We start from the raw sequence: 60,948 nt of genomic DNA, 5'->3' as shown, positions 1-60,948 counted from the left end.
ATATATATATGGGGTGAAGGAGTGATGCGTGGGATGATGCAACACTATGCCCAGATGTGGGATGTGAGTTCAGGATGTTGGTGTGGCTTGTGCAGCCCCTGGAGACACTCGTGATTTAGGGCTATATAAGTACTGCGAAGTCTGAGAAGCTAAATAAGGCACACTTGGAAATAATGAATTTCTTTGTGTGCAATTGCGGTAGAAGTCCACAGGAGGGCGCACGTTCCCTTCCAGAGTCTATTGCTGTCATTAAAAGACACTTGGGCAATAGCCAGAGGTGCACTCTTAAAACGAATGTGTTGGAAATAACACAATTTGTGTTGTTTTTTTACACATCTCCATGTCCAGAGGGGGACAACTCAATTTGTCAATTTTAACACATTAACTTTGTTACTTATATTAACACAGTAAATGTGTAGGTTTTCGTAACAAATGTTTGTGTTACTCAAATTAAACACATTTTGTGTATATTGGCAACACTTGTGTGTGTGTGCATGCTATGATATATAAAAAAAACAACATAATTGAAATTTAATTGGCATTTAATTCAAAAATTCCTTCTATTCATTACAAGTCACAACATTTAGGAAATAAGTCTGTATCTTGTCAGTAAGTGCAATTCAGAATCTCTCAGCTCATATTAGGGATGTCCGATAATGGCTTTTTGCCGATATCCGATATGCCGATATTGTCAAACTCTTTAATTACCGATACAGATATCGACCGATACCGATATCAACCGATATATACAGTTGTGGAATTAACACATTATGCCTAATTTGGACAAACAGGTATGGTGAAGATAAGGTACTTTTTAAAAAAATGAATCAAATAAAATAAGATAAATTAAAAACATTTTCTTGAATAAAAAAGAAAGTAAAGCAATATAAAAACAGTTACATAGAAACTAGTAATTAATGAAAATTTGTAAAATTAACTGTTAAGTATTAGTGGACCAGCAGCACGCACAATCATGTGTGCTTACGGACTGTATCCCTTGCAGACTGTATTGATATATAATGTAGGAAGCAGAATATTAACAGAAAGAAACAACCCTTTTGTGTGAATGGGGGAGGGAGGTTTTTTGGGTTGGTGCACTAATTGTAAGTGTATCTTGTTTTTTATGTGGATTTAATTAAAAAAAAACAAAAAAACAATTACCGATAATAAAAAAAAAACGATACCGATAATTTCCGATATTACATTTTAACGCATTTTTCGGCCGATAGACATCTCTAGCTCATATACATCAAGTGGCAAAGCATCAGTTGCATCTTTCAGATTCATCACTTGAAATTAGTCTTTTTAATCACATAAGTGTGAAGGTGTTCATCAAAATAGTTAACAGTGAGAACTCAACAAAATGAACACCTCATCACGGTCAGAAAAGGTTACAATATACACTGTCTCTCCAAATATATGTTCGTTGTCCAGATCACATTTTAAGGAAAGCACACAACCAGGTCTGTAGCAATGACCAAATATAGACACACAACTGATACTCAAAATGTTTAAATCATTGATTGAAACTTTATTAGTAGATTGCACAGTGAAGTACATATTACATACAATTGACCACTAAATGATAACACCCCAATAAGTTGTTCAACTTGTTCAAGTCAGGGTCCACTGATGTCCACAGGCTGCCATTTTTCAATCAACAACTCCTACTTTACCAACCAGCCAAGGTTACAAGCCCAATACAATTTGAAGAGTTTGTCCAGACTGCAGGTGAGACACTCTTCCTGGAGTGGAATGACATTGGCAGCCACGATGACATATTGTGTTGATGTTGTGCTGCAATGTCCAATGCTCACCAGACCAGGTTGCATCACTGGAGCAGGGTCAGTGGTTTGTAGGAGCTAAAACACAGTGTATGCAACACATTTGATTACATCCTCTTCACAAGTTATGAATAATTTACTTACGATATCTCACTTGTTTTATATTCTTATCACAAATTAAGATATTCTTACTTGTTAAATGTAGGACAGCACTGATTTGATGCTGCATTTTGTCCATCCCTTAGATCTTCTTGACACAGTAGGGGGCAGATCATGTGTGAGCATCTTCAGTGCTCTACAGCACCTTGATTCTGTAGAAATAGACAAATATACACAGTTTATATCACTGACATGTGACACTGTAAGGTTAAATGTGTGTCAACTTGGGGAGTCTTTGGAAGATAACACAAAAAGGCATGATAATCCATAAATAAACTAAACCTTACCAGCACTCTCAGCTTCTGGTGGTTCATCTTTTCCTTCAAGAGCAGCCAGCTTCAACAACTTTGGTCCCTTTTGCATAGAAAGATGTCTGTCTTGTATGGAAACATCTTCTCAAACTGTCGATCTGTTAAGGTTTACCAACAGGACAAGACAAGGGTGATTAGATAAAGTTATATGCAAATCCATTTGAGAGTGCAGGTGGTGATTACATTGACTTACTTACCAGATATGGTATATCAATGAAACGAGGGTAGTTCTCAACAATCTCTGCCAGAGTAGGTGACTGATTAGATATCCAGTATCTTGGGTGGAAGTAGGTTTTGTCCATACCCATCTTGATGGAAGAAAGGTTCTCCGGACTAGGCTTCATCCTTATGATCACAGTTATCCATTCTTGGACAGACTCATCACTTTCTGTAACTTCTTCAAGTCCAACAGTGACTTCAGATGAGCCACCCCTTCTGCAATAACGGCGCCGATCATCCCTTCGTTTTCGGCAGATATTCCTCAGCTTATCTTCCAGAAAGCCAGTGTGGCATGTTGGATCATAGAAGTGTTCCTTTACAACACAAATAAAACAGTGATCTAATGAGCTACTGTCAGAATCAGACGAAGTAATGTGTGTTTCTCACTCTTAACAACATTCCCTTACATATCCTTCATTTTCGTCCTCCATGTTGACGTTAAGTGATGGGTAAAGTGTCAAAGGTTCTGGCGAGAAGTTTTGTCCTCACTTACTGGATAACTGAGGAAAAACATAAGAAAAAGGACACATTAACATTGGGCATAACATTAGACCTCCTGTAGTTCAAAATAAGTGACAAATGTCTACTTACAACTGAAGGCAGTTGTTACAGTACCCTTCTCCATTTTTATGTAAGTGAAGTGAATTATATAGCGCTATTTCTCTAGTGACTCAAAGCGCTTTACATAGTGAAAGCCAATATCTAAGTTACATTTAAAGCAGTGTGGGTGGCACTGGGAGCAGGTGGGTAAAGCGTCTTGCCCAATGACACGACGGCAGTGACTAGGATGGCTGAAGCGGGGATCGAACCTGGAACCCTCAAGTCGCTGGCACGGCCGCTCTCCCATTCTCCTCGTAGAATGCAAAAATCCTGGGATCTTTTTGTTGGAGGCGAGTCTTCGCACTGTCAGGATCAAGATCACTGGCTGCTGTTGAAATCTGAAGGAACAGTCCATATATACAGTATTTTATTTGAACCAGTGTAGAGATATTACCACTTCATCTAAGCCAGGGGTGTCCACAGTGTGGCCCGGGGGCCATTTTCGGCCCGCAGCTAATGTTTTACCGGCCCATCATTCTAAAAAATACTAAAAATGTTTTTTAAAACATTAAAAGTGGAATAAAAGAGCAAATGGGTGAAACGAAAGGAGAAAAACTTTGCAATATTCACTCTAATAACAATTTGTTTTTACAATTTCTCACAAAATAATCAAAATCAATGTTGCTATGAATTATTGACCGACTTAAGGACAAAATGGACATACAAAACATGAAAAAAAATGAAAAAAAAGTTAATTATATAAATTGTTATTACAAACATACTAAGCTAATTACACTATATATTATCTGAAGCTGATAGAGATTTAAGCGTTAAATGTAAACATGAGTGGGGGACTTTTGGATCCCTAAGAATTTTAGTGGAATTAAAAAACACCCGTCTTTGCTAAAAAATTTAAAATAATAAATTCTAATCAATGTTGCTATTAATTATTGACCTAGTTAGGGATCCAATTACTTCACATCAAATATTCCACTTTGAAAATCTTTTTGGGAAAAATATTGTATATTTGCCCCCAAAAAAATAGGGTTTTGACAAAAAGCTCATGAAATGTGTGTGTGTGTGTGTGTGTATATATTTTCACCTGAAGTTGAATTAGAGATTCAAGCATTTAATTAAAAAAAAATATATAAAACTTGTTTTAAACCCGTTTTAAGACTGACACCCTTCTGCGTCCCTAGGACCTAACATGCGGGAGCCAATAAGGTTAAAAAAATAAAAATAAATAAAAAGTGGATATTGTATTGGTTTTGAAAATCAAAAAATATCAAAATGGCCCCCGCATGTTTTGATTTTTCAGTGTGCGGCCCTCAGTGGAAAAAGTTTGGACACCCCTGATCTAAGCACTGGGATAATACTACAAATAAAAGGCACATAGGCTCACTAAACAGATTATTATGTTTAGTGACCTGCCTTAAATGAACACACATACCTGCTGTACTTCCATTTCCTGTGTGGTGACAGCAGTGGCACTGACATCCCAAACATCTGATTGAATGGACTTGAATAGAATTTGGAATGTATCCTTGTTTTCAACTTTGCAGTTCACATTAGTGTCAATGAATTCATTAAAATCTGAGCAGAAATTCAGAATTCTGGTCATTTCTGCTTTGATGTACACACCTCTGTAAAGTCCTTGACTTTACCAGGAGTGGAAGTCTTCTTGAAAATGTCTCTGCCATCCAGGAGGACTGTTGTGAGAGATCTGGGAGAAGCCATTCTTCTACATGTGTATAAACAAAAATGTACACAGAATTAAAACACAACAAATTCAATACAACTCCAAGGAATGACTTTGTGTAAAATAATAATAATGTAATTATAGCCTAAGAGATTATAATACACATACAGTAGTTAGAACAAGCTACATTTTAAGACATTTTGAACCACTATGAACCATTATTAGTCCAGTGCAAATATGTTTACATGTCATAGGTGACTTGATTTCTGAAACATTGACTATGACTGGAAATGGCCTTTAATACCTATGCAACATATGGACAGATTAAACTTAAAAAAAGGTCATTTAAAATTGAGATAACATACCCAAAAGAAACCATGAATAGTTGTAAAGTCAACCAGTGCAGTTTTGTCAAACAGTTTAATTGATACTGTGGAGACCTTATCAAATCTTACCTTAGTAATGTTAGCTAACTTGTGGAAACAAACCTGCAAAATAAAGCCAAAATTTAGCCATTAACCAACATTATGTACACAGCATAACCAGGCTACTATTTGAAAGAGCCCTAAAAAAATAATAATGGAGGTTTAGTATAGCTAGCAATATGGCTAGCTGTTCATCAGCAGTTCATTTGCACATGCACAACTTTACATCTTGTCAGTAGGTTACAGTCACACATTCCAGCAAAACTACCACTATTACACCCTTTAAGATACAACGTGCAAGTAGACTGGAATATGCTTACCTTCATTAAGACATTTGGACGGATACAGTCGCAGCTTTTTCCCCAAACTCTATGGCCACCCAGCTGATTGGTCAAAGCTCATGACACAATGTTGTGTAGAATGTCTGTGTTACTTCCCCTCAGGAAAATCCTGTGATTTAACACATTTGTTGAAATCATTACACAAAACATGTGGATTTCCAACACATTCGTTTTAAGAGTGTGGAAACGGGGTTTGTATATATACACACACACATATTTTAGGCCACAGTAACACTCCAGTTTGAAAAGTAACACTGTTGACATAGGAAAATAAAACCATACTTGAAGTGATTTTGTCATTTTTAATGTTGAACAACTTACATGTTTAAAGTCTTCCTTAGAAAAGGGAAGCAGGCACACATACAGCAGAATGTGTGGCATTTTTTAATGCCAAAATATTGTGTCCAAAAAACACACTTAGTGTCATGTTCTAAATCAGAAATAAAAGAATAAGACCGGGAAATATTTTCACACATTCATCAGTTAGTCACTCCTCTGTTACACAGAAATATCCTGCAGTTATCTTGCCATATATACAGTATGATTGCTGTGTGGATTTACTTGTGTTGAACAGGACGTTACACGGGTCCACCAAGAGGCGATGGAGGACCAATTGGACATGGCGGAGTACAGGAGGCAGGAAGAGTCCCTGCGAGCGGACATGAGAAGGCTGGAAGAACGGCTGAAAAGGGTCAAAACCGAAATTAGAATACTTGACTTAAAATGTAAGGAACGTAGATTCTACAATCTGACATTACAATATTGTTGTTAAGTTTAAGCAATCTCTTGCAGTGGATCTGATGCAGACCAAATGAGAGCTCTCCCAGCTGAGAAAAAGGTATGACTACTTGAGTGGGCTGATAATTAACGGTTTCATTTATAACTTGTATCTTACCTTAACTGAAACTTTTGTTTGGAGAGCGAATCGCAGCGGATGCCCAGCGAGAGAGGAAGGGACAGAGAGCCTGAAAGATGAGCCGAAAAACAGACTTGATTGAAAAGAAGTCTTGGACCAATTAGAGCCTGTAGGGAGGCAAGGCCGGAGGACCGACGGTGAGGCGTGTAGCGCCGAAGCCCGCTCCAAGATGGCGGCGAGGAGGCGGGGACGGTGAGCAAGCGGCGAGACGGGGCGCGCCGAGAGCGACGCGGCAATCGTGACCAGGTGCGGGGATCGCGCACCTGGTCACAATCAGCTAATCCCCTCGCAGCAGTTAAAAGAACAGCGGCCGAGAGCGACGGGGAGAAGGAGACGGAGAGAGACTGGGAGAAGAGAGAACCAGAGACAGACACGGAGAGAAGCGGATGCGGAGCGATAGTGATGGGTTGATGAGGCCTCATGAAGCGTTTCGACACATTGCAAAACTGTATTGATACTGTGTCACTAAATACTGACATCTGCTGGACATTAAAAATCCTTACAGGCAACCTATGGACCGACTCAACTGACACTGATTTTATGACCTAGTATATACAATAATATAAACCAAGTCATTGTATTTAATTTAGGATTATCTAATATCTTCATTTAAATAAAAATATATTTTTATCTTTTTTAGATAGTCAAATAATGTGAACATGAATCGTGACTAGGATGGTAGAAGGTGGGGATTGAACCCCAGTAACCGATTGCTGGCACGGCCACGCTACCAACTTCGCCACGCCGTCATTCCTGTACCTTCTCTAGTAACAGTAGTGATGGGTCCTGCAACACAGATGCATAGGCGCATGCGTCGAGCTCATAGAGCGAAACCCTGTGTCGGTGTGCGTACCGCTTTTAGAAAGTCACGTGACCGATCATGAGCTGCTTTGGTCACGTGACCGATACGCGAACTGTATCGCACTGACGCCTCCTCTGTGCCCTGTGAGCAACCTTCCCTCTAAGGTGCGCGCCTGCGCAATTGCGCAGTGCTCAAGCGTCCTCCGCGCACACCGTGCGCCGCACAGCCAATATATGCCGCGCACCAAATCAAACCCATCTGAATTCTAAACAGAATAAACACATTTATTCTGTGTAATTTTGAAATGCAACTTTGAGTGACAGTGACAACAAGCGGCCCTAACGGTGTTCGTCAACAACACGCATTGCGCCGCTTCCTAATAAACAGTTTGACGCGCAGGCGTCAGTGCGATACAGTTCATGAGCGGTCACGTGACCAAAACAGCTCGTGTTCAGTCACGAGACTTTCTAAAAGCGATACGCGCACCGACACGCGCACCGACACGGTGTTGCCGGACCCATCACTACGGAGCGAGCGCGCAGGAGAGCCAGAGGGAGGCGAAGACGTACGCGGCATTTACTTGTGTTGAACAGAACATTCAACGGGTCTTGGAACAACTGGAGCCATCGCAACAAGAGGTGATGGAGGACACAAGAGACACGGCTGAGTACAAGAGCCAGAAAGAGTCTCTGCAAGCAGCCAGAAGAAGACAGCAAGAACGGCTCCATGCTATCAGGGACACATATGGTGCGAAAAAGAAAAGTGTCCAAGCTAAAATTGGAAATCTTGACTTAAAATGTAAGGAACGTAGATTCTACAATCTTGCCGTGGAGCTGCTGCAGACCCAACATGAGCTCTCCCAACTGAGAAAAGGATGGAGGACGCCAGGGACATGGCGGAGTACAGGCGGCAGAAAGAGTCTCTGCAAGCAGACGGAAGAAGGCTGCAAGAACAGCTGCAGGCGGTCAAGGACACCCACCGTGCGGTCAAGGTCACCTGCGTGGATAAAAAAAAAAAGGTCAAAGCTGACATTCGCAATGTTGAACTGAAATGTAAGGAACATAGATTCTACAATCTGACATTACAATATTGTTGTTAAGTTTAAGCAATCTCTTGCAGTGGAGCTGCTGCAGACCCAACATGAGCTCTCCCAGCTGAGAAAAAGTTATGACTACTTGAGTGGGCTGATAATTAACTGTTTCATTTGTAACGTGTATTTTTGTATCTCACCTTAACTGACACTTGTATTTCTGTTTGGAGAGTGAATCGCAGCGCAGCGAGCGGCGGAAATACAAGTGTCAGTTAAGGTAAGATACAAAAATAAGAGTTACAAATGAAACCGTTAATTATCAGCCCACTCAAGTAGTCATACCTTTTTTTCAGTTGGGAGAGCTCTTGGTTGGTCTGCAGCTGATCCACGTTCCTTACATTTCAAGTCAAGCTTTGCAATCTCAGCTTTGACCCTTTTCTTTTTCTGCCTTAGTCTGCAGCCGTTCTTGCAGCCTTTTTCTGGCCGCACGCAGAGACTTTCTTGCAAAATCAAAAACAAAAGAATAAGACCGGGAAATATTTTCACACACTCATCTGTTACACAGAAATATCCTGCAGTTATCTTGCCATATATACAGTATGATTGCTGTGTGGATTTACTTGTGTTGAACAGGACATTCAACGGGTCTTGGACCAATTAGAGCCAAGCCAAAGAAAGGTGATGGAGAACGTAAGAGAGACGGCTGAGTACAGGAGCCAGAAGGAGTCTCTTCATGCAGCCAGAAGAAGTCTCCAAGAACGGCTGCACATGGACAGGGCAACATACGTTGCAGTCAGGGACACCAGAAGAAAAGTGTCCAAGCTAAAATTGAGAATCTTGACTTGAAATGTAAGGAACATAGATTCTACAATCTGACATTACAATATTGTTAAGTTTAAGCAATCTCTTGCAGTGGATCTGCTGCAGACCAAACATGAGCTTGCACAACTGAGAAAAAGGTATGACTACTTGAGTGGGCTGATAATAAACTGTTTCATTTGTAACTTGTATCTTACCTTAACTGAAATTAAAAGTATTTGTTTGGAGAGTGAATCGCAGCGCAGGGAGCGGCGGAGCCAGCGACGAGCGGCGGAGTGAGTAGCGGAGATGAAATACGTGTCAGTTAAGGTGAGCTACAAAAATACAAGTTACAAATGAAACAGTTAATTATCAGCCCACTCAAGTAGTCATACCTTTTTTTCAGTTGGGAGAGCTCTTGGTTGGTCTGCAGCTGATCCACGTTCCTTATATTTCAAGTCAAGCTTTGCAGCAGATGCTGAGCGGGAGAGGAAGGGACAGAGAGCCTGAAAGATGAGCCGAAAAACAGAAAAATAAAAGAAGTCTACTCTGCTCAAGTATGATTTTGATTGATTGAGACTTTAGTAGATTGCACAGTACAGTACATATTCCATCCATCAGTGGTCAATTGACCACTAAATGGTAACACCCCAATAAGTTTTTCAACTTGTTTAAGTCCACGTTAATCAATTTGTGATATGTTTGAGCAGCAGGCAGCTATATACTCTGCATTGACCCACAACACCCTGAAGACAAATGTCAAAGACATCATCAAACCTGTCTGATGATGTGAGAGTGGCAGAGGAGGTCCTCCAGGTGCTTAAACCCCTCAGAACTGTTCCATCTCTACTGAGCACTGAAACATCACCATCTGTGTCAATGATCCTGCCACTGAAAACAAGGATTGTACAATCCATGACTCCAAGTGTGGAAGACAGCAGCATCACTCCAGATGTCAGGCTTTATTTCACTACCTATGTTTCAAGGAAGATGATGTGCCTTCTTATGTTGCACTTTAACTTGGTTTTTATTATTGGTCATTGGTCCAAGTTTAAAGAAAGGAGAGGTGCCTTTTGATGTTGCACTGTTTTTCATTAATTCTGTTAAAAGGAAGATAAAAATGCATGCCATGAATTGATTAACGTGGACTTAAACAAGTTGAAAAACTTATTGGGGTGTTACCAATTAATGGTCAATTGTACGGAATATGTACTGTGCAATCTAATAAAAGTTTCAATCAATCAAAAAGTCAAGTTGATCAACAAATTGTATTATTCTCCAGTGCAATAACAGTACTGAAATGAAGGCTAAAAGGGCATTAATGGGAGCTTTAAAAAAAAGAAAGAAAAATAGAACTAACTAAATAGTTACTTTTCACTGTAACACATTACTTTTTGGTGTAAGTAACTGAGTTACTTTTGAAATAAAGTAACTAGTTACTGGTTTTCAGTAACTAACCCAACACTGGTCACGGATGGGTTTGGGAAGAGTGTTCCAGAGGGTGGGAGCAGCGATGGAGAAACCTGTCACCCCAGGTCCGAAGCTTGGTTCTGCATGGTGGGGAGAGGAGGTTGGCATTAGAGGAGCGGAGGCTGCGTGAAGAGGTATGGAGGTGAAGCAGGTTGGTGAGGTAGAAGGGGGCCTGGTTGTGAAGGGCTTTGTGGGTGAGGAGGAGGATTTAAAGTGGATCCGGTGAGGACTGGGGAGCCAGTGGAGTTTCTGGAGGACTGGGGTGATGTGCTCACGGGAGCGGGTGTGGGTGAGCAGGCGGGCGGCAGAGTTTTGAATGTATTGGAGTTTGAGAATTTTGCAAGATGAGTCGTAGAGGATGCCGTTACAGTAGTCAAGTCTGGAGGTGATGAAGGCATGGATCAGGGTTTCAGCGGCAGAGAAGGATGGACGGAGACGGGCAATATTTGAGGTGGAAGAAAGCAGTTCTTGTGATGTGGTGTTGAAAAGAGAGGTTATTGTCCAGAATGACTCCGAGGTTGCGGATGTGAGTGGATGGGGACAGAGTAGAGTTGTGAGCAGTTTTAGTGAGGGATTTGGGGCCGACGATGAGCATGTCAGATTTGTCAGTTGAGTTTGAGGAAGTTGGAGTGCAGCCATGATTTGATTTCAGTGAGGCAGTCGGTCAGGGTGGAGAGATTTTGTGGAGATGCACAGCTGGACAACATCTGCGTAGCAGCGGAATTGGCGGTGATGGCGGCGGATGATGTTACCAAGGGGGAGCATGTACAATGAAGAGAAGTGGACCAAGCACAGAACCCTGGGGGACACCTTGTGACAGAGGGGCAGTACTACCTTTAGAAGAAAGTGTATGTATTGATGTATTACAGTACAAGGACAGAATTACTTGTATAATATACTATCTTTAGCAGTATTGATGTACTACACTACAAGGACAGAAATACTTCTAATATACCAACTTTAAAAGACAGCATAATGATGTACTACAGGGACAGAAACACATGTTATACTATCTTTAGAAGAAATGGTAAGTATTGATAAATACTTATGAAATATACTATCTTCAGAATAAATCCCAAGTACTGAAGCACTACAAGGACAGAAATATTTCATCCTGCATGAATGTAGGACTTGTATTTAACTCCTGAGTAAACACTGGCCCCTGGTGGACTCTTTCACATACCTTGTCTCCTTTGGTTCCACTCAAACCTTGAGCACCTGGAACGCCCATCGGTCCTCTCTCTCCTTTGCTTCCCTGTCATATATGAGAACAATGAATAAGTATTGTACTTTCAACACAGTCTTTCCCACTATTCCTTGTGGACCCACTGGACCGCGCTGACCTCGGTCTCCCTGCAGTTACACGTATGAGGTGAGTACCTGGAGTCAGTGTTATTGACTAAAGTATTTACCTTGGGACCAGGAACCCCAGGCTCGCCCTATAGTAATAAGTCATTTCAGGTGTGCAGTAGAAAAACAGTCTAATCGATAAGCACTGGATTTGTTTAGGTACTTACCAAAGGTCAAGGGTCACCGGACATGACGGCATGACCTCTGGGACCAGGCTCGCCCTAGCAAGAGAAAAAGTGGTTAAAAGTGAAGTGCATAATGTAAAAAGTTTGATTGAATAGTGCTTACTTTAACTCCAGGTCCGCCTTTGGCCCCTGGACTACCAGGTAATCCTAGAGAGAGAAACGCAGCACAATCATACACATGTACTAGAACACACTCTTTATTTAGGACCACATGTTACAGTGCATTTTAATGTAGAATCACCTCATGATAGGGAATTGTGTAATACTAAGCCAGGGATTCTCTAACTGTGGTACGACAAAGAATGACAAATATGCAAACAGTGTTACTGTTCAAACTGTGGCCAAAAATATTCAATGAATACTTATGGCCACTACACAACTGTATTTCAATGTTGGTCATTATGGTGGTACTTGGAGAGCAAAGTTGTTTTTCCTGAAGTAGTGTACACACACACACACACACGTCAAATTGTATCTATTTTATTGTGTAAATGATAGTAACATATGTTTGTCAACATTTTGCTAAAAGTAAAAATTTTTATGTATAAATGTTGATTTCTGAAGGTAAAAACATTTTCTAATTGGCTAAACGGTTTCAAATTATCAATTAAATCTGGGAAAACTATTAAAAGTACAAAAACCCTTGAATACCGGTAGATATCTTTATTAAAGTTTTCTAACCTTTTTTTTTTATAAATTGTACCATATTTTTTTAAATGCTCTTTGTATTTGCTTTTATTTTCTTTACTTGACATGTTTTGTTCTACCAGATGGATGTGTAAAATTGTTGAATATAAAAAAGTACACACACACGCGCACGCGCACACATAGTTCTACACACTAAATACGTTTATATATAGTTCTGATGTTGTGACCTGTTTAAAATATACATTTTCGCTGGTTACTAATATCCATCCATCGAAAACTTCACTATAGTAATAGTAATTATACGTCAGGGGCCGAGGTCCGCGCATGCGCGAAGACAACGTCCCCTTTTTGACGGCATTCTGTGACGTCACGTTTTGTCATGTTAGAATATTTTATGAGTGTGTTGTCTAAAAACTAGCTTACCAAAGTAAAGGGGAACATGAGGGGGATATTTAAAAACATGTATAATTATAATGTAATAGTAATCGTCCAAATTTGACACGAACAAGAATGTTTAAAACGCGAGATTTTAGCAGAGGAGCTATCGCTAGCTGTTGTGCTAAGTTGCTACAAAGAGAGATATAGGTTATCGAGCAAATGTATACATGTAAATAAAGCTGTAGTCACTCACCAAAACTTTGCATCACTCGGGAGTTTAGTTTAGTTTATTAAGGATCCCCATTAGTCTACACCGCAGTGGAGACTATTCTTCCTGGGGTCCAGGCAAAAAACATCACACAATCACAAAACAAAAGATTAAAATGCAGTACAACATGATCAAATAATAAAATGTTGTAATACAAAAATAGCAACAACAAAGAACCAAAAAAATAATAATAACTTCGAGTTTACATAATATTGTTCATACCAAAGATAAAAAGAGCAATATAAAAATAGATATATATATATTTTTGCAAAAAAATAAAATAAAACAAAGAACCAATGGCCTAAAATATATACATTAGTGTACCAAAGACAAACAGTAAGTGACGAAAAAAGTTCCATTCACCATTTTCTACTGCTTGTCCCATAATCAATAAAATAGTCAATAAAAACAGTCATGACATTAGGTACAATCTAGAATAATCTCTTTCCGCAATACTTCTCCTCTTAGTCTATTCTTAAAACCCACTCTGCTGTTGATTGATACCAGATATTGTGGAGTAGAGAAGCCGTCGCATTTTTCGAAATGTTTGGTAGTTGTTCCACGCATGCGCGAAGAGTGCGTCACTTCCGTCAATGGGTCAGTGGTTTTTAATAACTTTCCTGCCAAAACAGTTATTATAATCCGCACAGAAACCGGAAGCAGCCTTAAATGGCAAAAAAGTAAAAAATTACTTTATATACATCAAATATATCAATCCACGATACTGATCATTCTACGTTTTAGTGATACAACAAAAAAAATCAAAATTAAAAAACAGAAGTTCAAAAAGCCACCGTAAACACGCAAGGGCCGAGGTCCGCGCATGTGCGAAGAGAACGTCACTTCCGGGACTTCACGTTTTGTGATATTTGAATGTTTTATGAATCTGTTGTATAAAAGCTAGCTTATCTTGAGGGAACAATAATATAAACACGAAAAGGGGGGTATATTTAACAAAAAATCAGGGAGTATTACCGTCACATTTCAACCACTTTCACGAATCTGTCATTGCAATGAATGACGCACGAGGGCTGGAGAATGTTTAAAGAAAATTAATTTCCACTGATAGGGCCTAGGTTTAATCAATCAATCAATCAATGTTTATTTATATAGCCCTAAATCACAAGTGTCTCAAAGGGCTGTACAAGCCACAACGAGGTCCACCCGGGGTCCCGACTCTGGACAGCCAGCACTTCATCCATGGCCACCGGACCTATGCAACTCCCCCTCGCAAGGGACAGGGGAGAAGAGGAGAGAAGAAAAGAAACGGCAGATCAACTGGTCTAAAAAAAGGGGGGTCTATTTAAAGGCTAGATTATACAAATGAGTTTTAAGATGGGACTTAAATGCTTCTACTGAGGTAGCATCTCTAACTGTTACCGGGAGGGCATTCCAGAGTACTGGAGCCCGAATAGAAAACGCTCTATAGCCCGCAGACTTTTTTTTGGCTCTGGGAATCACTAATAAGCCGGAGTTCTTTGAACGCAGATTTCTTGTCGGGACATATGGTACAATACAATCGGCGAGATAGGCTGGAGCTAAACCGTGTAGTATTTTATACGTAAGTAGTAAAACCTTAAAGTCGCATCTTAAGTGCACAGGAAGCCAGTGCAGGTGAGCCAGTATAGGTGTAATATGATCAAACTTTCTTGTTTTTGTCAAAAGCCTTGCAGCCGCATTTTGTACCAACTGTAATCTTTTAATGCTAGACATAGGGAGACCCGAAAATAATACGTTACAGTAATCGAGACGAGACGTAACGAACGCATGAATAATGATCTCAGCGCCGCTAGTGGACAAGATGGAACGAATTTTAGCGATATTACGGAGATGAAAGAAGGCCGTTTTAGTAACACTCTTAATGTGTGACTCAAACGAGAGAGTTGGGTCGAAGATAATACCCAGATTCTTTACCGAGTCGCCTTGTGTAATTGTTTGGTTGTCAAATGTTAAGGTGGTATTATTAAATAGATGTTGGTGTCTAGCAGGACCGATAATCAGCATTTCCGTTTTCTTAGCGTTGAGTTGCAAAAAGTTAGCGGACATCCATTGTTTAATTTCATTAAGACACGCCTCCAGCTGACTACAATCCGGCGTGTTGGTCAGCTTTAGGGGCATGTAGAGTTGAGTGTCATCAGCATAACAGTGAAAGCTAACACCGTACTTGCGTATGATGTCACCCAGCGGCAGCATGTAAATACTAAAGAGTGCAGGGCCAAGAACCGAACCCTGGGGAACTCCGCACGTTACCTTGACATAGTCAGAGGTCACATTGTTATGGGAGACGCACTGCATCCTGTCAGTAAGATAAGAGTTAAACCAAGACAAGGCTAAGTCTGACATACCAATACGTGTTTTGATACGCTCTAATAAAATATTATGATCGACGGTATCGAAAGCGGCGCTAAGATCAAGAAGCAGCAACATAGATGACTCATCAGAATCCATCGTTAGCAATAGATACTTAGTCATTTTTGCGAGGGCTGTCTCCGTAGAGTGATTTGCCCTGAAACTGGATTGAAAAGGTTCACAGAGATTGTTAGTCACTAAGTGTTCATTTAGCTGCTGTGCAACAATTTTTTCGAGAATTTTGGAAAGAAACGGAAGGTGGGAGACCGGTCGGTAGTTTACCATGAGGTCAGGATCGAGGTTAGGTCTTTTGAGCAGAGGATGAATAACCGCTTTTTTGAATGCTAGGGGAACAGTGCCAGAGGAAAGTGATAAGTTTATAATATTTAACACTGATGGACCTAATAATACAAACAGTTCCTTGATAAGTTTCCCAGGAAGTGGGTCAAGTAAACATGTTTGTTTTATCCCACTTACACGCTGTAATAATTCCTCTAATGTTATTTCATCAAAAATAGAGAGACTATTTTGGAGGGCAGTGTCCGTCGTATATACAGTCGTATTTGTGTTAATAGAACCCAGTTGTAGCTGGGATGCGTTGTCTTTAATCTCCTTTCTAATGAGTTCAATTTTCTTATTAAAGAAATTCATAAAATCATCTGCCGAGTGGGTGGAGCTACTGGGAGGAGTCCCTTGTTGGGTTAGCGATGCTACTGTACTAAACAGAAATTTAGGATCGTTTTTGGCGGATGAGATTTGAGTAGTATTTAGCTTTAGCTAAGGTAAGCATGCGTTTATAAGTTATTAAACTATCACTCCATGCTTGATGGAAAACATCAAGTTTAGTCGCGCGCCATTTGCGTTCCAGTTTTCTACATGATAATTTATGAGCTCTAATTTCTTCTGTAAACCATGGGGTGCGCCTTTTAGGGGCCCTTTTTTGCTTTAGCGGTGCTATACTATCAATAATTTCGCGCAAGGCATCGTCAAAGTTGTTAGTGAGGTTATCAATAGAGCCGACATAATTTGGGAATGGTGCCATTACCGAAGGCAGTAGGTCAGCAAGACTCATCGTTGTGGCAGCATTAATGTTGCGGCCGCTATAGCAGTTATTATTATTAGCTTGTTGACAATGAGTCAAAACTTCAAATTTTATAAGGTAATGATCTGACATTACTTTAGTATATGGAAGTATCATAACTTTGGAGGTGGTGACACCCCTGACAAGCACTAGATCTATTGTATTACCGTTGCGATGCGTGGGTTCATGTATTATTTGTGTTAGACCACAGCTATCAATTATGGTTTGGAGCACCACGCACTGAGGGTCCGATGGGGTATTCATATGGATATTAAAGTCCCCCATTATGATTATATTGTCGGCGTGCGTCACTAGATCAGCAACGAACTCTGAGAATTCACTGATAAAGTCCGAATAGGGCCCAGGGGGGCGGTAGATAACAGCCAGGTCGAGAGGTAGCGGTGTGACAGACCTCATAGTAAGCACCTCAAACGATTTATATTTATTATTTAGGTTAGGGGTAAGGTTGAAATTTTCATTGTATATTAGTGCGACACCCCCTCCCCTTTTAAGAGGACGGGCAACATGCACATTCGTATAGTTAGGAGGAGATGCCTCATTGAGCGCAAAAAATTAGTCTGGTTTGAGCCAGGTTTCGCTAAGACCAATGACGTTAAGATTGTTGTCTCTAATGACCTCATTAACTAATAACGCCTTGGAAGACAATGATCTTATGTTTAAAAAGCCCATATTATAGGTATTGGGCTGTTTTGACGAGTTTTTGTTAAGATTATCCGTAGTGGCAATATTAACAATGTTGCGTTTATTATGCGTAGTGCACTTTAAATAGTTTCGACCATATCTAGGAATTGATATGACGGGAATTTTCCGATTGTTTGCTTGGTGCTGCAATAGACTGGACATATCATAATTTGCCACCTCAGTAGAATGCATGTCCACCTCTGACACAGACACAACAGAAAAAACATTATGTGAATTGTGTATTATTCTAAGAATTGCTATGCGTACATGGATTATCCAGCCTGGCGCTGGCTAGTTCTAGCTTAACTGACTCCTCACCCGGACTAACAGACATTGTAATTGCCTGTGACCGAGCTTGCTCTAGTGTAGTCAGTCAAGTGAGACTTAAATAGTAGTCTATGTTTCTAGACAGGATGATGGCGCCTTCCTGGTTAGGGTGAAGGCAGTCTCTCATCAGCAAGCCTGGTTTGCCCCAGAAAGAGGGCCAGTTATCAATAAACGTTAGTCCCTGTTGCCTACAGTAGATAGCCAGCCACTTGTTAAGCGAGACTAATCTGCTATATCTCTCATCATTGCTTCTCGCAGGCAGGGGGCCAGAGACAATTACTCGATGCCTGGACATCTTTCTGGCGAGATCACAAGTCCTGGCTATGTTTCTCTTTGTAATCTCTGACTGTCTCATTCTAGTGTCATTGGAGCCAACGTGTACAACTATATTCGCATAATTAGTGGTGCGATTAGCCTGTCGTACGCGTTTACTAGGCCTGTTGCGAGTTAGCTCCCTAAGATTAGCTTCAATGTCAGGTGCTCTGGCCCCGGGGATACACTTTACTGTGGCTGGTTTGCTAAGCTTTATGTTTCGGGTGATGGAGTCCCCTATGACTAAGGTGTGGTGCCCGGTAGACTGGGGTGTAGGACTAGCTAAAGAGCTAAATCTATTATGCGTCTCAACCGGTACACCGTAGCTTGTAGGCCGCTTAGGACTGCTACAAGCTGGGCTAGTTAGCTCGCTACAGCTAACGCTAGCAGATGTGTCCGCAACATCTAAAGTTACGACATTACTCTGCTCTAACTGGCGGACACGGCCCTCTAGCAGAGCCAACCTCTCCGTGAGTATGGTGCAAGACGCGCAGGAAGCCATTACTCAGTGTTTTCTGTCACCGAGTGAAGTTCCTGCTGTCCTCAGGGAAGTGGTCGCGGTCTGCGGGAGTAGCTTCCTACTTACCTTCTGACCGGCGCTGCCTTTCTCCGCGCTAGCTTAGCAGCTAGCTAGCTGAGGAAAGGGTGGTGGGACAGAGATCGGGTGATTTGCAAGTTAAATAGTACCACTAATATGTTTGAGAAGTGATAAAGAAAGCTGGAGAACAATTAAAAGCACACAGAGCGATACTTAGCCTTTTTCGCAACAGCGAACAGACGGCGAGCAGTCACGTGTTTAAGAATAAACTTAAACATTTACAACAATATGAATGAAATTAAATATAAACAATCCATCCTAATTATTAGTGATGGGTCCGGCAACACCGATGCATCGGCGCATGCGTCGAGCTCATAGAGCGATACCCTGTGTCGGTGCGCGTATCGCTTTTAGAAAGTCACGTGACCGAACACGAGCTGTTTTGGTCACGTGACCGCTCATGAGCTGTTCTGGTCACGTGACCGCTCATGAACTGTATCGCACTGACGCCTGCGCGTCAAACTGTTTATTAGGAAGCGGCGCAATGCGTGTTGTTGACGAACACCGTTAGGGCCGCTTGTTGTCACTGTCACTCAAAGTTGCATTTCAAAATTACACAGAATAAATGTGTTTATTTTGTTTAGAATTCAGATGGGTTTGATTTGGTGCGCGGCATATATTGGCTGTGCGGCGCACGGTGTGCGCGGAGGACGCCTGAGCACTGCGCAATTGCGCAGGCGCGCACCTTAGAGGGAAGGTTGCTCACAGGGCACAGAGGAGGCGTCAGTGCGATACAGTTCGCGTATCGGTCACGTGACCAAAGCAGCTCATGATCGGTCACGTGACTTTCTAAAAGCGGTACGCGCACCGACGCAGGGTTTCGCTCTATGAGCTCGACGCATGCGCCTATGCATCTGTGTTGCAGGACCCATCACTACTGTTACTAGAGAAGGTACAGGAATGACGGCGTGGCGAAGTTGGTAGCGTGGCCGTGCCAGCAATCGGTTACTGGGGTTCAATCCCCACCTTCTACCATCCTAGTCATGATACATGTTCACATTATTTGACTGTATCTAAAAAAGATAAAAATATCTTTTTATTTAAATGAAGATATTAAATAATCCTAAATGAAATACAATGACTTGGTTTATATTATTGTATATACTAGGTCATAATATCAGTGTCAGTTGAGTCGGTCCATAGGTTGCCTGTAGGGATTTTTAATGTCCAGCAGATGTCAGTATTTAGTGACACAGTATCGACACAGTATCAATACAGTTTTGCAATGTGTCGAAACGCTTCATGAGGCCTCATCAACCCATCACTACTAATTATAAGAATAAACTTAAACATCACTGATAACTTTTTAAATGTACTTTCAGTCAACCTAAACAATTTTGTAAACATCAGTGAAATGATCTTCTTTAAACATTCTCCTCAGTACAAAACAAGCACTTCTTTCCCTCGGTTTCCTCACCAGTTGCGTCTTCTGAGTCCACACAGGAGCTGTCTTCCTTCCTCTTAGCAGCATGTCAAAAGGAGTGACGCTCAAACATTTTAAGCATGTGCTCTGAGCAGGTGAACAGGTGAATTCAATCAAAGCAATCTGTTGGAAGCAGGTGGAGATGTTCAGCCCTCAGCTCTCACTGTTGCCCCTTCAGGCCTGGAGTGTGCTCTACATGCTGCTCTGTACTTGGACTTGACAATATGTAATATGTACAATGTACACACTGCAAGTATATATATCATGTAGTAACAGACACCTTCATAACAATATATAATATGTACAATATACACACTGCAAGTATATATATCATGTAGTAACAGACACCTTCATAACAATATGTAATATGTACAATGTACACACTGCAAGTATATATATCATGTAGTAACAGACACCTTCATAACAATATGTAATATGTACAATGTACACACTGCAAGTATATATATCATGTAGTAACAGACACCTTCATAACAATATGTAATAAGTACAATATACACACCGCAAGTATATATATCATGTAGTAACAGACACCTTCATAACAATATGTAATATGTACAATATACACACTGCAAGTATATATATCATGTAGTAACAGACACCTTCATAACAATATGTAATAAGTACAATATACACACTGCAAGTATATATATCATGTATAGTAACAGACACCTTCATAACAATATGTAAAATGTTTTATATACATATGTTCAATAATTACTGTATTTTGGTCATTTTATGCATTACTCACAAATGTTGTGTAGAAAAGGACAAACTACCTACAGGGCACTAGTGTGTTTTCCATGATTGTGGGGACAAAAGCAAGCCCAAATAAACAAACACATGTTCAAAAACAGGCCCAGAAATCTGCAACCCGCAAGTCACAGACGTTCTACCTTTTGTGGAATAGGACAAACTCCCTACCTGCGCACTAGTGTTCTTGCTTTATTGTGGGGACAGAAAGCAAGCCCAAATAAACAACCACATGTTAAAAAAACAGGCCACAAAAGAGTGCATGTATAGGCCCCTCCCACCTCCAAAGACATGCACCTGGGATAGGTTGATTGGCAACACTAAATGGTCCCTAGTGTGTGAATGTGAGTGTGAATGTTGTCTATCTATGTTGGCCCTGCGATGAGGTGGTGACTTGTCCAGGGTGTACGCCGCCTTCCGCCAGAATGCAGCTGAGATAGGCTCCAGCACCCCCTGCCACCCCGAACAGGACAAGCGGTAGAAAATGGATGGATGGATGGAACCATCCATCCATCCATGGAAGTTATATACTGAAATTGATGCCTGTCCTAATGAATAAAAGTTGCTTTAAGAAAATACATACAATGACATCACATTTTATATGGTGTGGAAAGGCCAGTTGTTCATACTTTAGGTTGTCTTGTACACAAGATAAAGGAGGACTTAATAACTTAATCACAGTCCTTAATATAAACATCCCAATGACACTGCAAACTTGTATTCTTGGGGATCTCCATCAATTTAGTAACGTGTCATCAAAGAGTAAAAATGCTTTTCTTTCAATATGCATCATAACAAAAAGGGTAATGTTTAAAAAATGGATAGATGTTGATAGTCCAACTCATACTGACTGGTACACACAAGCTGTGGAGATGATATCAGTAGAACAAACTGCATTTAGTTTAGATAACGAGTCATATATTGGAATATGGGATCCATTATTTCAATTTGTTTCAACTATTAAATGAACCAAAATATGACTTATTATATCATTGTGGAAAATATTGGACACAGTGTGTTGTCAAGCTTATGAGATGTGATGCAAGTGTAAGCCACTGTGACACTATTGTTCTTTTCTCATTTTATTTTTTATTCATGTTTTTAATATCAATGAGGGATTTTTAATCACTATGTTGAAATTATTAGTATTGCTGTTGTCGATGTTCATTTTTGTTTCACTACATTTGGATTGTTCCGTGTCATGTTTGTGTGTCCTCAATTGCTCTGTTTATTGTTCTTAGTGTTGCTGAGGCGGGTTTGCCTTTGGAATTGGATTGCATTGTTGTGTATTGTTTTGTTGATTGAATAATAAATTCATTATAAAAAAAATACAAAAAAAATCAAATGTTATCAAAGGTAGATACTTTTTCTTATGCTTTCTGATCCCTCTGTGTGTCCACTACTTGCTGTACATATCCTACCAAGTCAGACCTACACTGTTTCAATGTCCATTTCTCTGATGATACAATTGTTGATATCAATCAAACCTAACCCCCCCATCCCAGATTGTAAATAATTGAATGTATATACTCTGATGATTATCTTGTGTGATGACTGTATTATGATGATAGTATATATCTGTATCATGAATTGATTTAAGTGGACCCGGACTTAAACAAGTGGAAAAACTTATTGGGGTGTTACCATTTAGTGGTCAATTGTACGGAATATGTACTGTACTGTGCAATCTACTAATAAAAGTCTCAATCAATCAAAATCATACTTAAACAGAGTTTACTTTTTATTTTTTCTGAGCCCCCCGAACAAGAGGTGATGGAGGACGCCATGGCTTGAGTACAGGAGGCAGAAAGTCTCTGTGTGCTGTGTGGCCAGAAAAAGGCTGCAAGAACGGCTGCAGACTGTAAGGCAGAAAAAGAAAAGGGTCAAAGCTGAGATTGCAAAGCGTGACTTGAAATGTAAGGAACGTAGATTCTACAATCTGATCATCTCCGCTGCTCGCCGTGCCGCTCGCCGCTGGCTCCGTCGCTGGCTGCGCTGCGATTCACTCTCCAAACAGAAATAAAAGTGTCAGTTAAGGTAAGATACAAAAATAAAAGTTACAAATGAAACAGTTAATTATCAGCCCACTCAAGTAGTCATACCTTTTTCTCAGCTGGGAGAGCTCATGTTTGGTGTGCAGCAGCTCCACTGCAAGAGATTGCTTAAACTTAACAACAATATTGTAATGTCAGATTGTAGAATCTACGTTCCTTACATTTCAGTTCAACATCGCAAATGTCAGCTTTGACCCTTTTCAGCCGATATTGCAGCGTTTTTCTGGCCAAACGCAGAGTCGCTTTCTTCCTCATGTCCATTTGGTCCTCCATCACCTCTCGTTGGTCCCGTTCATCACAAGTAAATCCACACAGCAATCATACTGTATGTATGGCAAGATAACCGCAGGATATTTCTGTGTAACAGAGGAGTGACTAACTGAGTCCAGTCCATAGTGGATCTAACATAATAGTGAGAGTCCAGTCCATAGTGGATCTAACATAATAGTGTAAGAGTCCAGTCCATAGTGGATCTAACATAATAGTGAGAGTCCAGTCCATAGTGGATCTAACATAATAGTGTAAGAGTCCAGTCCATAGTGGATCTAACATAATAGTGAGTCCAGTCCATAGTGGATCCAACATAATAGTGTGAGAGTCCAGTCCATAGTGGATCTAACATAATAGTGTGAGAGTCCAGTCCATAGTGGATCTAACATAATAGTGAGTCCAGTCCATAGTGGATCCAACATAATAGTGAGAGTCCAGTCCATAGTGGATCTAACATAATAGTGAGAGTCCAGTCCATAGTGGATCCAACATAATAGTGAGAGTCCAGTCCATAGTGGATCTAACATAATAGTGTAAGAGTCCAGTCCATAGTGGATCTAACATAATAGTGAGAGTCCAGTCCATAGTGGATCTAACATAATAGTGAGTCCAGTCCATAGTGGATCCAACATAATAGTGTGAGAGTCCAGTCCATAGTGGATCTAACATAACATAATAGTGTGAGAGTCCAGTCCATAGTGGATCCAACATAATAGTGAGTCCAGTCCATAGTGGATCCAACATAATAGTGAGAGTCCAGTCCATAGTGGATCTAACATAATAGTGAGAGTCCAGTCCATAGTGGATCCAACATAATAGTGAGAGTCCAGTCCATAGTGGATCTAACATAATAGTGAGAGTCCAGTCCATAGTGGATCCAATATAATAGTGTGAGAGTCCAGTCCATAGTTTATCAAACATAATAGTGTGAGAGTCCAGTCCATAGTGGATCTAACATAATAGTGAGAGTCCAGTCCATAGTGGATCTAACATAATAGTGTAAGAGTCCAGTCCATAGTGGATCTAACATAATAGTGAGAGTCCAGTCCATAGTGGATCTAACATAATAGTGTGAGAGTCCAGTCCATAGTGGATCTAACATAATAGTGAGTCCAGTCCATAGTGGATCCAACATAATAGTGTGAGAGTCCAGTCTATAGTGGATCTAACATAATAGTGTGAGAGTCCAGTCCATAGTGGATCTAACATAATAGTGAGTCCAGTCCATAGTGGATCCAACATAATAGTGAGAGTCCAGTCCATAGTGGATGTAACATAATAGTGAGAGTCCAGTCCATAGTGGATCCAACATAATAGTGAGAGTCCAGTCCATAGTGGATCTAACATAATAGTGTGAGAGTCCAGTCCATAGTGGATCTAACATAATAGTGTGAGAGTCCAGTCCACAGTGGATCCAACATAATAGTGAGAGTCCAGTCCATAGTGGATCTAACATAATAGTGAGAGTCCAGTCCATAGTGGATCTAACATAATAGTGAGAGTCCAGTCCATAGTGGATCCAACATAATAGTGTGAGAGTCCAGTCCATAGTGGATCTAACATAATAGTGAGTCCAGTCCATAGTGGATCTAACATACTAGTGTGAGAGTCCAGCCCATAGTGGATCTAACATAATAGTGAGAGTCCAGTCCATAGTGGATCTAACATAATAGTGTGAGTCCAGTCCATAGTGGATCTAACATAATAGTGAGAGTCCAGTCCATAGTGGATCCAACATAATAGTGTGAGAGTCCAGTCCATAGTGGATCTAACATAATAGTGAGTCCAGTCCATAGTGGATCCAACATAATAGTGAGAGTCCAGTCCATAGTGGATCTAACATAATAGTGAGAGTCCAGTCCATAGTGGATCTAACATAATAGTGTGAGAGTCCAGTCCATAGTGTATCTAACATAATAGTGAGAGTCCAGTCCATAGTGGATCTAACATAATAGTGAGAGTCCAGTCCATAGAGGATCCAACATAATAGTGTGAGACTCCAGTCCATAGTGGATCTAACATAATAGTGAGTCCAGTCCATAGTGGATCTAACATACTAGTGTGAGAGTCCAGCCCATAGTGGATCTAACATAATAGTGAGAGTCCAGTCCATAGTGGATCTAACATAATAGTGTGAGAGTCCAGTCCATAGTGGATCTAACATAATAGTGTGAGAGTCCAGTCCATAGTGGATCCAACATAATAGTGAGAGTCCAGTCCATAGTGGATCTAACATAATAGTGAGAGTCCAGTCCATAGTGGATCTAACATAATAGTGAGAGTCCAGTCCATAGTGGATCTAACATAATAGTGTGAGTCCAGTCCATAGTGGATCTAACATAATAGTGAGAGTCCAGTCCATAGTGGATCCAACATAATAGTGTGAGAGTCCAGTCCATAGTGGATCTAACATAATAGTGAGTCCAGTCCATAGTGGATCCAACATAATAGTGAGAGTCCAGTCCATAGTGGATCTAACATAATAGTGAGAGTCCAGTCCATAGTGGATCTAACATAATAGTGTGAGAGTCCAGTCCATAGTGTATCTAACATAATAGTGTGAGAGTCCAGTCCATAGTGGATCTAACATAATAGTGTGAGAGTCCAGTCCATAGTTTATCTAACATAATAGTGAGAGTCCAGTCCATAGTGGATCTAACATAATAGTGTGAGAGTCCAGTCCATAGTGGATCCAACATAATAGTGAGAGTCCAGTCCATAGTGGATCTAACATAATAGTGAGAGTCCAGTCCATAGTGGATCTAACATAATAGTGAGAGTCCAGTCCATAGTGGATCCAACATAATAGTGTGAGAGTCCAGTCCATAGTGGATCTAACATAATAGTGAGTCCAGTCCATAGTGGATCTAACATACTAGTGTGAGAGTCCAGCCCATAGTGGATCTAACATAATAGTGACAGTCCAGTCCATAGTGGATCTAACATAATAGTGTGAGTCCAGTCCATAGTGGATCTAACATAATAGTGAGAGTCCAGTCCATAGTGGATCCAACATAATAGTGTGAGAGTCCAGTCCATAGTGGATCTAACATAATAGTGAGTCCAGTCCATAGTGGATCCAACATAATAGTGAGAGTCCAGTCCATAGTGGATCTAACATAATAGTGAGAGTCCAGTCCATAGTGGATCTAACATAATAGTGTGAGAGTCCAGTCCATAGTGTATCTAACATAATAGTGTGAGAGTCCAGTCCATAGTGGATCCAACATAACAGTGAGAGTCCAGCCCATAGTGGATCTAACATAATAGTGAGAGTCCAGTCCATAGTGGATCTAACATAGTAGTGAGTCCAGTCCATAGTGGATCTAACATAATCGTGTGAGAGTCCAGTCCATAGTGGATCTAACATAATAGTGTGAGAGTCCAGTCCATAGTTTATCTAACATAATAGTGAGAGTCCAGTCCATAGTGGATCTAACATAATAGTGTGAGAGTCCAGTCCATAGTGGATCTAACATAATAGTGAGAGTCCAGTCCATAGTGGATCTAACATAATAGTGTAAGAGTCCAGTCCATAGTGGATCTAGCATAATAGTGAGAGAGTCCAGTCCATAGTGTATCTAACATAATAGTGAGAGTCCAGTCCATAGTGGATCTAACATAATAGTGAGAGTCCAGTCCATAGTGGATCTAACATAATAGTGTGAGAGTCCAGTCCATAGTTTATCTAACATAATAGTGAGAGTCCAGTCCATAGTGGATCTAACATAATAGTGTGAGAGTCCAGTCCATAGTGGATCTAACATAATAGTGAGAGTCCAGTCCATAGTGGATCTAACATAATAGTGTAAGAGTCCAGTCCATAGTGGATCTAACATAATAGTGAGAGTCCAGTCCATGGTGGATCTAACATAATAGTGTGAGAGTCCAGTCCATAGTGGATCTAACATAATAGTGTAAGAGTCCAGTCCATAGTGGATCTAACATAATAGTGAGAGTCCAGTCCATGGTGGATCTAACATAATAGTGTGAGAGTCCAGTCCATAGTGGATCTAACATAATAGTGAGTCCAGTCCATAGTGGATCCAACATAATAGTGTGAGAGTCCAGTCCATAGTGGATCTAACATAATAGTGTGAGAGTCCAGTCCATAGTGGATCTAACATAATAGTGAGTCCAGTCCATAGTGGATCCAACATAATAGTGAGAGTCCAGTCAATAGTGGATCTAACATAATAGTGAGAGTCCAGTCCATAGTGGATCTAACATAATAGTGTGAGAGTCCAGTCCACAGTGGATCCAACATAATAGTGAGAGTCCAGTCCATAGTGGATCTAACATAATAGTGTGAGAGTCCAGTCCATAGTGGATCTAACATAATAGTGAGAGTCCAGTCCATAGTGGATCTAACATAATAGTGTGAGAGTCCAGTCCATAGTGGATCTAACATAATAGTGAGAGTCCAGTCCATAGTGGATCTAACATAATAGTGTGAGAGTCCAGTCCATAGTGGATCTAACATAATAGTGAGTCCAGTCCATAGTGGATCCAACATAATAGTGAGAGTCCAGTCAATAGTGGATCTAACATAATAGTGAGAGTCCAGTCCATAGTGGATCTAACATAATAGTGTGAGAGTCCAGTCCACAGTGGATCCAACATAATAGTGAGAGTCCAGTCCATAGTGGATCTAACATAATAGTGTGAGAGTCCAGTCCATAGTGGATCTAACATAATAGTGAGAGTCCAGTCCATAGTGGATCTAACATAATAGTGTGAGAGTCCAGTCCATAGTGGATCTAACATAATAGTGAGAGTCCAGTCCATAGTGGATCTAACATAATAGTGTGAGAGTCCAGTCCATAGTGGATCTAACATAATAGTGTGAGAGTCCAGTCCATAGTGGATCTAACATAATAGTGAGAGTCCAGTCCATAGTGGATCTAAAAATAGTGTGAGTCCAGTCCATAGTGGATCTAACATAATAGTGTGAGTCCAGTCCATAGTGGATCTAACATAGTGTGAGAGTCCAGTCCATAGTGGATCTAACATAATAGTGAGTCCAGTCCATAGTGGATCTAACATAATAGTGTGAGAGTCCAGTCCATAGTGGATCTAACATAATAGTGAGAGTCCAGTCCATAGTGGATCTAACAATAGTGTGAGTCCAGTCCATAGTGGACCTAACATAATAGTGAGTCCAGTCCATAGTGGATCCAACATAATAGTGTGAGAGTCCAGTCCATAGTGGATCTAACATAATACTGAGAGTCCAGTCCATAGTGGATCTAACATAATAGTGAGTCCAGTCCATAGTGGATCTAACATAATAGTGTGAGAGTCCAGTCCATAGTGGATCTAACATAATAGTGAGAGTCCAGTCCATAGTGGATCTAACATAATAGTGTGAGAGTCCAGTCCATAGTGGATCTAACATAATAGTGAGAGTCCAGGCCATAGTGGATCTAACATAATAGTGAGAGTCCAGTCCATAGTGGATCTAACATAATAGTGTGAGAGTCCAGTCCATAGTTAATCTAACATAATAGTGAGAGTCCAGTCCATAGTGGATCTAACATAATAGTGAGAGTCCAGTCCATAGTGGATCTAACATAATAGTGAGAGTCCAGTCCATAGTGGATCTAACATAATAGTGAGAGTCCAGTCCATAGTGGATCTAACATAATAGTGTGAGAGTCCAGTCCATAGTGGATCTAACATAATAGTGAGAGTCCAGTCCATAGTGGATCTAACATAATAGTGTAAGAGTCCAGTCCATAGTGGATCTAACATAATAGTGAGAGTCCAGTCCATAGTGGATCTAACATAATAGTGAGTCCAGTCCATAGTGGATCCAACATAATAGTGTGAGAGTCCAGTCCATAGTGGATCTAACATAATAGTGTGAGAGTCCAGTCCATAGTGGATCTAACATAATAGTGAGTCCAGTCCATAGTGGATCCAACATAATAGTGAGAGTCCAGTCCATAGTGGATCTAACATAATAGTGAGAGTCCAGTCCATAGTGGATCTAACATAATAGTGTGAGAGTCCAGTCCATAGTGGATCTAACATAATAGTGTGAGAGTCCAGTCCATAGTGGATCTAACATAATAGTGAGAGTCCAGTCCATAGTGGATCTAACATAATAGTGAGTCCAGTCCATAATGGATCCAACATAATAGTGAGTCCAGTCCATAGTGGATCTAACATAATAGTGAGAGTCCAGTCCATAGTTTATCTAACATAATAGTGAGAGTCCAGTCCATAGTGGATCTAACATAATAGTGAGAGTCCAGTCCATAGTAGATCTAACATAATAGTGAGAGTCCAGTCCATAGTGGATCTAACATAATAGTGTGAGAGTCCAGTCCATAGTGGATCTAACATAATAGTGTGAGAGTCCAGTCCATAGTGGATCTAACATAATAGTGAGTCCAGTCCATAGTGGATCCAACATAATAGTGAGAGTCCAGTCCATAGTGGATCTAACATAATAGTGAGAGTCCAGTCCATAGTGGATCTAACATAATAGTGTGAGAGTCCAGTCCATAGTGGATCTAACATAATAGTGTGAGAGTCCAGTCCATAGTGGATCTAACATAATAGTGAGAGTCCAGTCCATAGTGGATCTAACATAATAGTGAGTCCAGTCCATAGTGGATCCAACATAATAGTGATTCCAGTCCATAGTGGATCTAACATAATAGTGAGAGTCCAGTCCATAGTTTATCTAACATAATAGTGAGAGTCCAGTCCATAGTGGATCTAACATAATAGTGAGAGTCCAGTCCATAGTGGATCTAACATAATAGTGAGAGTCCAGTCCATAGTGGATCTAACATAATAGTGTGAGAGTCCAGTCCATAGTGGATCTAACATAATAGTGTGAGAGTCCAGTCCATAGTGGATCCAACATAATAGTGAGAGTCCAGTCCATAGTGGATCCAACATAATAGTGAGAGTCCAGTCCATAGAAGGAGAGGGGGCAGAGCAGAAAAGACGGCAGATCAACTGGTTTAAAAGGGGGGTTTATTTAAAGGCTAGAGTATACAAATGAGTTTTAAAATGGGACTTAAATGCTTCTACTGAGGTAGCATCTCTAACTGTTACTGCTAGAACATTCCAGCGTACTGGAGCCCCAATAGAAAGCGCTCTAAAGCCCGCAAACTTTTTTTGGACTCTGGGAATCACTAATAAGCCGGAGTTGTTTGAATGCAGATTTCTTGCCAGGACATATGGTACAATACAATCAGCAAGATAGGCTGGAGCTAGACCCTTTAGTATTTACCAACTGTAAAATTTTAATGCTAGACATAGGGAGACATGAAAATGATACGTTACAGTAATGGAGACGAGACTCCAGTGCATGAGGTTGATTGGTTTTTTTACACACAGGTGCACATCATGAAGCCCCCAGCTGGTGTCTCAGGAGATGGCTGACATCACTACCCTTACTGCGTTACTCCGAGATACTACGGCGGCCTGAAGAAGACAAAATACAAACCCTCATCTCCCTTCTTACATTAATTGTTCCCTGAATGTCCAACTTCAACCCTTCACATGAGTCAACAAGTGCACCCCTCCACTTGTATTTATTCATTTTATTAATGTTTTATTTTACATAACATCCATTAAGATGATTTAAGACAGAGTTTTTGAACCACTGTGCCGCGGCACACTAGTATGTCGTGAGTGAGATACAGTCGAGATGATCTAATTTCACCTATTTGGGTTAAAAATATTTTTTGCAAACCAGTAATTCTAGTCTGCAAATGATGTGTTGTTGTTGAGTGTCGGTGCTGTCTAGAGCTCGGCAGAATAACCGTGTAATACTCTTCCATATCAGTAGGTGGCAGCAGGTAGCTAATTGCTTTGTAGATGTCGGAAACAGCGGGAGGCAGTGTGCAGGTAAAAAGGTGTCTAATGCTTGAACCAAAAATTAAAAAAAGGTGAGTGCCCCTAAGAAAAGGCATTGAAGCTTAGAGAAGGCTATGCAGAACGAAATTAAAATTAAACTGGCTACAAAGTAAACAAAAACAGAATGCTGGACGACAGCAAAGACTTACTGTGGAGCAAAGACGGCGTCCACAATGTACATCCGAACATGACATGACAATCAACAATGTCCCCACAAAGAAGAATAAAAACAACTGAAATAGTCCATCCATCCATCCATCCATCCATCCATCTTCTTCCGCTTATCCGAGGTCGGGTCGCGGGGGCAGCAGCCTAAGCAGGGAAGCCCTGACTTCCCTCTCCCCAGCCACTTCGTCCAGCTCTTCCCGGGGGATCCCGAGGCGTTCCCAGGCCAGCCGGGAGACATAATCTTCCCAACGTGTCCTGAGTCTTCCCCGTGGCCTCCTACCGGTCGGACGTGTCCTAAACACCTCCCTAGGGAGGCGTTTGGGTGGCATCCTGACCAGATGCCCGAACCACCTCATCTGACTCCTCTCCATGTGGAGGAGCAGCGGCTTTACTTTGAGCTCCTCCAGGATGACAGAGCTTCTCACCCTATCTCTAAGGGAGAGACCCGCCACCCGGCGGAGGAAACTCATTTGGGCCGCTTGTACCCGTGATCTTGTCCTTTCGGTCATAACCCAAAGCTCATGACCATAGGTGAGGATGGGAACGTAGATCGACCGGTAAATTGAGAGCTTTGCCTTCCGGCTCAGCTCCTTCTTCACCACAGCGGATTGATACAGCGTCCGCATTACTGAAGACGCCGCACCGATCCACCTGTCGATCTCACCATCCACTCTTCCCTCACTCGTGAACAAGACTCCCAGGTACTTGAACTCCTCCACTTGGGGCAAGGTCTCCTCCCCAACCCGGAGATGGCACTCCACCCTTTTCCGGGTCGAGAACCATAGACTCGGACTCGGAGGTGCTGATTCTCATCCCAGTCGCTTCACACTCGGCTGCGAACCGATCCAGTGAGAGCTGAAGATCCTGGCCAGATGAAGCCATCAGGACCACATCATCTGCAAAAAGCAGAGACCTAATCCTGCAGCCACCAAACCAGATCCCCTCAACGCCTTGACTGTGCCTAGAAATTCTGTCCATAAAAGTTATGAACAGAATGGGTGACAAAGGGCAGCCTTGGCGGAGTCCAACCCTCACTGGAAACGTGTCCGACTTACTGCCGGCAATGCGGACCAAGCTCTGACACTGATCGTACAGGGAGCGGACAGCCACAATCAGACAGTCCGATAGCACTCCCCACAGGATTTCCCGAGGGACACGGTCGAATGCCTTTTCCAAGTCCACAAAGCACATGTAGACTGGTTGGGCAAACTCCCATGCACCCTCAAGGATCCTGCGGAGAGTATAGAGCTGGTCCACAGTTCCACGACCAGGACGAAAACCACACTGTTCCTCCTGAATCCGAGGTTCGACTATCCGGCATATTCAGTACACCTGAATAGACCTTACCGGGAAGGCTGAGGAGTGTGATCCCACAATAGTTAGAACACACCCTTCGGTTCCCCTTTTTAAAGAGAGGAACCACCACTCCGGTCTGCCAATCCAGAGGTACCGCCCCCGATGTCCACGCGATGCTGCAGAGTCTTGTCAACCAAGACAGCCCCACAGCATCCAGAGTCTTAAGGAACTTGGGGCGGATCTCATCTACCCCCGGGGCCTTGCCACCGAGGAGCTTTTTAACTACCTCAGCAACCTCAGCCCCAGAAATAGGAGAGCCCACCACAGATTCCCCAGGCACTGCTTCCTCATAGGAGGACGTGTTGGTGGGATTGAGGAGGTCTTCGATGTATTCCCTCCACCGATCCACAACATCCGCAGTCGAGGTCAGCAGAACACCATCCGCACCATACACGGTGTTGATAGTGCACTGCTTCCCCTTCGTGAGGCGGCGGATGGTGGTCCAGAATTGCTTCGAAGCCGTCCGGAAGTCGTTTTCCATGGCTACCCCGAACTCCTCCCATGTCCGAGTTTTTACCTCCGCGACCGCTGAAGCCGCACACCGCTTGGCCTGTCGGTACCTGTCCTGCCTCAGGAGTCCTATGAGCCGAAAGAACCCGATAGGACTCCTTCTTCAGCTTGACGGCATCCCTCACCGGTGTCCACCAACGGGTTCTAGGATTACCGCCACGACAGGCACCAACTACCTTGCGGCCACAGCTCCAATCAGCCGCCTCGACAATAGAGGCACGGAACATGGTCCACTCGGACTCAATGTCCAGCACCTCCCTCGTGACATGTTCAAAGTTCTTCCGGAGGTGGGAATTGAAACTCTCTCTGACAGGAGACTCTGCCAGACGTTCCCAGCAAACCCTCACAATGCGTTTGGGCCTGCCGGGTCTGTCCGGCATCCTCCCCCACCATCGCAGCCAACTCACCACCAGGTGGTGATCGGTAGAAAGCTCCGCCCCTCTCTTCACCCGAGTGTCCAAAACATGAGGCCGCAAATCCGACGACACAACTACAAAGTCGATCAGGGAACTGCGGCCTGGGGTGTCCTGGTGCCAAGTGCACATATGGACACCCTTATGTTTGAATATGGTGTTCGTTATGGACAATCTGTAATGGGCACAAAAGTCCAATATCAAAACACCACTTGGGTTCAGATCCAGGCGGCCATTCTTCCCAATCATGCCTCTCCAGGTTTCACTGTCGCTGCCAACATGAGCGTTGAAGTCCCCAGTAGAACGAGGGAATCACCCGGGGGAGCACTCTCAAGTATCCAAAAAGGGTGGGTACTCTGAGCTGCTGCTTGGCGCGTAAGCGCAAACAACAGTCAGGACCCGTCCCGCCACCCGAAGGCGAAGGGAAGCTACTCTCTCGTCCACTGGGTTGAACTCCAACGTGCAGGCTCTGAGCCGGGGGGCAACAAGAATTGCCACCCCAGCCCGTCGCCTCTCACTGCGTGCAACGCCGGAGTGGAAGACTGGAACATTCTTGATTGCTAAAACAAAGTAGATGTGGGAAATATCGCTCAAAGGAAGACATGAAACTGCTACAGGAAAATGCCAAAAAAAGAGAAAAAGCCACCAAAATAGGAGCGCAAGACAAGAAGTAAAACACTACACACAGGAAAACAGCAAAAAAGTCCAAATAAGTTAGGGTGTGATGTGACAGGTGGTGACAGTACACTTACTTTGAGACAAGAGCTATAGTGGTTATGTTTTACAGTCATATCCAACAATTGCGACAACGACTTTTTACTGTCAACTGAGTTTTGTTTTTGAATGATTTGTGCTGGTGGTGAGCCTCCGCATTTTTTTCAACGCCAAAAATGTGCCTTGGCTGAAAAAAGGTTGAAAAACACTGACTTAGGAGACTGCCTCAATCCTTGGACTGGTTTTGTCCCGAAAACCAAACAATTTTGAAGTATTCTACAAAGTGTAGACACTGAGGAGGTGGTGGTCCACTGGTGGGGTTACCAGTACCACGCTCAGATGGCGTCTCAGTCACTTCATTTTTGGTCCCGAACACAAAGAGGATGATCAAGAAGTTCTAGAAGCCGAGTGACGGATGCAGTTTCATTGTGACACTATGTGGACGACATCCACGTTGCGTTGTGTGCTTTCAACTTGCTTCATTAAAATGATGTTAAAAAAGAAAATTGTAGTCGACTAAAATGACAGTAAATGTTATCCATTAAAATATAAAGTACAACACACCTTTCAAGTTGTCTTTAAAACCACTTTTATGAAGGTTGTCGCACAGCATCGTCAACAAACTCAATTCAAAAGCGGACCTGCACTTTATCCACACATGTATGACGTCACTCACCTTATTAGGTGTTATTATGTGAAATGTTAAATAACATGACTAAAATGGTCACATGAAGTCATATTTACTCAATAACACAGCTATTATATTTGTTTTTTCTCACTGAGGGCGGACGCTCCCCTTTCCTCTCCCTTATCTCTCCTGCTTGCTTCTTTGTCTTGTCTTGTCTTAACTTTCTTCTTGCCTCTTTTTGCACTGCTCTCCAAATCTAAACATTGGAACTATTTAACTGGCCTCAACCAAATTGACAAGATCTTGGGTTTGGGGGAACCTGCTTGTCGTGACGGAGCGCTTGTTGCTGGACACGCCACGGACTCTTGGGAGATGGAGCCTGGCGACCCTTTTCAGTGGAGGTCGTGAAGATATCTAGCTATTGGGAATGATGACAACAGGACATCTGCTGATTGGAGTAAGCGTTGCTCTGGTTTGTCCACAAATTGGAAGTTGCTGGCAGTCTTCAAAGTAGCCCAAAGCTGCCACGAATGATTGGAGGATGCGAGAAGAACTGTGGACACTCTTGTGATTTGGATAACATCGGACTGTCTGCCCCGCAGGATTTTTGAGGAGCAGTCATAGACAATTTAGAGTGAAAAGCTAATTTTATTTTCACTGGTATACACAACATTCTAACTTGGATTGTTTCCCTGGATTGGAGACTCTCCCGAAGGACAGTGCGGCGAAGACACAACAAACTCCCTTCTTGTCTCTCATGGACACACACTTGTTGTTGTTGACTTTGGACTTATCGGCTGCGCGACATCAAGGCCGCGGAACAGAGACACACTGCAGGCTTACACACACACACATGCATCCACAAAAAATATATACGCTACACACACATACCCCATCCAACGCCCTCGACGCAAATCCCATAGGGGTGATGGAAGGATGGTCAGCGCCGAGAGCTGCGGCCTACCACCATGACGCCGCACCCCCTCCCCTCTGTTGCTAGATATCTCAAGATGTACATTGTAATACGTATATGTAGGGATGATACTCGAAACCGGTTTTCCCGGTTGTTCGATAAGAAAAGAACCGAGTCCTAAGACTCGAATCCCTTTTTGAGAACCGGTACCCGTTATCGAAACCACTATAGTAAAGAAAAAGAGTTGTTTCTGTATTCGAATCCCTGGGAACGAATCCCGTCCCGACCAGAAATGCTCCGTGTGACATCACAAGAAATGACGTCACGTAGCCCAGTCATTAGGCGCAGATAGCGAGAGCGGGAAAAACAATGGACCGGAAAAAGCGCTCCAAGGTGTAATAAAGTTCAAAACAAAAGGTATAATCCAATGAATAACTTTACTGAGAGATTTGAGCAGGGTACAAACTCATGACCAACACTTTTACGACCAACCGGAAACATAGCAACCAGGCTAGCAACGCACCTCCTTTACGGCAGCTGTCGCAACCTTCTTAAAGCAACCGCAGCACATACATATATATAAAACATGTATGACACCGCAGCACATACATATATATACAACACCGCAGCACATACATATATATATATACAACATATATGACACCGCAGCACATACATATATATACAACATATATGACACCGCAGCACATACATATATATACAACACTGCAGCACATACATATATATACAACATATATGACACCGCAGCACATACATATATATACAACATATATGACACCGCAGCACATACATATATATACAACATATATGACACCGCAGCACATACATATATATACAACATATATGACACCGCAGCACATACATATATATACAACATATATGACACCGCAGCACATACATATATATACAACATATATGACACCGCAGCACATACATATATATACAACATATATGACACCGCAGCACATACATATATATACAACACATATGACACCGCAGCACATACATATATATACAACATATATGACTCCGCAGCACATACATATATATACAACATATATGACACCGCAGCACATACATATATATATATACAACATATATGACACCGCAGCACATACATATATATACAACATACAAAACACCGCAGCACATACATATATATATATACAACATATATGACACCGCAGCACATACATATATATACAACATATATGACACCGCAGCACATACATATATATACAACATATATGACACCGCAGCACATACATATATATACAACACTGCAGCACATACATATATATACAACATATATGACACCGCAGCACATACATATATATACAACATATATGACACCGCAGCACATACATATATATACAACATATATGACACCGCAGCACATACATATATATACAACATATATGACACCGCAGCACATACATATATATACAACATATATGACACCGCAGCACATACATATATATACAACATATATGACACCGCAGCACATACATATATATACAACATATATGACACCGCAGCACATACATATATATACAACACATATGACACCGCAGCACATACATATATATACAACATATATGACACCGCAGCACATACATATATATACAACATATATGACTCCGCAGCACATACATATATATACAACATATATGACACCGCAGCACATACATATATATACAACATATATGACACCGCAGCACATACATATATATACAACATATATGACACTGCAGCACATACATATATATACAACATATATGACACTGCAGCACATACATATATATACAACATATATGACACCGCAGCACATACATATATATACAACATATATGACACTGCAGCACATACATATATATACAACATATACAACACCGCAGCACATACATATATACAACATATACAACACTGCAGCACATACATATATATACAACATATATGACACCGCAGCACATACATATATATACAACATATATGACACTGTAGCACATACATATATATACAACATATACAACACCGCAGCACATACATATATATACAACATATATGACACTGCAGCACATACATATATATATATACAACATATATGACACCGCAGCACATACATATATATACAACATATATGACACTGCAGCACATACATATATATACAACATATATGACACCGCAGCACATACATATATATACAACATAAACAACACTGCAGCACATACATATATATACAACATATATGACACCGCAGCACATACATATATATACAACATATATGACACCGCAGCACATACATATATATACAACATATATGACACTGCAGCACATACATATATATACAACATATATGACACTGCAGCACATACATATATATACAACATATACAACACTGCAGCACATACATATATATACAACATATATGACACCGCAGCACATACATATATATACAACATATATGACACCGCAGCACATACATATATATACAACATATATGACACTGCAGCACATACATATATATACAACATATATGACACTGCAGCACATACATATATATACAACATATATGACACCGCAGCACATACATATATATACAACATATATGACACTGCAGCACATACATATATATACAACATATACAACACCGCAGCACATACATATATACAACATATACAACACTGCAGCACATACATATATATACAACATATATGACACCGCAGCACATACATATATATACAACATATATGACACTGCAGCACATACATATATATATATACAACATATATGACACCGCAGCACATACATATATATACAACATATACAACACCGCAGCACATACATATATATACAACATATATGACACTGCAGCACATACATATATATATACAACATATATGACACTGCAGCACATACATATATATACAACATATATGACACTGCAGCACATACATATATATACAACATATATGACACCGCAGCACATACATATATATACAACATATACAACACTGCAGCACATACATATATATACAACATATATGACACCGCAGCACATACATATATATACAACATATATGACACCGCAGCACATACATATATATATACAACATATATGACACTGCAGCACATACATATATATACAACATATACAACACTGCAGCACATACATATATATACAACATATATGACACCGCAGCACATACATATATATACAACATATATGACACCGCAGCACATACATATATATACAACATATATGACACTGCAGCACATACATATATATATATACAACATATATGACACCGCAGCACATACATATATATACAACATATACAACACCGCAGCACATACATATATATACAACATATATGACACTGCAGCACATACATATATATATACAACATATATGACACCGCAGCACATACATATATATACAACATATATGACACTGCAGCACATACATATATATACAACATATATGACACTGCAGCACATACATATATATACAACATATATGACACCGCAGCACATACATATATATACAACATATATGACACCGCAGCACATACATATATATACAACATATATGACACTGCAGCACATACATATATATATACAACATATATGACACCGCAGCACATACATATATATACAACATATACAACACCGCAGCACATACATATATATACAACATATATGACACTGCAGCACATACATATATATATACAACATATATGACACCGCAGCACATACATATATATACAACATATATGACACTGCAGCACATACATATATATACAACATATATGACACCGCAGCACATACATATATATACAACATATATGACACTGCAGCACATACATATATATACAACATATATGACACTGCAGCACATACATATATATACAACATATATGACACCGCAGCACATACATATATATACAACATATACAACACCGCAGCACATACATATATATACAACATATATGACACTGCAGCACATACATATATATATACAACATATATGACACCGCAGCACATACATATATATACAACATATACAACACTGCAGCACATACATATATATACAACACTGCAGCACATACATATATATACAACACCGCAGCACATATATATATATATATACAACACATCTCCCTTTTTTAACTTTTGTTTTTCTTTCCTTGTAAACGTTACAAAATCACACTGTATAGGTGTTGTTTGTCTAATTATAAATAATGCAGACGAGGCGTGTTGGCTGACTTCTTGACGTTTACTTTCACAGTGTGCTCATTTTATTTTTTTTATTTTATTTTTTTTAATATCCTGCCCAGCTTCTCGGGCAAATCATATAGTAGATGTAGATGATCATATAGTAGATGTAGATGATCATATAGTAGATGTAGATGATCATATAGTAGATGTAGATGATCATATAGTAGATGTAGATGATCATATAGTAGATGTAGATGATCATATAGTAAATGTAGATGATCATATAGTAGATGTAGATGCACATATCGGCTGTTCAGATGTACTTTACAAAAGAGAAGTGTAGGATACTTCTCTTGTTGCCTTATTTGTATTTGACTTTATTAAATGTATTTATATTATCATTTGGTGCAGCCGGGCCGGAGCAGGAGGGGATAGAAAGAGAAAAAGGAAGACCGAGGGGGGAATTGTGGGGACAAGAGGGGGATTAGACAGAGAGACAAAAACAACAACAACAACAACAACAACAATAACAACAACAACAGAGCAACATCAGCAAATAGGACATGTACAAATATAATGGTAAAAGTAATAGCAAATAAGCAGTTAGCGAAAATAAAAAAATAATACAGAAATGACAATGAGCATTATTACACTAAAAATGGAGCAATACAAATACCAATAGAAATATCACTATTGATAATAAACAATACCAATACTTTACCTTTATTATCAACAATACATTTGTTCAAATGCAACAATACATATACGTCATGATAACTTGAGATACGAAAGAATGCAGAAAAATGGAGGGGAAGAAAGAGAAGCAACCAAATTAACCTTGTAGATTGTTATAGTAACAATAGGTTAAGCTTTGTCAGTGTGCCATGTGTTATACCCAGTTTACCCTAGGGCAACAACATTAATATATGTTTGATGAAACGTGATTATGTGCATGAGTGTATGTGTGCATATGTACTTGTATATGTACAGTATGTGTATATGTGTGCTTGTACAGTGAATGTATATGTACAGTATGTGTATATGTGTGTACAGCGAATGTATATGTACAGTATGTGTATACAGTATGTGTGTTTGAACAGTGAATGTATATGTACAGTATGTGTGTATGTGTGCTTGTACAGTGAATGTATATGTACAGCATGTGTATATGTATGTTTGTACAGTGAATGTATATGTACAGTATGTGTATATGTGTGCTTATACAGTGAATGTACATGTACAGTATGTGTATATGTATGTTTGTACAGTGAATGTATATGTACAGTATGTGTATATGTGTGCTTGTACAGTGAATGTACATGTACAGTTTGTGTATATGTGTGTACAGTGAATGTATATGTACAGTATGTGTATATGTGTGTACAGTGAATGTATATGTACAGTATGTGTATATGTGTGCTTGTACAGTGAATGTATATGTACAGTATGTGTATATGTGTGCTTGTACAGTGGATGTACATGTACAGTATGTGTATATGTGTGTACAGCGAATGTATATGTACAGTATGTGTATATGTGTGTTTGAACAGTGAATGTATATGTACAGTATGTGTATATGTGTGTTTGTACAGTGAATGTATATGTACAGTATATGTATGTGTGTGTTTGTACAGTGAATGTATATGTACAGTATGAGTATATGTATGTTTTTACAGTGAATGTATATGTACAGTATGTGTATACAGTATGTTTGTATAATGAATGTGCGTGTGGATGTACGAACTTTGAGTGTGTAAATATGTACTGTATTTATTTGTATATGTATGTGGGAGCGTAGGTACCTATGTATGTGTGTATGTATGTGTGTGAGTATATGTGAATTTGCATGTACAATACATTTGACTCCCAGTGTGTGCGGGAGCCAGAGTACGGCCCCAGCCTCCCCGAGAGCCCATCCCACAAACAGTCGGTGTGGTGCCCAGGGAACCAGGGGCCACCGCCCCCACGCAGCCAAGCCGGACAGCGACAGGAACCCCAGAGCCTGGCCCACCGTGCCGCCCACAAGGGCCAGCAGCAGGCCGCAGACAGACGCGCCCGGCAGAGGACAAGGCACGAGAAAAGCAGGGGGCAGCCAGACCCCAAGCCAGCGAGAGACCACACGCCACACGGACAGAAAGGCGGGACGCCCCGCCCGAGGGGCCCGGAGACCCCCCGCAACCGGACGGGAAGACCGCCCCCGCCCAACCGGCAACAGGGCCCCCACGAGCCCCCTCTCACCCCCGGAGAGCGCGGCGAGGCCAGCCCACGGCCACCCCACCCAAGCCGGCCGCCACAGGACCACCCAGCACGGGGCCACAGGAACCACCCACCCCACCCGCAGGGACCCCAACGATGGAGATGGAACAACCAGCAACCGCCCCGCCGAGTTCCCCCCCTGAAGTAGGGGAATAAATAAATAAAATAAATAAATACATAATAATAATAATAATAATAATATTAATAAAATATATTTAAAAAAATAAGAATAAGCAAATAATTAAATCTATTTATAAAAAAAATAATAATAAAAAATAAAAAACAGAATTAAAAGAAGATCACAGACATGCTGACACACAAGGTCGCTACCCCAACAACTGGCCGACTCGCAGCACCTCGGAATACCCTGCAGCACCAAGCTACCACAGTAGATACAGGGACCAGACCCAGCAGGCCCCAAACAAGACGGGCACCCGGAAGGGATGGACGGTGGGACCCAGGAGCTCCAGACACGCAGTCCGGATGCAGTAGCCTGAGGCGCCGACCCCCACCCGACAGGCAGGCCCAGAACGTACCCCCAGAAATATACATACATATATATATACATACACATAAACATACACATGTACACATACACACACATACACATGCATACACATACACATATATATACATACATACATACATACATACACACACACACATACACATACATATACACAGTTTTTCAGCCCCGACAACCACCACGCGCGCGCGCTTCCACCAGTCACAACATCAGCCACCCCCCTGCACCAGACCCAGCAGCCACGGGCGCCCACACCACAAACAAACGGCAGCAGAAACAGCAGCCACAACACCCCCAGACAGCCAGCACCACCCAATCAGATCAAAGCGATAAAAAAAAACGCGACCGGCAACCACACGCCAACAGGATCACAGAGACCAGCCAGCGCCAGCCCGCCAGCAAGCCCAAACGCCAACACGCAAACAAGAGACACCAACACCCCCCCCCATCTCAAACATCCTGTATTTTACACCTCTTTCCTAGCCTGACTAGCCAGCCCATCTCAAACATCCTGTATTTTACACCTCTTTCCTAGCCTGACTAGCCAGCCCATCTCAAACATCCTGTATTTTACACCTCTTTCCTAGCCTGACTAGCCAGCCCATCTCAAACATCCTGTATTTGACACCTCTTTCCTAGCCTGACTAGCCAGCCCATCTCAAACATCCTGTATTTTACACCTCTTTCCTAGCCTGACTAGCCAGCCCATCTCAAACATCCTGTATTTTACACCTCTTTCCTAGCCTGACTAGCCAGCCCATCTCAAACATCCTGTATTTGACACCTCTTTCCTAGCCTGACTAGCCAGCCCATCTCAAACATCCTGTATTTTACACCTCTTTCCTAGCCTGACTAGCCAGCCCATCTCAAACATCCTGTATTTTACACCTCTTTCCTAGCCTGACTAGCCAGCCCATCTCAAACATCCTGTATTTTACACCTCTTTCCTAGCCTGACTAGCCAGCCCATCTCAAACATCCTGTATTTGACACCTAGCTCTTTCCTAGCCTGACTAGCCAGCCCATCTCAAACATCCTGTATTTGACACCTCTTTCCTAGCCTGACTAGCCAGTCCATCTCAAACATCCTGTATTTTACACCTCTTTCCTAGCCTGGCTAGCCAGCCCATCTCAAACATCCTGTATTTTACACCTCTTTCCTAGCCTGACTAGCCAGCCCATCTCAAACATCCTGTATTTTACACCTCTTTCCTAGCCTGACTAGCCAGCCCATCTCAAACATCCTGTATTTGACACCTCTTTCCTAGCCTGACTAGCCAGCCCATCTCAAACATCCTGTATTTTACACCTCTTTCCTAGCCTGACTAGCCAGCCCATCTCAAACATCCTGTATTTTACACCTCTTTCCTAGCCTGACTAGCCAGCCCATCTCAAACATCCTGTATTTGACACCTAGCTCTTTCCTAGCCTGACTAGCCAGCCCATCTCAAACATCCTGTATTTGACACCTCTTTCCTAGCCTGACTAGCCAGCCCATCTCAAACATCCTGTATTTTACACCTCTTCCCTAGCCTGACTAGCCAGCCCATCTCTTTTGCATTCTGTTCCATTGCTATACGAAATTTGAATGTAAATGAAAAATCATGTAGGGCTGGTATGTTTTATTTATTTTATTTTATTAACACTGGTACGTTTTATTTGTTGACCTTCAAATGAAATGTGCTGTGACATGACATGTCATCGGTCTTACACATTTTGGTTATATACTGTACTTCTGTATTCTATAGTAACCAATTTGCATCTTCCTTTTCTAAACAGAAATGCTGGCAGGGATGGAGAGGTTTTTTGAGGGGGGCATTGATGGCAAAGTACCAAAGTACTCACTTTGAAAAATACAACTCCAAGTAGGTTGTAAAAAAAGGCAGATGAAGTGAAACTATAGCAATGCTTTTCTTTCCACTCTCTCATGCACACCACACAAATACTCATGTTATGAGAAGCATATTGTTTCAAAAATATGAACATTAATTGTTGTTATTTTAAACATCTTTCAGATTACATTGCTCGAATTCAAAAACCACTTTACTACACAAATATTGGGCCCAATGTGCAGGATTATTCTATTAGTATTAGTTATTTTTATGTTTGATCATATTTTAGCTTATTTTTATGTTTTATCATATCTTAGTCTATTTTTATATGGTCGTATTATTTTTATATTTCAGTTTGTATTGTATTTTATTTTATAGTTTTTCATATTGTAGTTTATTTTTATGTTTGATTATATCTTATCTTATTTCATATTATTATTTTACCTGATGTGTATTTTAATTATTTTGAATCCATTTATTTGATCATCTAGTGTTTCCTCAAAGAGCCCTCTGGATCTCCACGTCCAGAGGGTTCCTGTGATTGGCTCTTCTCGCTGGAGCCTCTGTATCCATGCAAGTGCCATTGTCATTGTGTTGTTATTATTATTGTTGTTGTTGTTTGTTTATTTTTATGTACATGTTTGACTGTCTTCATGGGGTGTGGGTTTTATTTCTCATTTTGTTTTGAACTACGTAAAGCACTTTGAGCTGCATTTTAAATGTATGAAAAGTGCTTTATAAATAAAAATGTATTATTATTAGTAATAGTATTTTTCTTTTGTTTTGGGATCACAGGACTATTGGAGAAATATTTGCTGTGAGTCTCGCACAAGGGGGACCACCACCAAACTTTTTAATGCAGTGGTGTTAGAGCTACATATCCACTGGTGAATTTGACCAGGGATCAATAACTGAAAAGGACGTTGTGGACCTGGAGCTCATGGAACTAATAAAAGAGGTAGGACATTTAATTGTGTGGGCAAAATGTGTTTTGAATAATTTCATGTTTGGGTTTCATATGTTGTTTTGATTTCATTACTTGTGTACTTTTCAAAGATTGAGGCTGCTGACAGTGAACTCCTGATGGCGTACACAGACAGGATTTTGTCATGTGGATACACAGGGCCTGTGTCCATTGAAAAAAAAAGGAAGACATTGTGCGGTAGGACATGTCCCTCAGTGTCGCTTCAACTTTTGTTGCTAATGTAATTAATTCACTATTTTTGTTATAGCTCTTTAGTTCTACACTCTATAGTCAGGTTACTGCCCATGCTCCAACAAATCTCCTCTGGAATGAAACGGTATGACCTCCTCACCTTAGTCCAGCAGGAAAACGACATCTGCAGACAGCTTTTTGTTCCAGGATCTTTTTGCAAGGTAAACATTTCGTAATGTTCATTAAAAAGTCATCTGCATTTAATAATTTACAGAATATCCACAATTAAACTGTCATGACTTTCTTCTTTTTATAAACTCAAGGTGGATGCTGATTTTCTTGTGCAGTCCCTATCCCCTGTCTTTAGTGAGATTGGCACAATGAGACATCAAAGAGTCCACAGTGGTCAACTTTCTCCAAGACTTTGTACAGGCTATGGAGGATGAAGGTGAATATTTTCTTTTTAATTCAAATGTTGTTGCTTCACCTTCAAAACAATTACAAAGCACAGTTTGTTAGCAGTTAATTTGGTGGATTACATATATTTGTCCTATATAGTCCTTTACATAGCAGTCAACATCAACACTTACATTATAATCATACTGCCTTTTAATGCTTAAACTGAAGTTTGTTTTGTATCATCAATGCCATCATAAAACTTCCTGTTTCAACATTAAAAAAACTAAACTAAAAACTTGATATCACTTTTTCAGAAGAGGATGAACACAACTCAGAGACCAGAGAAGAAGATGAGGTCAACAAGGCTGAAAAACAAAACAATGAGACACATATTAATGTTGGCAAGTTCTGCCAGTGGCTCACAGGACAGTCTCATATTCCTTTAAGTTATGCAGAACGTAAACACTTTAAAATAGTCATGGAATTTGACCATGACTGTGAGGTTCGTTATGGTGCAAATCATACCATCTGCTATCCTGTGGTTAATGCATGTTCCTGCTCGGTTTCATTCCCAGTTGCACACCTGAGAACATATGCAGAGTTCAAAACAGTACTCTCTCAGGCCATTGTCAATGGCTTTGAATTTAGCCGGTATTAATAAATAAATAAATGATAAATGGGTTATACTTGTGTGGTGCTTTTCTACCTTCAAGTTACTCAAAGCGCTTTGACAGTATTTCCACATTCACCCATTCACACACACATTCACACACTGATGGCGGGAGCTGCCATGCAAGGCACAAACCAGCAGCCATCAGGAGCAAGGGTGAAGTGTCTTGCCCAAGGACACAACGGACGTGACTAGGATGGTAGAAGGTGGGGATTGAACCCCAGTAACCAGCAACCCTCCGATTGCTGGCACAGCCACTCTAGTAACCTCGCCACGCCGTCCCTTGAGGGGTTTAAGTTTAACCTTCGTCTTGTGTTAGGGTCGGCACCGACCCCTTTTAGTTTTTGAATGCATAAAAGAACCACACAAATTTATTTTTTTGCATCAAGGCTTTTTGACTTTGTCAGGAACCTCTATTTCAATAAAATAAAACTTATTTTTTTTTTTCTTCACTAAATTATAAAATGCTCTGGTTGAAATAATGACCTTGGCGGTGTTAGGGTCAGTTTCGACCCAGTTATAAAAATAAGATAATAAAACAATAATTAGAGCCAAAACTGAACACACTGACAGCCAGCTCCTCTACCAATCATGTGAGCTTTAGGGGATTCTCATTTGACCTTGTTATCCAGTACTAAAACATGACATGTGAGGTCAATTCAGTATAGAGTTGGTGACTTGCAGAGTGCACATCTCCAATTTGCAGCATGCGAAAATGAAAAAAAGATTTACTGTACAGTGAGAAGTTCTGGATAATATTTTTGGTGAAAATGAGGGAAAGGACACAGAGCAGCACAGTGATACGGATGAACAGGTTTCTGAGGAGGAAGACAATGTGGAGTATCATCCAGAAGACACTGACACATCTGATGAGGAGGTCATACCAAAGACTATAAAAATGGGAGCCATTACCTCCTTGCTTGGCACTCAGCATCAAGGGTTGGAATTGGGGGTTAAATCACCAAAAATGATTCCCGGGCGCGGCACCGCTGCTGCCCACTGCTCCCCTCACCTCCCAGGGGGTGAACAAGGGGATGGGTCAAATGCAGAGGACGAATTTCACCACACCTGGTGTGTGTGTGACTATCATTGCTACTTTAGATCGGTAGGTTGTGAGTTCAAACCCTGGCCGAGTCATACCAAAGACTATAAAAAAATGGGACCCATGACCTCCCTGCTTGGCACTCAGCATCAAGGGTTGGAATTGGGGATTAATTCACCAAAAATGATTCCAGGGCGCGGCCACCGCTGCTGCTCACTGCTCCCCTCACCTCCCAGGGTGTGATCAAGGATGATGGGTCAAATGCAGAGAATAATTTTGCCACACCTCGTGTGTGTGTGACAATCATTGGTACTTTAACTTTAACTTAACTTAAATTGCTTGATTGGTTGTTGTTTGTTTGACCTTGCAAATCTATATTTTGTGTTATGACTTGTTCTGATTTTCATTTTGTGTTTGTATTAAAGTTCTGTTGCTGAAAAAAATACTTTTAACCTTTTTCTTGAAGTAAATATATATGGGTCGAAATTGACCCGTAACACCATAGATGTTACTATAGTTACAATTATTAAAATGAAAAAAAAAAATCAACAAATTTATTCAAGAGATGTGTTCTAATAACCCTCGGTAATAGTCCGGTAACACAACAACCTTTTATTCATTTATACAATTCTCTTGAAGTTCATTTAACCATTTTTAAAAATTGAAATCGAGGGGTATAGTGACAAAAAAAGGCCCAATGGCCCACACCAAAAATATTAAAACCAATATTTTCATGGATAAGGAAGCCTAACAAGGTAACCAAGAGATGAGAAACAAATTGGTTGATAGATAATTGTTTTTAGTGTATTTTACAGCTGATTTAAGACATGGGTCAAAACCGACCCGTTAACATAAGAGATGGTAACAGAAAGCTAACACAAGAGGAAGGTTAAGGAGGAGACCCACTGTGCAATGAGTGGTCCAGAACATGTCTATAAGGCGTCATCAATAAAACCTACAGGAGATGTCCCCACAGTGACCACACTATGTCTTTCCATGGAGGTCTTGTCTTAATGTCAAATAAAACATTGTGACTTCACATTGAATCAAATCTAAACCTCCTGCATGACAGGTGAGATTTCTACCATCTGGACCACCAGTGCATCCGAGGTAACATTGAGTCTTGTAAGCATCACATCACAGATATGAGATGGTTACTAAGGTTTTGTAAAACTCAATGTTACTAAAGAAGCACTGGTGGGCGAGTGGTAGGAGTCCCACTTGTCATGCAGGAGATTTAGGTTCGATTCAATGTAAGTAGAGAGATGATGCCTTGGAGATGTGTTTTGGATCAGTCTTTGCTCAATGGGGATGAATGAACTCCAAACTCATTGTATGCGCAGTCGTTTCACATGTTCATGGCAGACAATGTATAGTTGTTCATTTGTCAAGTTTGGGTCAATCGGATCAATGAGAGTTTGGAGTTCATTCAGCTCCTCCTCAGTTAGAGGGCAATCATATTCAGGCACCACAATGCCAGTTTCAGGTTCCGAGTCGTTGCCATTATAATCAGCCGCAGTCTCCCAATCAATGTCCGGCTCTTGAAGATCCTATGTGCCAAAAGAGAGTATTTTAGTTTACACAGATCATTACAGTGTATGGTTGTTATTTATTTTCAAGGTGTTCCATTCTTCCTGGATCTTTGTTCAGTATACGCTAATTCAATCCTCGTGTTTTCATTGTTTTCTTTTTTTTTAGCCACAAAAATACTGTCGACAAAACACTTACTGCAATGTTCTCAGAATGAGCCTCACTGTTGTTCAACATCCGTCCACATTCCCACATCTGCATCGGACTTCGGTTTCCTTCAGTGCGCATTGGATGGTGGTTCCAGCCTTCAGTGAAGATCTCCAAGTCTTTTTTGAGTCTTGGAAGAAATGCGTAGTGGACACAGAATATGTCGTCTATGGACGAGATGTCCAGTATGTCATTTTCTTCAAGAGAATACAAAAGGTTGGAATACTTGAACGATACAGAGATCCACAAATCTCGCCATAACCGCTCCATCCTATTGAGGGTCACAAAAACATAAAAATTGAATTTCCATGAAGGCAAACATGATATTGTCTTAATAAGTGAAAGCTAGAGGAATTGTACCTTTGATTGTGGACACTCTTTCCCGAGATGAAACTTCCACGATTGTTGCCACGGACTGTGAACATAAACCGGGCGATGTCCACGTTCTCTACTCCCTGGTCAGCTCGTACCCTGAAATTGGTTAAAATGGAGGAATCAACAGAACAATGTATTTGTAACTTTTGTACATGAGTACACTATCCAATTCGTATTTTCAACATTAACAAATGTGCCCAGTAATAATAGTCTGCATATAAAGTCCCCTTTTTGGTTACAGCTAAAAACATGCAGTGAGACAATAGCAAGGAATCATGAGCAAAGAATATGAACTATGTGGAGAAATGGCATAAAATATGTTCCCGTCTTAGTTTTTTTTAATCAAATAGTATAAGCACTTAATGCTGTTGTTCAGCCAAAGGATGGGGTACATAATTTATATTTGTATCTGTCATTTCTGAAAATTGCCAATATGCATAGCATTGTAATAATCTGAATAACACTACCTTGAGGGTAAACCATGTTGTTGAGTGGCCTCCAGAAAGAAGTGAAATGCTGTTGAAGCACAGTTGTTGGTCGCTGCATTTAAGTACAGTATCTACAAAAGTCAAATAAAATGTAAACCATGGGTGTGCACCTGCACCAAGATTCCACTTGGAAACTAAAAAAAAGTAAAATAAACACGATGGCAGTTTGAATACAATATGTGGGCAACTGCCAAATTTGAACAACTGCTTTGGATAAGTTGCCTCAATAATGTGAGATTCTGGCATATTGGCTACAGGGAAGGCGAGGGTGAAATTAAAAATGATGTACAAGATCCTGTCCTGGGAGGCTTAAGTACATGGTGCAATTGGACTGAGAATGGTACTATTGTAGCCTCAAATTTTTTTTTAAAATGAAACAATCCACAGAAAGACTAATTATTATAATGTGATTTGTAAAAAACAAAAAATTAGGTTACCTTTCTCGAAAAACCATCGATTCCTCCAAATATGACAATATTGTATCTGAGAAGCAAACATACAACTTGAATTTAGTCATTTACGATTTGTGCACTAAACAGTGTACAAACAGTGACATTGGGTTTAAGTGGGTAAAGGTCCAGAATAATGCATACAAATAAAAAATATTCCATATATTATGTGACATATCCCCATGATGGATAGTCACTGTACAAATGAGAACTGGTTGATTATCAGATTACAGATTACATTATATATAAACATCTTTAATACAAACCTGATCAACTTGTGATTTGTGTCCACATGTACCAGGGACAAGGGCCCTGGTACAGAGTAAACTCTGCGTATGACACAGCTAAGACTGGACAGTCTTGAGATGATACCTATGGATTCAACTCTGTGCATGCAGGCAGCAACTCTTCTCCATGGAACTCTGTGTCCCAGAGAATCCAGTCGGCCTTTGACCATTCTGTAGCCTGCATTTGGTAAATCACGCTTAATGTCAGAAACCAAATAGTCAAGCTCAGCATCGGTGATGGGACAATACATGGCCCTGACAGAAAGCTCATTCTCTCTCATCCTTTGATAGATTGTCATTCTTGAAACACTCATCAGTGTGGCTATGCAAGGCACAGGAAGGTGTACGCCAAGCAGTTCCTTCAAATGCTGTTCATCGACCAAAACTTTGGTGCCTGTCTTCTCCACTGTGACATCTGGGGCTGGATGTTCCAGTTGTGCTTTCACAAGTTCAAAGAGTTCCTGCAAAGTCTGGATAATAGCAGCTGGTACTTGAATGTGGTTGGATAGGGCTTGCAGAAGATACAGCTCCTGTCGACAAACAAATTCTAAAAAGTCCAAATTTAGTGGAGTTGTGGAAAATGCCAATTGAATTTGATCTAAAAGTCTTTGAAGAAGGTAATGTCTCATCTGTTGAGAGAACATCACATAGTTAATGAAGTGTCAAGATCAATATCTCTCTTTTCATACACATACAACCAGTCGACAGATGTCAGTCAATGATGGAAATTATATTTTCAAATATGTTTTCTTTCCTCACTTGTCTGTTTAAAAAAATATTTGTATTTATTTAATATTTGTATATGTACATATTGAATGTATGCCACAATGTGGGACTATTTATTTTCTTTCCTCTATCTACTTTAAGTTTACACCAGAGTCTACCCGAACCCACTTATCTATGCGTACTTCATATCAGGACCACGTGATTAGCATATGGGCCCAATTATTGATGTTATGATTGCAATTACTATTTTAGTAGAATAATGAATGACAGGTTATCACTACAATTAATGAATATGGTTTTAATATTACTATAAAAAGTATTTAGGTTTCTGCAAACAACTCAAACTATGAAAAATTAGATATCAGCCCAGATCAGTATAGATGGCAGAGTTAAAAATATGTATTTAAAAAAACAACAAAAAAAGCTATCTCCATACATTAGGCAAATTAAATCTGAGAGATAATAGTGTAAGATTTACTTGTTCAGCCATGATAGCCCCATGAAAACGTGATTTCCTTTTTTTTGAACATTTGAATAAAGTAAGATGGCTGCCACGTTGCTCCTCCATTGACTGACAGCGCTCAGAGCCAATCAGAAAGAAGGGGCGGTCTAAGCATACCCGTCCCCAAAGTAACAAAAAGAAACATGACAGCGCGAGGAGAGATGCCAGACCAAGACGGCGCGCGCACAGAAAGGCACCGCACGCGCACAGAAAGGCACCGCGCGCACGCACAAAGGCGCCACGCGCGCGCAAAAGGGTGTCGCGCGCGCGCGAAGTGGAGGATCAGCGCGCAATAACAGTTTTTATGCGCTTGGATTTTTGGTACTAATGTGACGCCATAATTACCTCCCTGCTTGGCACTCAGCATCAAGGGTTGGAATTGGTGGTTAAATCACCAAAAATGATTCACAGGTGCGGCCACCGCTGCTGCTCACTGCTTCCCTCACCTCCCAGTGTTAGGCCTTGACGAGAATGAGGACTCAGGAGCAGAAGCGAGACGATTGACACAGGCTTTATTTCAGCAGTTTCTTTGATCTCTCTTTAGACAGAGTGATTGTGAACGACTCCAGCTGTCGTCCGAGTTCGCAGGACCATCAAGGAAGGACATTGTCACGAGCGGGGTTGACTTTCTTTTATTTTTGCAAATAAACCTCAGTCCCAGGTCGTGTCGCTTTTCAACTCCGGCTCCTCCTGCTCGCTCTTCCGCTTCTGCTTTTCAGCCTGCCTCTCGCGTTTAGCATCCGCTTCTCGCTCCGCTGCGTCACTTGCTGCTTGCTCTCTCTTCTTCCTTCGCTCTGCATGTGCTGCTGGCTCTCCAACTCTCTCTCTCTCTCTCTATCTCTCCTCTGCTGCTCCCCTTTTATTCAGTGAGAGGAGGTTAATTAATTGTGCAGAGGTGCCCAATCCACACACCTGCAGTCCATTTGGACACGGGTCCGCCGGCCACGCCTCCTCGCCGCCATCTTGGAGCGGGCCCCGGTGTGCCCTGCCTCGTTGTTGGACTGCCGGCCACGCGGGACTCCTCGAGTTGCTGGCGGCTGCCTGCCGCGTGAGCGCCCCCATGAGGGCCCACAGGAGATCGTCCTCCCCCGCCTCCAATGGTCCTTCCCGATTGGGCACCAAATGTGAACGACTCCAGCTGTCGTCCGGGTTCACCCTAACCCTAACCCTGGTCCACTGTCTCCGGAGTCCTATGAGCCAAAGGAACCCGATAGGACTCTTTCTTCAGCTTGACGGCATCCCTTACCGCCGGTGTCCACCAACAGCTTCTAGGATTACCGCCACGACAGGCACCAACTACCTTGCGGCCACAGCTCCAATCAGCCGCCCCGACAATAAAGGTGCGGAACATGGTCCACTCGGACTCAATGTCCAGCACCTCCCTCGTGACATGTTCAAAGTTCTTCCGGAGGTTGGAATTGAAACTCTCTGACAGGAGACTCTGCCAGACGTTCCCAGCAGACCCTCACAATGCGTTTGGGCCTGCCAGGTCTGTCCGGCATCCTCCCACACCATCGCAGCCAGCTCACCACCAGGTGGTGATATGTAGAAAGCTCCGCCCCTCTCTTCAGCCGAGTGTCCAAAACATGAGGCAGCATATCCGATGAAACAACTACAAAGTCGATCATGGAACTGCGGCCTAGGGTGTCCTGGTGCCAAGTGCACATATGGACACCCTTATGTTTGAACATGGTGTTTGTTATAGACAATCTGTGACGAGCAAAAAAGTCCAATAACAAAATACCACTCGGGTTCAGATCCGGACGGCCATTCTTCCCAATCACGCCTCTCCAGGTTTCACTGTCGTTGCCAACATGAGCGTTGAAGTCCCCCAGTAGGACAAGGGAATCACCCGGGGGGAGCACTTTCCAGTACTCCCTCGAGTGTATCCAAAAAGGGTGGGTACTCTGAACTGCTGTTTGGTGCGTAAGCACAAACAACAGTCATTACCCGTCCCCCCACACGAAGGCGGAGGGAAGCTACCCTCTCGTCCACTGGGTTGAACTCCAACGTGCAGGCTTTGAGCCGGGGGGCAACAATAATTGCTACCCCAGCCCGTTGCCTCTCACTGCGTGCAACGCCAGTGTGGAAGAGAGTCCAGCCCCTCTCGAGAGAACTTAATCCAGAGCCCTTGCTGTGCGTCAAAGTGAGTCCGACTATATCCAGCCGGAACTTCTCCACCTCGGGCACGAGCTCAGGCTCCTTCCCCCCCAGCGAGGTGACATTCCACATCCCAAGAGCTAGCTTATGTAGCCGAGGATCGGACCGCCAAGTGCCCTGCCTTCGGCTGCCGCCCCGCTCACACGCACCCGACCTCTATGGCCCCTGCTATGGGTGGTGAGCCCATTGGAGGAAGGACCACGTTGCCTCTTCGGGCTGTGCCCGGCCGGGCCCCATGGGGACAGGCCCGGCAACCAGGTGCTCGCCATCGTGCCCCAACTCCGGGCCTGGCTCCAGAGGGGGGCCCCAGTGACCCGCGTCCGGGCGAGGGAAATTAGTCTCGGTTTTTGCATTTGCATAGAAGTGTTCGAGTCTTCAAATTTTTTATTAATATCATTATGGGGCGGCGTGGCGAAGTTGGTAGAGTGGCCGTGCCAGCAATCGGAGGGTTGCTGGTTACTGGGGTTCAATCCCCACCTTCTACCATCCTAGTTACGTCCATTGTGTCCTTGGGCAAGACACTTCACCCTTGCTCCTGATGGGTGCTGGTTAGCGCCTTGCATGGCAGCTCCCTCCATCAGTGTGTGAATGTGTGTGTGAATGGGTGAATGTGGAAATAGTGTCAAAGCGCTTTGAGTACCTTGAAGGTAGAAAAGCGCTATACAAGTATAACCCATTTATCATTTATTTATCAATATTGTTTTTTATTTATTTATTTGATAATATTATTATTACTTTAGTTTTTTGGCTGTTTTTCTCTTTTTGTGGGGGCGAGGGGTGTCATCGTTGGGATATAAACAAAAATCATATTTTGACCTTTAGGGCAGACAATAGATGTATGCAAATATGATGTAATGGATAACAATGTCTGATGCTGGATGTCAATAACAAAAAGTAAAAAATACATGTAAATGAAGTTGTAGTAGTTGTATTGATAGAAGTAGTAGTCAGTTCTCTCATGCGGACTGTAGCCTCCACATAAAAGACAACAATCCTGCCTTGCAGTCACAGTGTGCTGACATGACACTAGATTGCTTATCCCTCATTATCCAGGGTGTCAATCTTGGCTCAGCTCATTTCTGAGAGTCCATTTGTCACATCTGGTTACACCAGGCTGTGCCTTATGTTTGCCTTTTGTTAGTGTTTTACTTCCTGTCCTGTGCTTTTATTTTGGTGGCTCTTCCGGTTTTGTTGCTGTTTTCCTGTGGCTGCTTCACTTCTGTCCCCGAGCATTTCCCCTCACCTGTTTTCTGTTTGCAATCAAGACTATTTAAATTGATCCTTTTGCTACCTTCGTTGTCCGGACATTATTCTTTGTTCACAGGTGACCATCGACTATACTTTTTGATTCCAATCTCTAGTACGCACGTACTTTGTGGACGCCGTCTGCTCCACATTTCCTGTGAGTGTTTTGCTGGGTTTCAGCAGTTTGTTTTGTTTTCTTTATAGTTCCCTGTTGCTCTCGGTTTGTGTTCTTTTATCAATAAATATCCCTTTTACATTGGCTCCCTGTACATCAGAGAATAGATTTCAAAATCCTCCTGCTCACATATAAATCACTACATGGTCTAGGGCCCAAGTATATTACTGATATGCTCCCACTATATACGCCCTCTAGATCACTAAGATCTTCTGAGACCAATCTGTTAGCGGTTCCTAGAGTAAACTCAAATCAAGGGAGATCATCATTCAGTCACTATGCAACACATAGCTGGAATAAACTTCCTGAAGATGTCAGACTCTCCCCAACTCTCACTACTTTTAAAACTAGACTGAAGACTTTTATGTTCACCTTAGCTTTCAGCTAAATCTTTTAATCTTTTAACTTTTAACGTCTGCACTGTTTTTATTTTTATTGTCTGCATTTTAATTTTGCTTTTATTTTCTTTCATTTCACTTTGTTGTCTGTGAAGCACTTTGAGTCTGCCTTGTGTATGAAAAGCGCTATACAAATAAAGTTGCCTTGCCTTGCCTTGCCTTTTTTTTACTGCACAGTGCCACCTCCTTCATCTGCATCTTAAACATCACTAAAGGATTTTATGTAGCATTCCCAATTTCCAATTTTTGGTGAATTCTTGTGAAATTTCCACTGTCATGTTACTCTTAGAGATAGGGTGAGGAGCTCTGCCATCCGGGGGGAGCTCAAAGTAAAGCCGCTGCTCCTCCACATGGAAAGGAGCATGATGAGGTTGTTCGGGCATCTGGTCAGGATGCCACCCGAACGCCTCCCTTGGGGAGGTGTTTAGGGCACGTCCGACCAGTAGGAGGCCACGGGGAAGACCCAGGACACGTTGGGAAGACTATGTCTCCCGGCTGGCCTGGGAACGCCTCGGGATCCCCCGGGAGGAACTCGACGAAGTGGCTGGGGAGAGGGAAGTCTGGGTTTCCCTGCTTCGGCTGCTGCCCCCGCGACCCTACCTCGGATAAGCGGAAGAAGATGGATGGATGTTACTCTTTATAGTTAATTAATTAGTAAATAAAGAAAATATTTACTGAGTCCTGCTGCTAGTTCACTTTTTGTGGTGTCATTTTGCTACCTGTTAAGGAAAGTATTTAATCTTAAATACATTGGCGTTGTTAGGCTTATTTTAGGGGGGCTCAAGCCCCCCTAAAATGTTCTTAAGTCCCCTAAATAATTTGGTGTTTTTTTTTTTTACAAATACATGCCGACATATTCATTATAAAGTGGCCAGAATATGAGTTGAAATAAATAATCATATAACCTGTCATTATTCTCTCAGTTTCCCCTCACTTCATAGCGTAAGGTAGAGAACCCCTTTAGTGCGTCGGTATCCAATCCATTCCACTTGTTCATATAGAAAATGCCCACATCACTCAAAATCCAGTCCGCATTTTCTCTGCGACCTTGCTTGCGGTCCTGCAGGTGTACAAAGCACATTAGCACACAGCACTGCAGAACAAGAACCTTGTGTCTGCAATTGTAAATAATTTAGTTTTTAAGTTTTGTGTTTCTTGTAGAATCTATATAAAGTAATATACATTAGCCTATTGTTAAAATAATGAAAACAACATCATTAAATATATTTGTTTTATTGTATTGTTACATTAAAAGCTGTTGTATTATTATAGGATGGCTTGTTAAACATTTCATAGGATTTTCAGAGGCTGGAAAAACCAAGACATTTAATATAAAATGTAAAATGAATAAATACATAAAAAGAAAAAGAAAAAAAATGGTTAAAAGCATTTAATTTCGTCCCGTGCATTTTTTTTACCGTCCCCGGGACGACGGGACTATGTTAATCTCAACCCCTGGAAGTTATATTTTATTGTTTGCATTATTTGTTTCAGCATTGCACTTTGAAGATGGTCCCTCAGCTCTTTGACAGCGTTGGCTCTTTTTCAGATCAGCAGACTAAGTCTTTCTTATTTACAGTATATATAAACGTTTCTCATTTCTATTCAGACTTCCGTATATATTTAATTTCCTTAACGGCTTGCCATAATATATATATATATATATATATATATATATATATATATATATATATATATATATATATATATATATATATATATATATATATATATATATATATATATATATATACAAGCCAAATTATCCCGATCCAGATATTACTTTGATTCAAGTAATTAAGTAATATTTCCAGGGCTTGAATTTACAACCATTTTAGTCACATATGTGCCCAAAATGTAATCTGTGCAACTTCAAAATATTTGGGAACAAACAATTATTGTATTGTGAGCTAAAGTGGTGGCATTAGCCTCTATGTTGTGAAGTAATAACATAGAGGCTAATGCCATGACTTTCATTGTGTTTCAGTGTATCTTGAAGGATCATGCAAGTCATTGTTTCTTGTTGATGCTGTAAACAAAATGTCACTGTGCAAACCCATGTTTGTTGTTGTACTGAACACACATTGAAAATAAACCCACTGAAATAATAATAACAATGATTCATTTCTAAGTCTTTGTTAGCCGTTTGTGAAGTTTTGTGCTTGTGCGCTACGTTCGCTCGCTTCCTGTGCATCTCCTGGGGGCTAAGCCCCTCCTGTCCTTAAAAGCTAGTGACGCCCCTGCTTAAATATATAAATAATCCTCCATATTGGCAGCCATAGTGATTCATTTATTTAACAGAGCATTAAAACTTGGATCTGACAAAAAAGTAAACACAAATGCTGTCTTCCTCGCTGATAAAACATGATAGCAACATGCATCTGCTAGCTCATGATCGCCCCCACTTCTCAGTGTGGCGAGTTGGAGTACTACAAGAACCACTCTAATACAGTGCTTAAATCTGTATTTTTAGTTTTATTATCAAGGAATAATGAGGTCACACTTATATTAAAACCTTAATGCTAAGGTTTCGTCCAGTATTGGACCGGTGATGATGATGATGATGATGTATCTGTGCAAGTGAACAATTGGATCCACAAGGGACAACAACCCTTTCCACAGACTACACACACATCAGAAACATAAATGTTAGAAGCCTACAACAATATATGTGAAGAAGACTTTAATAATACCTGGGATTTATATAGCGCTTTTCTAAGTACCCAAAGTCGCTTTACATGTAGAACCCATCATTCATTCACACCTGGTGGTGGTAAGCTACTTTCATAGCCACAGCTGCCCTGGGGTAGACTGACTTCCGGAAGCGTGGCCAACGGCCCCTCCGACCACCACCTATCATTCATCATTCAATTCACCAGTGTGAGTGGCACCGGGGGCAAAGGTGAAGTGTCCCGTCCAAGGACACAACTTTAGGATTAAAAGTGAAGATGTGAGGTAAAATAAGTACAAATGCAGCAATAAAAACAAGCAACTCCACTCACGATGGCTCTAAAGTTCAGTGATGTGTTGCTAACTTCAGCATTTTTCTTCTTTGTTGATGTTTTGCAGTAGTTAACATCCATGATGTAACAATGCTGCTAATCTACCAGAGTCCACATTTTGTTAACCATTTTATTCATTCATACTTTTAATTGGATAATAACATCAATAAAATGCAATGGGAAAAATGTGTGGAAAAAATACAAATGATAATAATAAGATGTCCTCTCTTTAACAATGTAAAAATAGAAAAAAATAGTAGCTACATATATAATATTCAATACATGAACACAACTTAAAAAGTAAGTACAGGACAACATATAAGACTAGAAGATGAGAAGCACTACATACAACATCAAATATGCATTCATATTAAAGGCCTACTCCTCTCTGAGCTGCCACCTTACCGTGGTAGAGGAGTTTGCGTGTCTCAATGATCCTAGGAGCTATGTTGTCCGGGGGCTTCCATGCCCCCTGGTAGGGTCTCCCAAGACAAACAGGTCCTAGGTGAGGGATCAGACAAAGAGCAGCTCGAAGACTTCTATGGAAATACAAGAACCGAGACTCAGATTTCCCTCGCCCGGACGCGGGTCACCGGGGCCCCCCTCTGGAGCCAGGCCCGGAGTTGGGGCACGACGGCGAGCGCCTGGTGGCCGGGCCTGTCCCCATGGGGCCCGGCCGGGCACAGCCCGAAGAGGCAACGTGGGTCCCCCCTCCAATGGGCTCACCACCCATAGCAGGGGCCATAGAGGTCGGGTGCAATGTGAGCTGGGCGGCAGCCGAAGGCAGGGCACTTGGCGGTCCGATCCTCGGCTACAGAAGCTAGCTCTTGGGACGTGGAACGTCACCTCGCTGGGGGGGAAGGAGCCTGAGCTAGTGCGCGAGGTGGAGAAGTTCCGGCTGGACATAGTCGGACTCACTTCGACGCACAGCAAGGGCTCTGGAACCAGTTCTCTCGAGAGGGGATGGACTCTCTTCCACTCTGGCGTTGCCGGCAGTGAGAGGCGACGGGCTGGGGTGGCAATTCTTGTTGCCTCCCGGCTCAGAACCTGCATGTTGGAGTTCAACCCGGTGGACGAGAGCATAGCTTCCCTCCGCCTTCGGGTGGGGGGACGGGTCCTGACTGTTGTTTGCGCTTACGCGCCAAGCAGCAGCTCAGAGTACCCACCCTTTTTGGATTCACTCGAGGGAGTACTTGAGGGTGCTCCCCCGGGTGATTCCCTCGTTCTGCTGGGGGACTTCAACGCTCATATTGGCAACGACAGTGAAACCTGGAGAGGCGTGATTGGTAAGAATGGCCGCCCGGATCTGAACCCGAGTGGTGTGTTGTTATTGGACTTTTGTGCCCGTCACGGATTGTCCATAACGAACACCATGTTCAAGCATAAGGGTGTCCATATGTGCACTTGGCACCAGGACACCCTGGGCCGCAGTTCCATGATCGACTTTGTAGTTGTGTCATCGGATTTGCGGCCTCATGTTTTGGACACT

The 60,948-nt window shown here is 41.5% G+C and overlaps 2 protein-coding genes and 2 long non-coding RNA genes across 15 annotated transcripts; 1 reads left to right on the top strand and 3 right to left on the bottom strand.

Moving 5' to 3' along the window:
- Nucleotides 1-1,216: 1,216 nt before the first annotated feature.
- LOC133664821 (uncharacterized) lies at nucleotides 1,217-13,767 on the bottom strand. 12 transcript variants are annotated; one of them, XR_009828642.1, is made up of 16 exons: nucleotides 12,133-12,426; nucleotides 12,012-12,065; nucleotides 11,678-11,749; nucleotides 10,483-11,304; nucleotides 6,374-6,443; nucleotides 6,040-6,160; nucleotides 5,458-5,587; nucleotides 5,168-5,200; nucleotides 4,464-4,754; nucleotides 3,283-3,411; nucleotides 2,881-2,973; nucleotides 2,559-2,787; nucleotides 2,452-2,495; nucleotides 2,231-2,352; nucleotides 1,977-2,095; nucleotides 1,217-1,862 (listed from the first exon to the last, which is right to left on the bottom strand). XR_009828642.1 is itself a non-coding variant. In XM_062069752.1 (8 exons), exons 5-8 carry the CDS (start codon nucleotides 11,131-11,133, stop codon nucleotides 5,966-5,968), a joined length of 933 nt encoding a protein of 310 aa, XP_061925736.1. In that variant the 5' UTR covers nucleotides 11,134-11,328; nucleotides 11,678-11,749; nucleotides 12,012-12,065; nucleotides 12,133-12,314; nucleotides 13,309-13,767; the 3' UTR covers nucleotides 5,598-5,965. The 12 variants fall into 12 exon arrangements, 4 of the variants coding, with proteins under 4 accessions (XP_061925736.1, XP_061925735.1, XP_061925737.1 ...); XR_009828641.1 differs by having other exon boundaries at nucleotides 1,217-1,745; nucleotides 1,818-1,862; nucleotides 2,452-2,787; nucleotides 12,133-12,422; XR_009828639.1 differs by having other exon boundaries at nucleotides 2,452-2,787; nucleotides 4,464-4,567; nucleotides 4,655-4,754; nucleotides 12,133-12,420.
- An 8,919-nt stretch (nucleotides 13,768-22,686) lies between these two features.
- On the bottom strand, nucleotides 22,687-23,016 carry LOC133665362 (uncharacterized). The gene is made up of 3 exons (XR_009828735.1): nucleotides 22,989-23,016; nucleotides 22,823-22,893; nucleotides 22,687-22,745 (listed from the first exon to the last, which is right to left on the bottom strand). It is a non-coding gene; the product is annotated as an uncharacterized LOC133665362 (long non-coding RNA).
- Nucleotides 23,017-43,327: 20,311 nt separating this feature from the next.
- Nucleotides 43,328-46,187, top strand: LOC133664820 (uncharacterized). The gene is made up of 5 exons (XR_009828634.1): nucleotides 43,328-44,681; nucleotides 45,444-45,606; nucleotides 45,705-45,810; nucleotides 45,881-46,025; nucleotides 46,128-46,187. It is a non-coding gene; the product is annotated as an uncharacterized LOC133664820 (long non-coding RNA).
- A 968-nt stretch (nucleotides 46,188-47,155) lies between these two features.
- On the bottom strand, nucleotides 47,156-53,449 carry LOC133664819 (uncharacterized). Its single transcript, XM_062069749.1, has 6 exons — nucleotides 51,231-53,449; nucleotides 50,953-50,998; nucleotides 50,495-50,586; nucleotides 50,013-50,123; nucleotides 49,644-49,923; nucleotides 47,156-49,465 (listed from the first exon to the last, which is right to left on the bottom strand). Exons 1-6 carry the CDS (start codon nucleotides 51,893-51,895, stop codon nucleotides 49,244-49,246), a joined length of 1,416 nt encoding a protein of 471 aa, XP_061925733.1. The 5' UTR covers nucleotides 51,896-53,449; the 3' UTR covers nucleotides 47,156-49,243.
- Nucleotides 53,450-60,948: the final 7,499 nt, after the last annotated feature.

Source organism: Entelurus aequoreus, linkage group LG14 (genome assembly GCF_033978785.1).
Source record: "Entelurus aequoreus isolate RoL-2023_Sb linkage group LG14, RoL_Eaeq_v1.1, whole genome shotgun sequence".
Taxonomy (NCBI): Eukaryota; Metazoa; Chordata; class Actinopteri; order Syngnathiformes; family Syngnathidae; genus Entelurus; species Entelurus aequoreus.
The sequence above is the reverse complement of the archived record's forward strand: the minus strand, read 5'-3'. Positions and strand labels throughout refer to the sequence as shown.

Coding starts and splice junctions, on each gene's coding strand:
- LOC133664821 (XM_062069752.1), bottom strand. CDS start 11,133: ATGGCTGCACTCCAACTTCCTCAAACTCAACTGACAAATCTGACATGC. Junction 6,161..6,373: donor AAACAAAAGTTTCAGTTAAG/GTAAGATACAAG, acceptor GACCCTTTTCAG/CCGTTCTTCCAGCCTTCTCA.
- LOC133664819 (XM_062069749.1), bottom strand. CDS start 51,895: ATGTTCTCTCAACAGATGAGACATTACCTTCTTCAAAGACTTTTAGAT. Junction 50,999..51,230: donor ACAAATCACAAGTTGATCAG/GTTTGTATTAAA, acceptor TTTGCTTCTCAG/ATACAATATTGTCATATTTG. Junction 49,466..49,643: donor CTCATTCTGAGAACATTGCA/GTAAGTGTTTTG, acceptor TTTGGCACATAG/GATCTTCAAGAGCCGGACAT.